This window comes from Dendropsophus ebraccatus, chromosome 10, assembly GCF_027789765.1.
Source record: "Dendropsophus ebraccatus isolate aDenEbr1 chromosome 10, aDenEbr1.pat, whole genome shotgun sequence".
NCBI lineage: Eukaryota > Metazoa > Chordata > Amphibia > Anura > Hylidae > Dendropsophus > Dendropsophus ebraccatus.
Genome location: NC_091463.1, coordinates 60,071,644 through 60,143,732, shown reverse-complemented (window position 1 = coordinate 60,143,732; position 72,089 = coordinate 60,071,644). Strand labels below are relative to the sequence as shown.

Genomic DNA, 72,089 nt, shown 5'->3' with positions numbered 1-72,089 from the left:
TCTCTCTGCGGCCCCCTCGGCTATGTGACTAGGGAGAACCGGACCATACATTCAGTCTACACTCTGTCCGTAAATCACCAATTATACTCACTGCAGTTTTTAAAACATGATAAGGGTGAACATTCCCTTTAAGAAATATTAAACTGCTTTAACAAGTATGAGAACAATAAAAAGAGGTATGCCCTTTTCTTAGCTGTGAAGACATAATAAACTAGATGTTACATAACATTTGTTTTACATTTCTTGAATGCACATAACGCTGATCTCCTGTCGCGGGAGCACAGTATACCTCTGAGATTCTGAAGACACAGAATAATTACTTATCTTAACTAACAATCTTCAGCCCATAACTACCGGCACTTGGTAAGCAGTAACTAGGCCCCTGACACTGTTCCTGCATGAATTATAATTACCATATGTGGAATTAAGGAAATGAGCAGAGACCTACTGCTAATTGTATGCCACTACATAAACCAGCCATGACTCATGGTGGTGAACACAAAATAATATATACATATATATGTCCAATTATGTCCAATTTGTCTCTAGATTAAGAGACTGTGTCCTGTTTTAAAACCTAATATTAAGGATAGCCAGCATCAACTTTATAATTAACAAGATACATTTGTCATGAAATTTGCTACACTATCAATGTTATCAAAGCTATTTGAAAGTTTTCTGTGCTCCCTTCCATGACACCCTAACCCATTGGCATCCAATTAAGGGAACGTTATCTCTGCGCTTAGACTAATGAAGAAGGATACTGGCATACCCCTACTTGAATGTTGTGCCAGGAAAGGCCAAGCAGCAGCCAATCCAAATAGTTTTCTCCGGCAGTAGCCTTGGCCATCGACCAGCAGAGAAAGATGTTCTAATATTTTGGATTACTGGCTAGGTCATTCTCTATGTCATTGATGGCAGAAAAAGACCACCTGATCCATCTAGTTCATCCTTAAATTGTTTTCTATAGGATATATATATATATATATATATATATATATATGTTCTCATGTTGCTTGTGGTCTTTTCATCAACTAACCTAAGATTGGCCTCCTCATTCATGTGTAGAATTTTCTTTAGCGTTTTAGGGTGCCTTCACACGTAACGGATCTGCAGCGGATTTCACGCTGTGAAATCGCAGCGGAATCCGCTGCGTATACAGTGCCATTAACCCCTTAGAGACCCATGACGTATCTGATACGTCATGGTGCCGCTCGGGGTGTTCAGAGCGGCGCTGATCCCGGCTGACACGTGCAGCGCCTCTATTAGCCGGCGCGGGTCCCGTTGCCGCGCCGGCTAATTAAGCCTCTAAGTGCAGCTGTCAAACCTGACAGCTGCACTTAGAGGCTCAGGTAAACACATCCCTGGTGTCTAGTGGGTCGGATCTCCCCCCCGCGATGCGATCGCGGGGGGGGAGATCCGTTCTTCTGACCGTGCCGGGCCTCAGCGTCGGAATGACGCTGATCCCGGTTCGGCAATAGATTGCTATGGCCTGCAGCAGGCCATAGTAATCTATGACCGATCTAATCGATCTTTGCTGTGTATATACACAGCATTGATCTCTATGAGAGACCAGTGCTGTCTATATACAAGTCCCCCAGGAGGGCTTCTAGTTACAGTAAAAAAAAAAAGTAAAAAAGTGTTTTTATTAATAAAAAATCCCCTCCCCTAATAAAAGTCCAAATCACCCCCCTTTTCCCATTTTATAAATATAAATTAATAAATAAATAAATAAACATATTTAGTATCGCCGCGCGCGTAATCGCCCGAACTATTAATTAATCACATTCCTGATCTCGCACGGTAAACGGCGTCAGCGCAAAAAAATTCCAAAGTGCAAAATTGCGCATTTTTGGTTGCATCAAATCCAGAAAAAATGTAATAAAAAACTATCAAAAAGTCGTATATGAGCAATCAAGGTACCGATAGAAAGAACACATCATGGCGCAAAAACTGACACCTCACACAGCCCCATAGACCAAAGGATAAAAGTGCTATAAGCCTGGGAATGGAGCGATTTTAAGGAACGTATATTTGTTAACAATGGTTTGAATTTTTTACAGGCCATCAGATACAATATAAGTTATACATGTTATATATCATAGTAATCGTAACAACTTGAGGAACATGCATAACAAGTCAGTTTTACCATAGGACGGACGGCGTAAATGCAAAACTCCCCGAAATCAAAACAAATTCGTTTTTTTTTTCAATTTGACAGCGCAAATTATTTTTTTCCGGTTTCGCAGCATATGTTATGGAAAAATAATGGCTGTCATTGCAAAGTACAATTGGTTTCGCAAAAAATAAGCGCTCATATACGTCTCTAGGTGAAAAAATGCAAGCGCTATGGACTTTTAAACTTAAAATGGAATAAGCAAAAGCGCAAAAACGAAAATAGGCTTTGACCTTAAGGGGTTAATCACCATGATAGCACATACTCGCAGAGGGATTGAAATCCCGCTGTATGTGAGTTAACCCCCCGCCGCCCGCCAACGAGAGCATACATTACCTGCTTGGCGATGCGGCTGCATGTGAGGCTTCCGGCTCCGGTCCCGCTCAGCCAATCAGTGCTGCCGTGCACTGATTGGCTGAGAAGGACCGGAGCCGGGAGCCTATCATGCAGCCGGGTTAACTCACATACTCACAGCGGTATGTCAATCCTGCTGCAAGTATGTGCTATCATAGTGATGAATGGCACTGGATCCGCAGCGGATTTCGCTGCGAATTCGCAGCGTGAAATCTGCTGCGGATCCGTAACGTGTGAAGGCACCCATAACCTAAAGTTTTCACTCACATCTACCCATTCCCTTCTTCCTTCTAGACCAGTGCTTCTCAATTTCAGTATTCAGGCCTCACCAACAGGTCATGTTTTGAGGATACCCCATACAAAGAACACCTGTGATAACACCTGATGCACTGAGTGTAATTATATCACCTGTGAAATACTAAGGAATTCCTTTCTCTGGCAGAACCATAGAGAATGAATGGAGCTCATGTCACACACCCACCAGTGGCTACATTCATAACAAAGAAGACGGGACACCAATCTAGAGAACCCGGGGGCACAGAGGTCAGACCCCCCCCAATCTCATACTAAGTTTAAATCAGAAACCCCTATAAAGGGACTGTCACCTCCCATCCTCCTCAAAGCCCTAAACTAAAGTCTTCTGTAAGTAGGATAAAGGGTGCCGATTCCAAATCTTTAATTTGTAGCTTTCTACTCCTTTGTATCTCACCATTGTGAGCCTACAAACTGGGCATAGTGATGCATAGAGATGGCCACTTATGCTGCGTTTACACGGAGCGATATTTCGCCCAATCGATCAATTAACGATTTTGAAGCAACAATTTGGTTTTTATAACTATCAGCGTTTAGACAAATAAATCGTTAGAAAAATCGTAAAAAAAATCGTAAGAAAAATCGTTTTTGCGATCGTTTTTAAGATCGCTTAAGCCCATCTTTTACATAGGGTAAATCGGTGAAAGACTGTTTACACGAAGCGATCTGCGAATTTTCAGCGAACGACGATTTAAGAACATGTTGAAAGATCAAAATGAACGATTTCTCGCTCGTCGTTTGATCGTTTGCTGTGTTTACACGGTACGATTATCGCTCAAATGCGATTAAGCAAAAATTCGAACGATAATCGTTTTGTGTAAACGCAGCATTAGACTCCTTCATTTGTGGGCTTATAGCAAAGGAATGCAAGAACATAGAAAAATAAAAATGGCAGATATACTGTAGTATAGAATCAGCGTTGTATACTCTTGTGATGTATAATCTGCTGATAACTTAAGTTTAGCGGGTGTTTTGGAGGTGACAGAGTCCCTTTAAGAACCTTTGAAAAATTAACAATAATAAAGCTCAATATAACTGATTAATTCTTGATTATAAAAAAAAAAAAACGTTAGATTAAAATATCTTTATTTTATGTATTTTCTATTTTTCAAATGTTTTAATTTTTTTAACTAGCATGGCTAATTTTTATCCTTTGTTCATTCTTGATCCACAAGGTGGTGCCAACTGCATTTTAAATCAATGTAAATAACTATAGCGATATGTATACGAGATGCAGCTGTATTACATCTCATAAGTTTAAGTAAATCAAAATTACACCAATGCTAATTAATGGACTGAGACATTAGAAATGTACTCGGACAATACTATTCAAACAATGGTTAATCTGTATTTTATTTAATAAACTGAATTATATTCATTATACCTTTTTTCATTTATGAAAGGTCACTATATCAGAAATTTATATTGTTAGGCAAAGTAATAAAGTATGGATATAAGAAGGATTATGCCCTCTATTATATCACGATTACATAAGGATTAAAACAAAATTGGCTAATTCTGCATGATACCGTCCAGTGTTGCCATGGTCAATATTTATTAACAAGTGGCAGTAATTGTTATAAATTGCTTCTAACTTATTAATACACTTACTTCCACAATCTGGAACATTTTTATCAGTTTGTATTACTTATATAGCCACTATAGGCAGCCATACATTTGTGCTTCCAATCTGCTCCAATGTTACGTTTGTCTTTGAAGAAGTACTTCTGCACTTAAAAGCTTTTTATATAGTGCTGCCCTTATATAAAACATAATAAACATCTCCCGCTAAGAGCTGCTGCTGCCATTTTTTAGACAAAGTCGTCTTGGCAAAAGCAGAAAAGTGCTGCAGCAATGTCCAAGTGTCAGGACTCACCATGTATACTCCCTCCATCATACACATGATAAAAACATGTTCTAAAGATTTTTTTTTAAATGAGCAAACCAGTTGATCAAATCGCTGTGCAGGTTCCACACTACCATGGCTAACATACAGACAAAAACAGAAAACTGCTGCAGCAACCTCCAAGTGTCAGGACTCACCATGTATACTGCCTCCATCATATAAACTATAAAACCTGTTTTAATTTTTTTCTTTTAAATGAGGTTCTAAGTAAACCATTTTCTGTACTACAGCATGGAGTGTTCAGTCCTCTGTAAAGTTGGTGACGTCACATAAACTACCGGCTCCCGCTGATCCGTTCTATTTTTGCCTGCTGTCCCTGCTGCAGGGATCGCCCTTGCTGGCCTGGAGCACCTCCTGGCACCCTTCTCCACCCGGCAGAGGTAGCGGGGAGCAGTGGGAGCTGGCAGACTAGCGGTGAGTGGGGCCACCAGTGCTGAATCATGGGTGCTGGCGGCCTGGGGAAGGGTGCGGAGAGCTGGGGAAGGCTGGCGGAGATGATCTCCGCTGAGGGGAGAACCGTCTGAGCTAGCTGGGAGCAGCGGGAGCCAGTGGCTGCCGGACTAGCAGTGCTGAGGGCAGCCAGCATGGAGAGAGGTGCAGGGAGCTGAGGAAGGATGGAGGGGGTGATCCCTTTTAGCTGAACAGACTGCAGCAGCGGCAGGACGGACTGGAGCAGCAGGAGCTGGCAGTTTATGTGACATAACGTCACCAAATTTACTCGTTGCTGTAGTAAGTGCAGGGAAAATGCACTTTAGGTGCATTTCCCATAATAAGTCTTTATTAGTAATTTTCATAACTTTTGTTGGGCATAAAAGGCCGGTTGTACCCTTTTCCCCTGTGGTCAGTGTCCTGCCGGGTTGCTACTGGGTCCTTGGTCTACTTGGTTTAGAGTGTTCACGGATGGCCAGAATGGTGTAGTGACCCTCCCGGATAGTAGGACCCGCCACCCACAGAAAAGAGAGACTGTCCCAAGGTTGCGGTGTGTGCTGTGTCGGTAGTTTCCATGAACAATCACAGAGTCTCCAGTAATAGTTAAGTCGGTTTACTATTTATAAATGTGCAGCAGGTAATACAGGTTCAACAGTATAAGGTTTCTTTAGATAAAGTCTCTGAAACACGCTTGACAAAGTTCCAATAAACACTTGACAATAGAACGACCAAATCAGTAGCTGAAGTGCAGTGTAAGAGATAGTTGAGTTGTATTGAGCAATACAAGAGATAGTGTAGCAGAGAGGAGGATGCCGTAAGTCTCAACCCATGTAGTACTGTGCTCTGCAGGGATGTTGGAGGATGAGGTAGAATACTTAGAAGAAGAAGAATAGGAACAACACCTGTGCCCGTGTATTGACCTTTGACTTTAGTCTTCACACCACCTTATGCCCACTAGACTCGGCTGAACCTTCCTAATCAGTGACACAGGCCCCAGACCTTGTTTATGGTAAGGGTTCCCTGCTCACACCCGCGCTGCAAGACCGAGTTCCTAGCTCTTTGGCTCTATTGTGGATACTGTCCTGCTCTGTCACTTCTCCTTTTCCCCGGTGTGGGTTGAGGTTGTCTCTGGCTTGTCCTCTCCTAAGAGGAGTTTAACAATGCATAGTGCTTTGGAGTGTAACTAGTAAAGAAGTTGGTAGCAGTGTGCTGTCTTGCGTCCTTCCCATGCGGGGCACTAGCTAAGACTGACTTGAGGTACGGGGACCTGGCAAAAGGCCAGGGCCCAGACAGGACCACCGTGGAGAGTTATCTAGTGTGCGTCCTTCCTCCGCAACGTCCAGAACGAAAATAACTTAGTTCATCCTCCACCCGTGTGACTTATTTCCTCCCCAGCGTGTTAGGTGCACTGTGAGTGGGTGAAAGAGTGCAATATAAGAAGAAAGAGAGGAGATGATAGGAAAGAAAAAGATAGACTTCTACTGGTCTAGAGATTCAGGTAACACATAGAAAACAATAACGCTTTGCAATCCTTCAGCTGTGCAGCTTCCATATAAACATACATAATATAGCGACATCTAATAGCGAACTTTAGTACTACCTTCATCACCATAATAACACAATAAGTACAGACTTTGAGAAAAAAACAGTCAGAAAACAGGAAGTGCTGTGTTTTCCATGATAATTAAAAAAAAATTTAATGTACATTGCAAACTTGCTTTTAATGCTTTATATTACATCTACTGTTGATTTAGATTTTAAAAGTTATAACGACAGTGACACTTTAACATATTTTAAAATTGATTTTGCCTGGAATTCTTCTTTAAGGTGGACCTCAAAGAGATGGTTCCTAACACTTCCTCAGACTCGTCTCAGCAATGACAGCCTGCTCAGCCAATCACTGACTGAGATGGGACAGTGCAGCAGCCAGATATTAGTAAGCGGGCTGTCATTGCCGACATGAGTTTGCCTGTGGAAGCGGCTGTAGTAAGGGAAGGACCCGGATGGACAACAGGTGGACACGTAAAAATAAGGGGGCCATTTATCAAGACTGGTGTACAAGTATGCCATTCCTAAATAAAGAAGCCATGCCCCCAGTTTCCTGGTCAGATTTACTAAGAGGAGCACGCAAATGTGGACGGCCCTGCGACTGGCGCTGGCATTGCACAACTAATCTTCACCTGCTCCCGATTTGTGCCATGAGTTAATGCCTATGAGCAAGTGTAAATCATGATAAATCAGGCACATGAGGAGGTCACACCCGTTCCCTGCTTTGCTCCACCCATCAGACGAGTGGGGAAAACTGCTGGGGTACATCACGGAAAAGGGCTAGGTCCGATGGAGTACACCATGGGGGCATTCTGATAAATGCCCCCCCATAATGTTTATGTTATATATGAGGCAAGCACAATATAAAAAGTTTTTACATGCCAAGTAGCCCTTTAATCCCCATTGATATTTGCAGAAAACTTCCAGAGAATGAAAACATGCAGCAGAAATCCAGCAGAGTTAGCCCAGGTTCACACAGGACTGATCGCAGCGGAGATCTTACTACGACAGATCTTGTTGCGGCAAGATCAGTTGCAATCCAAGGTCCAGACAGTCCCTATGTGAATACATACTTGCAACGGATCTTTTAGACTGCTGCGAGCATATAAATTAGCTGCCCCCTTAATCCCCGCCCGGCCTGCACATATATCACCCGTCCTTAATCCGGCTTGCTGCAAAGGGTCTCGGCTTCCTGCTCTCCCACCCAGCCAATTAGAGCATTGCCCAGCCACAACCACCTCCACTGCAAGGCTGGGTTCACACTACGTATATTTCAGTCAGTATTAAGGTCCTCATATTGCAACCAAAACCAGGAGTGGATTAAAAACACAGAAAGGATCTGTCCACACAATGTTGAAATTGAGTGGATGGCCGTCATATAACAGTAAATAACGGCCATTATTTCAATACAACAGCCGTTGTTTTAAAATAACAGCAAATATTTGCCATTAAATGGCGGCCATCCACTCAATTACAACATTGTGTGAACAGATCCTTTCTGTGTTTTTAATCCACTCCTGGTTTTGGTTGCAATATGAGGACCACAATACTGACTGAAATATACGTAGTGTGAACCCAGCCCAAATATGTATTCACATATGTCAGGACCTTGGATTGCAATAGATCTTGCTGCAAAACTTGCAGCGAGATTTCCGCTGTGATCCATCCTATGTGAAGTTGCCCTTATGCCTTATTCAGTGTTGCAGACTTTTCTATGTGAACACAAACTTCTTCTCCAGAAAACAACTAAAACATGGGGAGGTTGTTCTGGCAATAATAACAGGTTGATAAATTCTTAACTCAATAAGACGCTCACTAACAATATTTCATTTAATATTGTTAGTATTTCAATTAAATTATATACAAATTATATTTAAACTTTACTGGACACAATATTGGAGTCCAAATGGACTCTCCATAGGGGTATAACTGTGCTGAGCTAGCAATGGAAGCTGGAGTTCAGAAACGTGTTCCCAAGGGTTCCTCTGCTGTATGAGAAGACATTAGTTTTATAAATGGCACTTGTGGGTTTGTGATACCGATAACAATAATTCTGTGTTATAAATTATGATTAATCTCCTGTAATTAATCTAGTGAGATAAATGATATCTACCTACCCTCCAGATGGGATTACAGATAGGGGTTATTTACCCATTTATATTCATACACTGAAGACCAAGGATGAAATTACAAACTGATCATATGTATCTGTCTCCATAGCATGTTTCATCATATAACAGCTTTATAAGGGGTCTGGGACACACAATATGAATGTTCACATTTTATAATAACATTTATAATTAACACAACATAATTTCCTTTAAAAAGTGGTTGAATATTTTAGTTTGATTTGTTAACGTTTGACTTTCCCCTACATTTATTAGGAATTTGGACACTTTTTGGATGCGTTCTGTTGTGTCTGCCTTAAGTGTACCAATGAGCAGGATCATGGTTGGAAGTAAGCCAGCTTATAGTTGCTCTAAGCTTAAAGCGACTCTGTACCCACAATCTGCCCCCTCTTCCTCAAACCGCTAGTACAGTCAGATAGCTGCTTTTAATCAAAGATCTGCCTTGGGGGTCATTCGGCAGGTCATAAAACAAGAGGATGCACAGAGGCAGGTGATGCAGTTATTGTCCTAAAAACAACTTTTAAACTTTCAGCCTTGTGTCAAATTGGCATGGCTTAGAGTGTCTGTGCCCTAGGCCTGTGGGGTTCCCCCCCCCCCCATAACATTAGGAACACCCCTTGGCAGGATTTCTCCTATTCATCACTTGTCTGAATGCTGCACATGTGCTGGATCGTTAAGGCAAATGTACAGTGTTCAGACAAGTGATGAATAGGAGAAATACAGCCCAAGGGCCTTCCTAATGATGAGGAGGGCGGGGAGGAGGTACGGAGAGGTGGTGCAAGCCTAGGGCACTGACACTTTAGGCTACGCCAATTTGACACAGTGCTTCAAGTTTAAAAGTGGTTTTTTACTGCAATAACCTACCGAACGGACCCCAGCACAGATCTTGGATTAAAAGCAGCTATCTGACAGTACAAGCGGTTTGGGGGGGGGGGGGTCAGATTGTGGGTACATGGCCAATTTAAACTAGACAATCTTAAAATACTACAGATGTATCTGGAGCCTGAGCTACTTTGATAACCCTGGTGCACGTGAAGACCATCTGTCTTTGGTCTGAGTTTAGTTAGGGCTCACTGTTCCCCTGCGGACCTGACACTTGTATACAGTACCTATTCACTCACATGTAATTTAATAAGAAAACATAAGCCTGACACATATAACTTACTTCATAGGGCAAAAAAGTCCCCATTCCCCAAAATTCCCCTACATTATGCACCCGTTTTATTTCTGCCCCAAACTTGTTGCAGCCTAGAGATCCTTAGCTTAGAGAATCAAGGCAAAAATAGCAAATTCAACACTTAGGAGTAAACTCCAGAGCTTCTAGCAGTGAAGCTTGTTATGAAATAATGAGATGCCAGGCCGCACCGGATCAGCTATATAATTACTTTTGAGCCTGTGCAAATGTTTGGACTATGTGAAAAATGGCTGTAACTTCTATAATGGTAATGCAATCGATCTGTTAAACCCATGTGTATTAAAGCTAAAGGTCTATACCTATACTTTAAGTACATATCGATGGCTTTGTGAAAATCATGTTTATTTTCCAAATACCATTTTCTGGACCCAAGTGAATCTATATTTTTTTGTAATAAACATTTTTATATAGCACTCGCTTGTGTGCAGTGATGATTTTCCATTGGTCAGTGATATGATACATTTTATCAGCTGCAGGAGGTGAGCATTGGAAAGCCATTTTATACCATTATATTTTTACATTAGCTTCATTTCAGTCGTGTTGAGACTTTGCATTTTGGTATGACTCATAGCAGCACAAGAGGGTTTTTATGATTTTGCAGTTGCAATTTGTGTTAAAGAAGGGAAAATTGAAGAACTTCATATAAAAAGCACAATGTACCACCACCTCATATGACCCATCAACTATTGGCTGTTTGACGTTACTTTATATTATGTGCACATTGTCAGTAAGGATAACGTTACAGTGGTTAATAGTCATTGGTGACAGCCACATCACATAGGCTCACTGTGGCTGACTGGGAAGGAATCATAGCAGTAAATATCTTACAGACTTTTTTTATTACCTACATTTTGCAGTTTGGCAGCTTTTTTGTGATTCTAAAAAGTGCAATATACACCCTGAGTGGCAATCTGCCCTTTCACAACTAGAAATTAGACACGTGCTCCTGGCATGCAGCCTAAAGCCAAATAAGTAAGTTTTCTGTACATCAGTTTAGTGTAAATCCACAAGTGATCTGAATAAAATGTCACACTATCGGTGGTGCTAGACTAGCCAGAGTCAGCAGTTAAAAACCCGCCATCTTTGTGGGCTTCTCTTGAGCAACGTTGTGTAGAGTACACCAAGAACAGCATGATCAGAAAATCCCTAACCCTATTGTCAGGAATGTGCAGTAGCCTGGTGTGAACAAAGCCTGTTTTTGCTTTTGTGTGACACATCCGCTTCCTTCTCCGCGTCTGGCAATGCAGGAGTTACACTGAGCTCTGCTAGATTTGATTGCTGCAGCTGAGCAAGTCTTTTAGTTGACTTTTTCCTCTGCCTGTCTGGAACCTGGAGGATCAGAGCGCCAGTCCAATGGGGATCCGGACCGGGCTCTTGGTCCTCAAAAAAGGAAGCAGAGCTAGTCTCTCAGCGCTGCCTATCAAGGTTCATACCCTAATCCCAGCTCCCCCTGTCTATTCCTGCGATCCCCGTTCCTAATGCCTCTGCTTGCTCGACCTGTTACCTGACCTCCTGCCTGACCTTTGACTATCTGATTGTTACCTGACTTTGTACTGCGTTGCCCATTTGGTTTGGACTTTGGCTTGTTGACTCTCCCTTTGTGTTTGTTTGTCTGTCTCATTCTTTGTTGCTCCTATACCAGAGCAGGGACCATCTTCATGGTTGTCCATGGCTACCTAGGGTCATTTGAGTCAAGTAGGTAGGGACAGTGGGTGGGCTCAGCTGTAGGGTGTCTTGTGCCTACCTCACCTGTCCTGGCAAAACACTTTTACCAGGACAATGCACCATTTTACAAGGGTTGTATAGTCATGGATTGTTTCAGAAACATGACTATGAGTTTCCTTTGTTTTCCTGGCCTTCACAGTACCAAGATCTTAAAGGGGTACTCAGGTTAGTAAAGAGATCAATTCTTTTCAATCCCCCCCCCCCCATAATCTAATCTTGTTTGTAATAGGTTTCTATTTCATTAATTGGGCTATTTGACTATAACACATGCTGACTCACCCCCTGAAGCTGCTGAAACTCATCAATGCCTGGCCCACTCTGTCTCCACTCCTCTGTCCTCCCCCTCCCTTCTGAGACAGAGGAGATGTGGCCACCATATTCTGTGGGCCTGGCATGTTGTCTTTTGTAACTTACTGACACTTATCAGTTAGCTATGACCAGTGATCACCTGGTCATAGCAGAAGCAGAACAAGTTAGTGGGGGGCAGATGGCTCTGAGGTGCAATGAATGTTGGGAGATGTCGTTTCCGGGTCAGGTGCCATGATGTAAAACCGGGCTCATTCATAAAACTTTAAATCCAGGGCTAGGAGCAGTGTAGACTAGCAAAAAAAAAAAAAGAGTAAATTTTTAGTTTTTATGGGATGGCTGAATTACCCCTTTAATAAAATAGATCATCTCTGGCATTAAAGAGAATAGCGCTCAGAGAATGTCAATACCTTCAGATAATGTGCAGCAATTGTGTGACCTATCCTGTCTGCATGGCCCAATATTTCTGCAGAGTGATTTCAGCACCTAGTGGAACCCAGGCCATTATGAATTTCTAAAGACTAAGGTCTTCTTGCTGCGGGGTCCCGGCTTCCTGTTCTCCCTCCCAGCCAATCAGTGGCTGCGGCTGGGCAACACACTGATTGGCTGGGCAGCAGAGCAGGAAGCCAGGACCCCTTGCGGCAAGAAGACAGGTAATGTATACAGACAGCGGCAGCCAATGAAGGGGTTAAGGCGGCGGCTGAATTACATACTCGCAGTGGTCTTTCAGTATGCTAGTATGTATTCTTAAGGACCTGCCAGGACCTTACCCCGTAGCCAATCTAGCTGCAAAACTTGTAGCGAGATTTCCGTTGCAAGTCGTCCTGTGTGAACCCGCCCTAAAGGAAGTCCAACGTTCTACTATGATCAACCCCACTATCTTTACATTGGCCGTAAAATTATTTTTAGCATTAACTAATAAATCATATATACCCAACCAGTCAATCCACCCCTGTTTGCAATGTCCGTTTGATTAATTAGCACCTGAACAACACAAAGGAATCAACTTCAGATGCTGAATCCATATCTAGCATGTCAATTTATCATGTAAGAGGTATAGGTCAAGAAAAGCAATAACAACAATTTATTGATAGGCTGTGCTCTTCTCTATGTGTAGATGAATGATTTTGTCATCAGGCATTCGACAAATATAAAACATTCCTACGTTATGGATATTGCAATGCAAGGTCACTCCATGATTAAAGTTAAATCTAGACTCAGGCATTAGAAGGTGGGTATCAAGTTCATTGTCACGGTAATCCATAGCTGAAGTCTGGGTACTGCTGCAGATTATAGCCCATTGGTTTGTAGATTTATTACCCATCAACACTGATTACCCTCAGCATATAAAGTTTAATGTACTGTAGCCCGGCCACACTTATCCTTATTAAGGGCCAAACTCTGCTGCCCTTCTGTAATAGAAGCACTTGTGTTGATGTTACCGAATGAGGCACCTGCAATTATAGAGCATGGGGGTGTGAGAAGAGCTTTCAAACTGGATTAACCTAGTTAATTTTACCCGATACATTGAAAGAGGACATCTATTTTTACTGACATTCTCTCATTTACAAAGGTAATTATGATCAGCGGCAATAACACACTGACTACACACTAACTTCCTCCAAAAATTACATAAATTTATCTTAAAGGGGTACTCCTGCAGATTTTTATTTATTTTAAATCATCCAATGTCATTAGGTTATACAGATTTGTAAATTACTTCTATTTAAAAATCTTAAACCTTCAAGTATGTATCAGCTGCGGTATGTCCTGCAGGAAGTGGTGTATTCTTTCCAGTGTGACACAGATCTGGGGGCGGGGAAACTGTTTAAATCTCTGCGGCACTGTAATGACAGCGGATATTGGTTCATCTAGCTGGGTGGGGAAACAATCACCAAGGATTCACCATCTGTGTCATCTGTGCTTTACGGAGCAAACATGGAACGTGTGAATCCAGCCTAAACTATAATATTGAGACCAAAGGCAATAGTTAGGCCTAGTATTTAATCTTTTATTGTATGGTAAAGCTAGGTTCACACTACATTTTTGCCATCCGTTTTTGCAAAAAACGGATGGAAAAATGGATGCAATTGTGTGCATCCATTTTTATCTGTTTTTACATTGACTTTCAATATAAAGAAAATGGATCAAAACACATCCTTTTAATTTTTTTTTTAACAAAAATAAGATCAAGTACGTTTTTGTGTACAAATGCATTTGGATCTTTTTTTTTTTATAATGGAAGTCAATGAAAAAACGAATTAAAACATTCCTTCCATAACTGAATTGCAAAAACGTTGTGTAAACCCAGCCTAGTTCAAAAGGTACTCTGTTTACATCCAAAGCACATATACCAGTACACCGCATAGTGATATAGAAAAGCAAAATCAGGAATAGGAAAATAATATACAGTGGTGCCTTGGATTACAAGCATAATTCGTTCCGGAACCGTGCTTGTAATTCAAATCCACTCTTAAACCAAAGCAAATTTTCCCATAAAAAATCATAGAAATGCAGACAATTGGTTTCACACCCCCAAAAATAAAGATTTATTTTTTATTCAGAATAACATGTAGAACACATGAAACAAACATTCAGAAGCAGTTGGATATGTGATATTATAACTTATTGTACAGTATAGCAATCAACATGTGGAGTATAATGTATAGTAAGTGCATAGTAGAAGCATAGTACAACAGGCTAGAATAGAGAAGCAGGGCTGCTGTCAGAGGTCTGTGTGGTCACATGACAGCAATGGAGAAGGGGCGCATGTTCTGCATGGACCATTCAGGTAGTGAGAATCACAGAGCTGTGCAGGAGGACAGAAACAGAGACTTTATATACAGTGTGAATGGCTGAGTGTAAGTGCAGGCACATTATAGCAGCAATGTGTATAGCTGAGTGTAAGTAAAGACACATTATAGCAGGAATGGTGAGGATGGATAACACAAGGGCTGATAGAGACTGCAGGGAGCATGAAGGAATGAGCAGAGCAGATGTGGGCACATAAATGCAGCACTCTTTGTGCAGGGAGAAAGGGGTTAAAGCTTTAAAGAGATTACCTCCACAGTCCTGTCTACTGATGTAAGCCCTAGCCTTAAGTGGATCTGCTATGAATTGAAAGGTGAGGGAGACTTCCTGGGTCAGAGTACAGTGCTGTAGACCCCGCTATGCAGAACATGACCCTCCCATACTCCCCCTCCAACCCAGTACAGGGAGCTCTTAAATCAAAGCAATGCTCTTAAACCAAGTCACAATTTTGAAAAACTGTGAGCTCTTCATGCAAAATGCTCTTAATCCAAGTTACTCTCAAGCCAAAGTACCACTGTATATATAATAAACAATATTTAGTTCTGTGCAAACATCCATACAATATAATATTTACATTTTTATTATGTCCACTGGGGCAGACACAGGTGGACATTTCTATGTTATGTGCCATTCATTATAGCTGCCATAACGCGTCAACACCTTTTTTTTTATTTGTATAGGCCAGGGATGGGGAGCCTTCGGGTCTCCAGCTGTTGCAAAACTACAATTACCATCATGCCTGTACAGCCAAAGCCTGACTGACTGACACGCCAATGGCGTCCCTAGTAACTGGCCCAGATGGTTGCTGGGAACGCCGATGGAGTACCTAGCTGCTAGCCAGGTTGCTAGGGGGCTTTAATCTTGCCACAGCTGGGGCTGCACAACCCTGGCTGAGCGGCACCGCCAGTCAAATTCTAGTATATGACCTGGGGCTGGAGTCACAGCCCCTATCACGCTTGGGGCTGGGACTCCCGGTTCCATAAGTATCCTCCCCTGTCTGTGGTTCCCTGCCTGCGATACAGCCTTGTGCCTCCGAGTGTATCTTGACCTAGCGTTGTTCCTGATCTATATTTACTGGTTTCCTGACTTTGCTGGCTTTGACTTTTTGACTACTCTTTCACATTACGTTTTTGTACTGTGCAGACTGCTAGTTGACGACCCGGACTGTCGACCAGTTGTCCGCTGCAGCCTAGGGCAGTTAAGCCAATTAGGCAGTGACAGCGGGGGGGGGGGGGGGGTGTTAGGGAGTGCCAGTGCTAGGGCTTTACTTTTCTATTGCCGTCCAGTTCCCTAGCCCTGACACTGACTTTGGCTGTCCAGGTATGACAGGAATTGTAGTTTTTTAACAGCTGGAGACCCAAAGGCTCCCCATCCCTGCTCTATACAAATAAAAAAAAAAAAATCAAACATGTATGCAAAAAAAAACCACCCTAAACAAAAACATTTTTAAATAGATACAACCTGTAAAAATAATAACCTTGCCAGTATTCTCCTATTGAATAACATCTAATACAGATAAACTGAAAGTTCATATTCTCTCAGACTAAGCATGAAAGAAGAGTCTTTTTTTTGTAATTTATAAAAAATTGAAAGGGAAATATGAGGACAGAAGCAATGCCATTTGCATTAGCCATAAGGGTTATCACTGATGAACTGTAAGATACCACATATTTCTTCACTTGAATTCTGGAGCAGAAATAAATCTCTATGGCTAAAGTATGCAATCTACTAAAAAGGTCACACAATAATACTAAAGAAATGGATAGTACTAATGCTACAAGGATTTGATCTTAATACTCATTTGCACAAGATTGGAAATTTACATTCTGCATTCACCTTGAATACCTTCTGAGGCAAATCCTTACAAGAATCTATAAAGATTGTTTTAAAGCGGAATGCTATGAGATGTATAATTTCCATATATCTATAGTAAAAGGGATTAGCTCAGGAGATCACCTTCCCCTGCGTCAGGTTCAGTGAGGCAGGAACACAGACGCTCTATCCAATTTAGAGGATTTTCATTTAACTGGCTTCAACCAGCTGTACTTGCTGCTTACATAATACAATCACATATGAATATACCAAAGAAAATCCTATACCATCTGCCCACTACCTATACAGTATAGCTTCCCCTGCTATCAGGGTGGAAGCCTAGTGCTTAGCACCTCAAAACAGCACCCATATCATTACTAATCATGGCTCTCACAGGCTGCCATCACCTTTTCTTGCCCTGCCTTGCGGGCAGACCACCTTTTCTTAGCGTTTTAACTTCTAGAATTTTTTTTTACATTTTGCACCTCTGGTAGCCTGGATAATAGTACAAATGTAATAAAAAACAATCATAAACTGTATGTATTTTCTGAATGTAGACACTTGGCACATTAAAGGGGTTGTCCAGCAAAAATCTTTTTCTTTCAAATGAACTGATATCAGAAAGTTATATAGATTTGTAATTTACTTCTATTAAAAAATCTCAAGTCTTCCCATTGGCTGCTGTATGTCATGCAGGAAATGTGGTTTTGTTTTCAGTCTGACACAGGGCTTTCTGCTGACATCTCTGGCCGAGACAGGAACTGTCCAGAGCAGGAGAGGTTTTCTATGGTGATTCATAGAAAACCGAGACAGAGTTCCTGTCTCGACCAGAGATGTCAGCAGAGAGCACGGTGTCAGACTGAAAGTAAAACATTTCCTGCAGAACTTATAGTAGCTGACAAGTATGGGAAGACTTGAGATTTTTTAATAGAAGTAAATTACAAATCTATATAACTTTCTGATATCACTTGCTTAGAAAGAAAAATATTTTCGCTGGATAACCCCTTTAACACAAAATTGCATGCTGATGCTTGGTTTTATAAAGTGCTAAGTGATACCCAAATGTATAATGCTACATAGAATATACTGACCAAGTGGTTACCCCAGTCGCCTCCACCATCCCCCTTTCAGATGGATGCTGAATTTTGGGCTGGGCTCACCATATACTATATACCATTATCATTTTGTATGTCATTTTGCACAAATGTTGGTTTATGCACAGTGCACTTTATCACTTAAGGTATCTGATTCATGGTTTGCTATTTGCTTAGGGTCAATAGCTAGAGAGACCATTCCCCACTCTTTAACTAAGGGACCTGTCCTTTATTTTGGTGCTTTGACTACTAGACAGTATATTTTTAGTGACCCCCATTATTGTTGTCCCAAATGTATATAATTATTTTTCAGACCAATCACTGCATTACGAATACTAATTGTACATTGACTCTATGAATTCTATTACCTCAGTGTCCACTACGTCTGCAGCTCTTAATCATTTACGTTATATAAGTCTGTTTATTTTGCATAGTGTAGATAAAATAACCAAGGCACCCACTTGGATTTTCAATGCTTTTACTCCAACATGGATATGTGATAAAAAAGGTGGGAAAAAATAAATAAATATCTATATCTATCTATCTATCTATATATATATATATATATATATATATATATATATATATATATATATATAGTGGTGCCCTATATAGTAAGGGCATAAACCTGAAGAAACAGCAGCAGTTTGTAGATACAGGATGGAATGGCAGATCCCCATAGTGCAGAAGTGTAGTACAACAGGCTAGAATAAAAATGCAGGGCTGCTGTCAGGGGTTTGTGTGGTCACATGACTGCAGTGGGGAGGGGGGGGGGGGTTCAGCCTGGACCAATCAGGAAGTAAGAATCAGAGCTGTGCAGGAGGACAGTGATGGAATATTTTTTATACAGCAGTGTGAATGGAAGAGTGTAAGTGCAGGCACATTATAGCAGCAGTGCGTATAGCTGAGTGTGAGTGCAGGCACATTATAGCATCAGTGTGTATAGCTGAGTGTTAGTGCAGGGACAATATAGCAGGAATGGAGAGGATCGGAAACACAAAGGCTGACAGAGACTGCAAGGAGCACGAAGGAATAAGCAGGGCATATGTGGACACATACATGCAGCAGGGAGAGAGGGGTTACAACTATGAAGAGATTACTCCTACAGTCCTGTCCCCTGATGCAAGCCCCTGCCTGAAGTGGATCTGCTATGATTTGGATGGTGAGGGAGACTTCCTGGTCAGAGTACAGTGCTGTAGACCAGGCTAAGGCTGCATTCACACATTCCGGGAAGTTGTCCGTGCTCACGGATCCGTGCGCACGGAGAATTTTACAGCCCATTGCTTTCTATTGGGCTATTCAGATGATCCGTGATCCGTTCTGTTAAAAAAATAGGACATGTCATTACTCGGAATGGATGCACGGAAAGGATTCCCCATAGAAATCAATGAGATCCGTGTTTTTCCGTGAAAAACACGGATGTGATGTAATCAATGTAATTTAAAATGCTTTAACACAGATCCATGAAAAAAACGGACACGGATACAAAACGGATAAATAACGGACTGTTTTGCACGGATCACGGAGGTTGCTGCCGGACCACAATCACGGACCGGGAAAAACACTGAACGTGTGAATGCAGCCTAAGCAGACCGTGTCCCTCCCCCACTCGCCCTTCCACCCAGTGCAGGGAGCTCCTAAACCAAAGCATTGCTCTTAAACCAAGTGTCAATTTTGAAAAATGGTGAGCTCTTCTTGCAAAACGCTCTCAATCAAAGTTACTCTTAAACCAAGGTACCAATATAAATATTAAAAATACTTAAAACAGAAAAATTATACAGTACTGGGTGACATACTGCACCCTCACTTTACAATTCAAGTTGCCTATATCATAGCATGTATGTCAGATCAATCCTTGAGGCCTAACGGTCCTAACGCATTATTACACATTATTACTTCCATTTCTCTTTTTCTAGTAACATCTTATCTCTTTCACCTCTATATGGCAGGATATCTACATGCAATAGACCCATAAACTTTAAGTTGGATACATCCCTATCATGCTATGTTCTCATATAGTCAATCAGCTTTGGACATCCTTTTCTATTTCTCACAGATTGTAGATGTTCCAGGAACCTCTTACACATTGGATGAACTGTCTTGCCTATATAAAACAGAGCACAGCTGCAAACAACTGCATGTACTTCATAGTGTAATAAATGAATTCACTACAATCTTATGTCCACCTAAACGTATTCATCTGACATTGTTTAAATAACCGCAAAGGTTACAATGACCTCATCTGAAATTGCCCAGTGGAACATTCTCTCTCAGCCAATTAGTCTCCTTTCTGGTCACATAAACGCGTCCTTGTACTAACTGGTCGCACAAATTCCTGCATCTTTTGAAAGCAATCAGTGGACGTTCCCGTGTTACATCTCTTAATCCGTCCCCTTAATAAATACCAATACTTATTAATGGCTATTTTTAATACATTATTTATGGAGCTATGCCTGAAACGGAACACAACACACTTGTTTTTCCTCCTTCTAGATGTGTTGACCAGGGAAGAACTATTCAAACTCTGTGCTCTGACTAGAGCTTTATTCACATTACTAGTTGAATATCCCGGATGCAGGACGCAGATGTACAGGCGATTCAGCAGCGTCTACAGCATTTGGGCAGATATGAGTCATATTGATTACATCTATGAAATCCAGTAGTCCCAACATTCACCAATTTACTCGCATTCGCAGATTTTGAGGATGAGAAAATGTTTAATGTGCAAAGATCAGCCAGCACGCTTCCTAACCATCCCCCTGTCCCCTCCGACCCCTGTACATAGAGCCCGCAAAGTTGGTTTCTTAGTCTCCCGGGCTCTATGCAAATTACTATGTAAGTAGTCACGGTGGGCGGGCGGCTTCTTCAAGTAGTCACGGTGGGTGTCTTCTTCAAGTAGTCCGTGTCCTGGGCCGGCTCCAGCGCTGTAATCACGCCCCTCTGTGCGTGTGTAGAAAGCGCCGCATGGTGACGTCATTAGGGGGGGCCGGCATTGCACGTTGGCCTGGCCGACGTCTTTACTAAGCTGCGCATGCGCAGTGCAGCCGAAGAAGACGCTGCGGTACTGCGCGGCGTAGTACAGCAGTGGCTTCACCCACAGTACTGCGCATGCGCAGCTTAGTAGGGCAATGCCGCCCCCCCCCCCTAATGACGTCACCATGCGGCGCTTTCTACACACGCCCAGAGGGGCGTGATTACAGCGCTGGAGCCGGCCCAGGACACGGACTACTTGAAGAAGACACCCGCCCACCGTGACTACTTGAAGAAGCCGCCCGCCCACCGTGACTACTTACATGGTAATTTGCATAGAGCCCGGGAGACTAAGAAACTAACTTTGCGGGCTCTATGTACAGGGGTCGGAGGGGACAGGGGAATGTTTAGGAAGCGTGCTGGCTGATCTACCAGCACGTTTCCTTAACTTTATAGCCAATTTTTGTGTGATTGGTTCCCTTTAAGGGGTTAAAGCAAAGAAATGGAATATTCTTGAATGGCCAAATCAGTCACCTGATCTGAACCCAACTAAGCAGCATTTCACTTGCTTGTGAATTTGTCCAATTTTGATCTCCAACTAGTAATGTGAATAAAGCTCTAGTCAGAGCACAGACTTTAAGGGTTCTTGAAGGTGTGCAATGACCTTGGCAAAGTATGTAGTTTCTGACTGACCACTTTTTTCCATGGTACAAAAAGAAGAACTGTGCCTTCTGGAGCAAAATCCTCTTCATGCATGACAATGCGCCATCTCATGCTGCAAAGAATCCCTCCAAGTCACTAGCTGCTATGGGAGAGAAGCTCATGGTGTGGCTGCCATCTTCCCCTGACATCAACTTTATAGAGAACCTTTGGAGTATCATCAAGCAAAAGATCTATGAGGGTGGGATTCAGTTTACATGAAAATATCAGCTCTAGGTGGCTATTCTGACATCATGCCAAGAAATTCTAGTAGAAACTCTCCAAAAATTTACAAGTTTAATGGATACAAGAATTGTAAAGGTGATATCAGAGGGCTTTCATGGTAACATGTAACTTGGCCTGTTAGGGTGTTTTGAAATGAAATAGCTTTTGATTTCAGTGAATGTGACCTCATAATGCTGCAAATTCAACAACCAATGACCATTGGGAGCATTAAGCATTTTGAGTTTTGTTTTATTTTGAAGAATATACTGTTATCATTGTGAGGTTTGTTCAATAAAATTTGAATTTATACTCTAACGGGTGATAACTTTTATTATACTGACTGTCATTTGCATCGACCATTTAGGAAAATCAGAGATAAATATCATTTGCATAATAATTTGGAATGCGGTAATGTGTATACCTCTTTAAGACAGTCAATATAAGAAGATTATGTTGAGGGGGAATGGCGTATCGGCTATGACAAAGCACCAGTAGCGTGAAACGATCGTTGCCTGATGTTCCTTTTGTATCGCATGTCCATGTTGGAGTAAAAGCATTGAAATACCAAGTGGGTGCTGTGGTTGCACATGGAGCTGATAACAAAATAATAGCTGAAGGTCTGCAAAAATATATACCATGTTTTGCAGAAGATAAGACCTAGCTTCATTTTGTAGGCTTTTTATAGTAGGCTTAAAATATAAGCCCTACTCCAAATTTAAGTCTTAGTTACAGTCAGCTGACCAGATCCCTGACACTGTGTGGATAAGTATTAGTCAATCAAGGACAGACTTAATATGCCCCCCCCCCTCACCTGCTCTAGACAAGATGCAGGAGCGGTAAGAAAATGCACAGTAGGGGACATTGAATATGGATAGATGAAGGGTACCTGGGCAAATTACAGAGGGGGAGGGAAGTATAAAGTAGGTGAACTGCCAGAAGAGGGGAATGTACAGTATACAGTATGGTGGAATAAATACAGAAAGGGAAGCAGCTATACAGTATGGGGGGCTTTACTAGAGGGGAATGTATACAGCAGGGGTCCTCAACTGGCGGACCGCGGAGGCCAGCTGTCCGGACCCCTGCTGCAGGTCAGTATACCTGTATACTGAGCTGCGTTGATCCGCTCTGCACAGTAACTTGCGCTCATAGTTACCTGCAGCAGTACTGACAGAGAGGGAGCCATTGGCTCCCTCCCTGTCTGTCACGCTTGTGGCCGCAGCGGTGCAGTGCGGCCACAAGAGGGCAAGAGGAGACACCTGGACCCAGGTGAGTATAAGTGTTTCTTTTTTTTTGTTTTTTTTGTTATATGCTATATGGGAGGGGGGAGTGCACAGGGGGCTATATTTTACTGGGGGAGGGCACAGGGGGGGCTATACACTACTGGGGGAGAGCACAGGGGGCTATATACTACTGGAGGAGCGCACAGGGGGGCTATATACTATGGATGTTCAGCTCGGACCTTCACCTGACAATAGACCCCGGTAAGTGGACCTTTACTAAAAGTTGTTAAGTACCCCTGGTATACAGTGTGGGGAAAGAACTACAGGGGGGAGGTATTTAGTATGGGGCACTACAGAGGTGGGAGGGAGGTATACAGTATGGGGGGCATTACTGCAAAGGGGGGTATACAGTATACAGTATGGGGGAACAACTACAGACAGTGAGAAGAGGTATACAGCATGCAGACTAGCTGCAGAGGTGGGATGTATACAGTATGGGGGAACAACTACAGGGGACAGGGAGATATACAGTATGGGAAGCCTTACTGCAGAGGGAGGATGTATACAGCATGGAGGAAGACCTAGAGATGTGGGAGGTATACAGTATGAAGGCCTAACTACAGGGAAAATTACAGTATAAAAGGCTGGCATATACAGTATGGCAGCTGACTACCATAAAAAGTGGGACTACAGTGTAGGTGCATACTGTGTTTTTTCAAAAATAAGCCCTTCCCTGAAACTAATCCCTAGCGCTTTCGTAATATAAGACCCTGTATTATTTTCTGAGAAACATGGTACAATTATCTACACCAGCTAGAGCTTGTGCTCTGCTGAAACCAAGGTCATGTAATAATTGGCCGTCAGCCACAAATCTGTTAAACCACAAATCTGTACAAACCACAAACCCCTACTATACTACAATACTCTATACTTTAAGAGCATACTGGGGGAGATTTATGAAATGGTGTAAATATACACCTGGTGTAAACTGCCCCCAGCAACCAATCACAGCTCAGCTTTCAGCTCTGGTAAAATATAAGAGGAGCTGTGATTGGTTGCTGTGGGCAGTTTACACCAGGTGTATATTTACACCCTTTCATAAATCTCCCCCACTGTGTATAAAAATGTAACTTAATACCCACAACCATCTTCAAGCAACTTTGCATCAGCGATTGTGTTAAAATTGCAGAAAAATTCTAATTGTCAACTAGAATGCTTATAAATGTTGATGTCATAGGTACGGAAAAACCTGTAAGATATGGGTTCCTATATACCACACACATCTAGTCACACATGGATGTCTTTAAAAAAATGCCAAAATTTTTGCAAGTACAGTAAAATGGAGGTTTGTATAGGTATAACATGTTTCATCTTTTGGTACAAATTCTACCACTAATTATTAATAATGGTAACTCCCTAAGCTAAATATAACATATTACCTAAGGTCTCATTCACGTTCATGTGTTTTATAGTGTGATCTGTCACTAGGTTTGTGGTGACTATGAGGGCAGATCGGAGTATTACTTACATCTGTTCAGCTGTTCTCCCAATATGCAGGAGAATAGGAATCTTGCCACACCCCTTCCCCTGCCTTGACAGCTGACTGCCTATACACAGCATGGATAGATAACTGCCAATCAGCAGCTGGTGGGTGGAGTTTTCTGCTTCTCATGAATATTGTGGACTACTGGGCCCACGCACATAATGGAGACTACTGCTTATTGTCCATGTTATTCAGGGGAATATGTTTAGATCAGATGCACAGAACAATGTAAGTGATACATCATTCTTAGCTTCTCTGTCACTAGTTAATGCTACCCTTAGGGTATTTGCATACTGATTAAACATCGCAGATTCTGCCGGTCTTACCCGCAAGCTCCCACGTGGCTCTCCGCCCATCTCATAGGCTCCACTCTACGGTCAGATGGATTTCGCTGTCCGCCAAAAGAATTGACATGTCAATTCTTTTGGTGGATGAGACAGGCAGAACTTCAAGTGGGGGCACTGGGGGAGGGGGGGGGAAGCGACGGTATCCGCAACATTTACTTAGTGTGCATATACCCTTAGACAGGACGGGATAAACCTACTGACAGTCTCTCTTTAAGAACGCATATGTATTGCTACCTGAACGAGTCTTGTGATAAAAAAAAGAACAAAAAGTGTCAGAGGGTTAATCAAAAGTCCTTCAGGAATAACAGACAAGAATTCACGTCATTAAAAGGTTATCCGCTTTGTGCTGTTCCTTTTTGATAACAAGGCCCCCTGGAAATACGATGATTACACGTCTACCACAATGAGGACCCCACAGCGATTTGCTGTAATTTTCTGGGGAATCTGACAAAAGGTGTTAATATTTCTCTGCATCCCCAAAACAGGGTAATGAACTGCGTCCTCCTGAGAGATTTAGGAGGCAAGAACTTTTTAGTTATCTATTTATGTAGCTTTATTAAGACTCCTTTTTCCCAAGTTATATTTTAACCGTACCTACAGCTTATTCATTAACTTTTATTCATTATATCCTTTTAAAAATATATATTTTTTAACATTTTACTATTTTTGTGCAATAAAAACATTTCCATAGAAAACAAAACTTTTTAATTTAACTTACCTTTTTTGTAGGGAAAGAAGAGCAAATCTTATTTACAGTAACGATTGCACCTTTATTCTGTTTGCACAATAAAAATATTTTTAATAAAGAAAAAAATGTTTTGTTACATTAAGGCCACAACCACACAACGTCTTTTTTTGGGCATCATTACGTGGCCACATAATAGCTGTTGTTTGAGATATGACGAATGACCAAAAAATGACCCAAAAAAGATCATGTATAGTTATGGACTCAAGAAAGGTATACTTTTTTCCTGCGTACATGGCTTCATGAGAGGTATTGTTTTTTGTGGAACAAGTTAAATGGTTCTGGTTAACTGGTACCAGTTTGGGGTACACATTACATGTATTTTTTTGGGTGCATACATTTTTTATTTGATTTTTATTAAAGCAGTCCACTTTATTTCTTATTAGAGCCCTAGAGTAAGCTCGCACATATACTCACTAGGGCGGATCGTGTTTCCACAGTGCAGCTTTAATTTGTGATCTGACACTATTCAGGTCCTGCTGGCGCCTACATGACCTCTATGCTGACTGTCCTGAATTTACAGAGACTAGAGGTCCCTGACTTATATGCATCTCTATAAGAGATACATACTGTACAAGACAGCAATTCTTGGTTTTTCAAAAGTTCTCTAGACCAGTGCACCAGTGGGACCTGAAGGAGTGACACCGCACTGTGGGAAAGCAATCAGCCCAGGTGTGTATACTGTATGTGCAATCTTGCTACTGGGCAAAAAAAAACAAAAAAAAAAACAGACTGCTTCTTCAAAAAACAGACTGCTGCATGCCCAAACACCCAGTGGAAATAGGGGTCACAATGGTTGCAACTGCAACTGGGCATCTAAGATAGAAGTTGACGTTGATAGACGTTGTGGACAGGCCATCCCCATAGTTGTAAATAGAGGAGCCATGAGCTGAAATTATGCTACACCCCCACAAAGATCACTTTGTCACGGTCCCCAAATCACACTGCTTTACAGCTGCTAATGAAAGTGCAACCTGACAATCACCAGATATCCAGCCAGGATGCAATCTCATACATTTCCATTTGCTGCAATGCAGCAGTGAGACACAGTTAACTTTGGCCTTGGGACCTGAGTCAAGGCCATATAGCCTTAGCATTATACCACCATGCTGTTATTGAATAAAAAACACAATACAAAGACCAACTGCCCGATACGGCTGACGCTGCCCGCCTAGTATTTTCCAGAATTGCCAGATAAGCAGCCAGCTTTGTTTCCAGCTCAAAGATTTGCTTTGTTCTTAGACTCATTTCATGCTGCATGCAAAGTCGAAATGACATTTTAATCAGCTCCCATTTCCATACCTTAGTATATAATCATCTGTTCACCTGTCTGTCTACAGTAATCTAACAATTCACTCCACAGTACATCCAACTGTGGACAGTACTACTGACAAGCAGTGCCCTCTACTGGTGAGAAAATATATAACCTTAAAAACGATATCTTCTATTATTCCATATGTGCACATGCAAATAGCCATACATTACTGCAAAGAAACAGGACAACTCTCTTCACTTTATCAAATTCTTTACTTACATAATAGTCACTTTTGAAAGGCTTGAACATGAAGTGCTTTCTTTTTTTTGTGTCGTTTTATGTATGAAAGTCAGAAACTAAAAACAGATTTCAGTAGAAAACACAAAATTTTAGTGGTAAATATCTTTAAGGGGGCTTCAGTGGTTTTGCCAATATGCCAAAGAGAAAAAAAAAAAGAAACATAGATCCTAGTAACTAGAGCTGCCCCACCAAGGAAAAAAAGGATTAAAGAAGTCGGACATTTTTTTAACAGAGCCCAGGAGGAGGTGGCTGAACATAACATGCACCCTCATCTGAGTGGGGACCTTAGATGTGACGTGTCAGCCCCTGAGGCCTGCTATGGCCACTGACTGGCTGAGTGGGGCTGACATGTCACGTCCCAGGTCCACGATCAGACCAGGAAGCGGCCAGGGGACTGGAGCAGAGGACAGCGGACCTGTACATTGTAGACAGGGAGGTTGGTGCATGTTGTTCTGTTCAGCCACCTCCTTCCCGACTCTTTTGAAAAAAACAGTCAGACCCCCGGAGTTCTCCTTCAGCTCCACACAGTAGAGCATTATATATAAAATACAAGGAGCATTCTATTAAACCTCTTTTATGTGATTTGGAACATCTGATAGTGGGTATATGTATATATATATATATATATATATATATATATTCTACAGGGTGTTTTTTTGTTTTTATACTTCAGATATTTCTAGTGCGCTTGTAAGCAAAGCACACCTAAACAGCTTATTATGTTATGAATAGAGATGAGTGAACCTTGAGTACGTTCAGGTTCCTCTAAACACAAACTTTGGCACTTGCTTTCTGGTGTCTCAAGAAGTTGGATGCAGCCCTAGAAAGTCAGCCATCGGCTGTATCCATGTTTTCCAGGCAGCTCACTTCTTCAATCACCACTATTCAAAGAGTTTGGTACCTACTCGAAGTTTATTCCTCTCTAGTTATATAGAAAAAAAAATCCCTTCTCAAACTATAATCCAAGGAGCTGAAGAGTGGTTGTTTTCTGCTCTCATTGCAGCTGACAGACCGGAGAGACAGAGAGACTTGTCTAGTCCAGGGCTTTACCGCTATGAAAAAAACTGTGAACACACACGTTTTTCAGACTTCTCTGATATGCCTGACACGCTTATTTATCACTCCTGCTATTTGTTAAATCCAATCTGACATGTTTAACATACCGGATTTCCCAGCATATAAGACAACCCCAACTTATATAGAGTCTAGGAAATACTCGCCGTATAAGACTACCTCTCTTTCAGTGCACACCAAATAAAAAACATCAGACAGCAGGCAGAGAAGGAGGTACAGTAATACCGGTCGGATACAAGGGTGGCCAAGCGGGTGAATAAGGTGTGTTTTTCTGGGCACAGTGACACTCTATCGTATCTCTTTTTCCCATACCCTGGACACCTGCAGCTTGCGACCACAGATTCTCCAGTCCAGTTCCATAGTTTTTCCACATGCACCCTATAAGATGACACCCGGCGTATAAGACGACCCCTGACTTTTGAGAAGATTTTCCGGGGTTAAAAAGCAGTCTTATACGAAAATACAGTAATGTCCAAAATAATATGGATACTTGATATATGATATAAATTTACAGATTGACACATACCAGCACCTCAGCACCTTACTTTTTTATTATTAATTTTATGTTAAAAATGAGTTAAATGACACAATTTTTTTAAATTCAGCTCATTACAAACACAGTGATGCCTTTTTTTTACTGTTTCCAAATTTTTATATAATAAACCAATTTTGTTTATTAGGGGGAACCATTCAGTTTTTTAATGCATTCAAACATTTTATTTTACTTTTAAGTGACTGTACCACCAGGCCCAGGCTGAAGCACTGGAGGCGGGCCGACCCACCCTTAGGGCTCGTTCCCACTGAGGAAAGGTAGCGGAATATAATCAGCGATGCCACTGGGATAACAATGTCACCAAGGCTGCTCTGCCTTCTGCCTTGGGCATGCACTGTAAACCACGACCCCCCCAACTTGTGATGGCGCACAGGGACATGGACCCGACCTTAGCGAACCTAGCACAATACTAAAGGTATATCTACAATGTGCAAACACGGCTGACAGTAACACTTTACACATTCAGAGTTCCCCTTAAATTTAATGGAGCAGAATACTTAGGCTATGGTCCCACTACACACTGATAAGTGGGAACATATCCTTATAGTGTGTTTACACAGACAGATTTTTGAAGCCAAAGCCAGGAACAGACTCTAAACAGAGAACAGGTCATAAATAGAGATGAGCGAACCGGGTTCGGGTTGGAGTCCATCCGATCCCGAACGTTCGGTATTTGATTAGCTGGGGCTGCTGAACTTGGATAAAGCTCTAAGGTTGTCTGGAAAACATGGATACAGCCAATGACTATATCCATGTTTTCCACATAGCCTTAGGGCTTTATCCAACTTCAGCAGCCACCGCTAATCAAATGCCGAAAGTTCGGGTTCGGATCAACTCGAGCATGCTCCAGGTTCGCTCATCTCTAGTCATAAAGAAAAGACTGAGATTTCTCCTCTTTTCAAATCCATTCCTGACTTTGGCTTCAAAAATCAGTCAGATAAACCTGTGTGTGTGTAAACGCACCATTAGTGGGAACATACCCTGACCTGTCAGCTATGCTACATGCTTATACATATCTCCTATATGTATACATACACAGCTCCCCTGGATATATACATGCATATATACAGCTCCTGTGTTGACACATACACAGCTCTCCTTCATGCATATATATAGCTCTGCTACACATATGTACACAGGTCTATGCATAACATATATACAGCCCCCCTGTATTCATATACACATACACAGCTCTCCTTCATGCATATATATAGCTCTGCTACACGTATGTGCACAGGTCTATGCATAACATATATACAGCACCCCTGTATTCATATACACATACACAGCTCTCCTTCATGCATATACATAGCTCTGCTACACGTATGTACACAGGTCTATGCATAACATATATACAGCCCCCCTGTATTCATATACACATACACAGCTCTCCTTCATGCATATATATAGCTCTGCTACACATATGTACACAGGTCTATGCATAACATATATACAGCACCCCTGTATTCATATACACATACACAGCTCTCCTTCATGCATATATATAGCTCTGCTACACATATGTACACAGGTCTATGCATAACATATATACAGCACCCCTGTATTCATATACACATACACAGCTCTCCTTCATGCATATATATAGCTCTGCTACACATATGTACACAGGTCTATGCATAACATATATACAGCACCCCTGTATTCATATACACATACACAGCTCTCCTTCATGCATATATATAGCTCTGCTACACGTATGTACACAGGTCTATGCATAACATATATACAGCCCCCCTGTATTCATATACACATACACAGCTCTCCTTCATGCATATATATAGCTCTGCTACACGTATGTACACAGGTCTATGCATAACACCTATACAGCTCCCCTGCATGTCCTACACATGCACAGCTCCCCTATATGCATATACAGTATACAGGTTACACACACAGGCACGTGACCTACACCAACACTACAGCCCTGCCGCACACACAGCCGCCTGTATAACAATTCCTTTTCTTTACGATAATTCGCTATCCCCACTCATGCCCGCTGCAGCCTGGCTGCTTCCACAAATGACAGGTCACATGGCCGTGACATCATCAAAGGTCCTTTAGCCCAGGAGTTTCTATCTACTCCCAAGGACAGCTAGAAGGAGCCCGCTGTGCCCGCCCCGCCCGCTCACTACTCCGGCTACAGCTCCGCCTCCAGTCAGTGTCACAGGTCATGTGACAAGGATCACATGACTCCGTTCAGCCAGGAAGTGAAGCTGATCGTGGAACCGAAGCAACATGGACAGATACGATAACAAAGCGGCTCTGAATGCGGCCAGCTACCCTCCCCCGGACTTCAGCGCAGGGTATAGTTTGAACATGGGTAACTTTATTGACAATAAGGCTAGAATGTGCATGGTGGAAAACATAGAGGGAATGAATGGAGTGTAGTAACATGCGCGGAGTCGCTTCCCTCCAGGATGATGCGTGATGTGTCATCCGAGCTGTGGTTCTCCAGCTGGTGCACAACTACAACTCCCATCATGCTGTGATAGCAGTCACCTTCAGGACATGATGGGAGTTGTAGTTGTGCAATAGCCAAGCAGCCTCAGGTTGGGAGTATTGGCTTATAGTAATGTCTGTATCCCTACAATACACTATACTTCATAATACGGTAGTATCAGTAATACACAGTGTGCATGTACTGGATCATGTGCTGTAATCCCAGTGTGATGGGAATAGACATATGAGATTGGTTAAAAAATAAAAATAAATCCTCCTTCATAGAACAGACTTTTCCTTCCCTATGTGAATCCCCTCTTGAAATGCAGGCATACACCAACAGAAGTTTATGGGATTGTCCCTAATTAGTGGACGTTGCAGAACTAATGTCCGTAACATCTCCAAAATATCGAGCTGTAATTCTAGCTAGTGATATCGTTTTGACCATCCCATCTTTCTTCCTTTTTTTTTTTTTTTTAACAAGTACTTCCCATTTTTACGGATCCGCAAAAAAATACATTTAAAAGTTGCAGACATTCTATACAGTCCTCCAAAAAAAGTAACGTATGAATGTAGCCTTAGGGTGCGTTCACACCTACAGGACCTGCAGCAGATCAGCAGCAGATTTGATGCTGTGTTCAGTTATTTAAATGAAATCTGCTGCGGATCCGATCCGGTAAGTGTGAACGTACCCTTAGCGTACAAACACACACACACTGTATACGCAGCGTATTTTCTGCTGCGATACGCAGCAGATACGCTGCAGATTCGATCTAAATAACTGAACACAGTATCAAATCTGCTGCAGATCTGCTGTGTACACGGTGTGTGTGTTTGTACCCTTAGACGTTTATTTCATAGTGTATATGGTCCACATATCTGTTATATATAATTCAATATGAGCCATCCTTTAAAGCCAGCAGCCATGCGGCCAATGAGGCCAGAGCCTTACAGGCTGTGCCTATGTCTTTTCCGTATTGTTTAGGCAATAATACTGAACTGCTGTTAAATTGTGACGGTGCTGATAGCTCTGTTATGGTGTAAACAGTGGAACCAGTGGACTCCAGAGCCTATTGTGTAAGAACTGGTTTCTTCTGGGGTCAATGAATCCTAAATATATGGAGCCATTGTACAATCCTACGTCTAGCTCATATGGGAACACACCTTTTTGGGATCTGGAGGCCGGTTAGGAGAATGCATCTTGTAGTGTTCTGCTGTCCGGCTCTGACTTTTCATTACAAAAAGGGTAACAAGGCCGGATACGTTTTTGCATCAATTGTAGTTAGTTTGTCAATAAAATAAATAAATAAAACTGATCCTGACGCAACTAATGTATGTGAACCCTGCTAAAGCTTTACCAGTCCTTTCCTGCAGAGAGAATATGCTAATACATCTGTACGGTACAACAACTGATTGAACGTTTACCCTCCATTATGATTGATATATTATTCGGATCAGACCCCTATATACATTAACTTCTGATTTCACTTATTTCTCACTTATTGCCCCGCTTTATTGTGTTCTCTTATCACCCCCACACTTTGTAATGCCCCTCTTAGCGCCCCCTAATAGTATTCAAAGCCCATAGTGCCTTCTTACTGTATAAAGCCACTGTAGTGTCCGCACACACAGTATTACGCCCCCTTGTGTCCCCCACATATACATTGTTGCTACATACTGCCCTTTTATTGCTCACTCATACAATATAATGCCCCTATAGTTCCCCCACACATAGTAGTATGGCCTGTTTTGTACTTCACACAGTATAATGTTGTGCCAACAAAAAGAGTTGTACTCACCTAGTCAGCTTCTCATGTTGGATCCAGCAGGTATGATGACTTCACCATGCCAATATCCTAACGACTGTCTGTGAAGCTAATGACAAAACTAGGGGTGCATTAAAATGAAGCATAGTTATTTTCTATGTCTTTTTTCCTTTAAGGCCCCATTCACACCTGCCAATACATCTGAGGTATACATCTGCAGATATAAAGGAACCACTGAAAGGCACTGTGTTGGCTTTTAGTTTCTGAGTGCACAACCTCTGGGTAGCCGAAGCACTCCAATATGGTGAAGAAATGAAGCCTTGTTTATTTCACGGTATAATCAAAACATTGCACATATGATGGGTAAATAAACTAGCCTTTATTTCTTCACCACATTGGAAGATATCAGCAGATATGTATGCCATGGTGTACTTGTAGAGGGCCCATTGCGTCTCTAGTGAATCCATTCAGTACAGTTTGCATACCTTTTTGGTATATGATTTGAATAGTGTTTAAAGGGGTATGCCTAGAAAATTTAATTTGCCCTCTATCCACAGGATGAGTGACAAGTAGGAGATCTTGGATAAACTTTTCAATCCCCTGACTAGTTACTTCCATAGTACAGGGTTTGGATTATTCGTGCTATTATTGATTATGATATTGCAAATAGATCCTGGGACTAAATGTCAACTTGCTTTTGCCTTGCAGAAATGAAAGATCCCTGGTGTCCACTCTGAAGACGCTCCTGTTCTTCACCATCTTAATGATTATGCTGCCGATCGGCCTCTACTTTTCCTCTAAGGTTTATGTGTTTGAAGGTCGGTATGTTCATTATAATTGGTTGTACAAAGAATTGTTTTTGTTTCATCTTCCCAGAACCTCTGTGGGCTGTAAATCAATGCTGTTCCTACATTACCTTGTGTAGACGAGGTTGAAATATACTGTATTTCTGGTCTACCTCTTGTTTTCGCTAACTATCCAGCATTTTTAACTTTTCCTAGACAAAAAAAGCAGGCTTCAGCTTGTTCTAATGAGGATGGGAAAGCTGGCCATACACATCAGGATTGTCGGCTGAACTTGCTGATTTTGCCTGAACAGATGTTGTCAAGGGGGGGGGGGGGGTGTAGGCATGGATTGGACAATTGGCTTTAAAATGTCACTGTCATTGTAACTTTCAAAATCTTAATCAGCAGTAGGTTGAAATTTATATTTATAATTTTTTTTTTTTTTTTAGTTATCGTAGTGAACACGACACTTGTTTTCTGACTTTTTTTTTTTTTTTTTTTCAAAGAGTCAGATAACAGGAAGTCCTGTGTTTCCCAGGCCATCTGAGCGCTCACAGAGAGAAGGCAGTCATGTGGCTGACAGACATATTGAGCCGTGACTCTCTGTACTGGCCGGAATTCCTGTGTTTAACCCCTTAAGGTCAAAGCCTATTTTCGTTTTTGCGCTTTTGCTTATTCCATTTTAAGTTTAAAAGTCCATAGCGCTTGCATTTTTTCACCTAGAGACATATATGAGCGCTTATTTTTTGCGAAACCAATTGTACTTTGCAATGACAGGCATTATTTTTCCATAACATATGCTGCGAAACCGGAAAAAAATAATTTGCGCTGTCAAATTGAAAAAAAAACCGAATTTGTTTTGATTTCGGGGAGTTTTGCATTTACGCCGTCCGTCCTATGGTAAAACTGACTTGTTATGCATGTTCCTCAAGTCGTTACGATTACTATGATATATAACATGTATAACTTATATTGTATCTGATGGCCTGTAAAAAATTCAAACCGTTGTTAACAAATATACGTTCCTTAAAATCGCTCCATTCCCAGGCTTATAGCGCTTTTATCCTTTGGTCTATGGGGCTGTGTGAGGTGTCAGTTTTTGCGCCATGATGTGTTCTTTCTATCGGTACCTTGATTGCTCATATACGACTTTTTGATAGTTTTTTATTACATTTTTTCTGGATTTGATGCGACCAAAAATGCGCAATTTTGCACTTTGGAATTTTTTTGCGCTGACGCTGTTTACCGTGCGAGATCAGGAATGTGATTAATTAATAGTTCGGGCGATTACGCGCGCGGCGATACTAAATATGTTTATTTATTTATTAATTTATATTTATAAAATGGGAAAAGGGGGGTGATTTGGACTTTTATTAGGGGAGGGGATTTTTTATTAATAAAAACACTTTTTTACTTTTTTTTTTTTACAGTAACTAGAATCCCCCCTGGGGGACTTGTATATAGACAGCACTGATCTCTCATAGAGATCAATGCTGTGTATATACACAGCAAAGATCGATTAGATCGGTCATAGATTACTATGGCCTGCTGCAATCTATTGCCGAGCCGGGATCAGCGTCATTCCGACGCTGAGGCCCGGCACGGGCAGAAGAACGGATCTCGCGGGGGGGAGATCCGTCCCACTAGACACCAGGGACGTGAGGTCTGAAGCCTCTAAGTGCAGCTGTCAGGTTTGACAGCTGCACTTAGAGACTTAATTAGCCGGCGCGGCAACGGGACCCGCGCCGGCTAATAGAGGCACTGCCCGGCTGCACGTGTCAGCCGGGATCAGCGCCGTTCAGAGCGGGGTCCCGGCGGGACCCCGCTCTGAACACCCCGAGCGGCACCATGACGTATCAGATACGTCATGGGTCGCTACGGGGTTAAAGAGGACCTGTCACCCCCCGTGCCGGGGTGACAGGCTCCCGACCCCCCGTTACAGCCCCCTATACTCACCTGATCCTGTCGGGTCCCGCTTCCTGATCCGGTAGGGTCACGGAGATATGAGCGCCCGAAGCCCGCCGCGCGCGCTCACAGGAGACTCCAATGCCCATAGAGAATGACGGAGCATTGGACTCCCCATTCATTCTCTATGAGCGTCGGACTCTCCTGTGAGCGCGCGCGCCGGGCTTCGGGCGCTGATATCTCCGTGACCCGACCGGATCAGGAAGCGGGACCCGGCAGGATTAGGTGAGTATAGGGGGCTGTAACGGGGGGTCGGGAGCCTGTCCCCCCGACACGGGGGGGAGGTGACAGGTCTCCTTTAAGTCTAAAAATCTGCCTTCAGGAGATATATATATATATATATATATATATATATATATATATATATATATATATATATATATAATTAGTGTTGCCTTGCTCATTGTATTTTGCTGTTCTCTCTTCATCTAGGTGCATATGGGATGTCCAACAAGGATAGTTACTTCTATGCTGCCATAGTGGCTGTGATCGCCGTCCATGTCGTTTTGGCCATGTTTGTGTATGTGGCATGGAATGAAGGTTCTCGGCAATGGCGTGAAGGAAAACAAGACTGAGGCCTTCAGACAGTGCTCAGTATATGGACTTTTTGTGCACAGGGACCTCTTCATTCTTGCAATACAGATTTAAGTCGTAGGGAAATAAAAGGTATTGGTTTTTTTTTTTACATTTCACAGTTTCTCAGTTTCATACTGTGTTGCTATATGTGTTAATTAAAGTGTACGTTTGTTAGAAACATACTCTGAGACGTCAGTGACCCCCTCTGGCACCCGGTATATATTTAAGTCTGTGCAAGATGTTGTTTACTTTTAATAATCAATAAAAAATGTCTGCAATTGTTGCGGTATTGCCGGCTTTTGTTCGTTTAAACGTTGTCAATAAATTCATTTAAAAAATACAATATTGTGCATCAAAGGCTCATTCACCCCTAGCCGGAGCCCCCCTCCGCTGCCTGGCACGGATCCCCCCCCCACCCCACCCCGGCAGAGATGACAGGAGAGCACCTACACCTACTACTCACCTATTTCCCCATGCTGACTGGCTACAAGCGCTCACCGGAAGCTGCTGGGAGAAGGCAGCGTAGTCTAGACCACTTCTGGTGAGCATGTACGCCAGTCTGCTTAGGGGAATAGGTGAGTAGTAGATTCGATGACAGGAGAGCACATCATGCTCTCCTGTCATCTCTGCGGTGGAGAGGTGATCCATGCCAAAATCCACACTAGGACATGTCCTATTTTTTCGCGGTGCAGGTCATGGCACAGATCATGTGAATGGCTGCATTCACTTTAATGGCCCCTAAAATTGTGGTCGATGATCCGCGACCACAGACAATTTTACGGGAGGTGTGAATGCAGCCTAACCCCTTGGGGGTCTAGTGGCAGATTGGCTTCTAACGATCTGTTGTACTTATTCAGCGACATAATGACGCTGGTCCTTGTAATGTAGCTTAAATTACATAGATCATATGTACTGCATTGGTCCCTATGAGCAATCAGTGTATTGCTCATAGTAGTCCCCTAAAGGACTGCAAATTATTGTAATAGTGCCTTCACACGTACCATATCGCTGCAGAATCTTTCGGTGCAAGTTCCGCAACAAAATACGCTTCAATACTGGGTACTGTCATTTTCTGTGGCTTTAAATACTTGCAGTAGATTTTTCATTCCACTGCGAGTATGTAAAGCCCCTTACCACTTAACCCACTGCTGCCGGGCTAATCCCTTACCTGCTCGAGCTCCTACTTGTTTTCAGGCTCCCTGGCATCTCGCTCAGCCGATTAGTGGCTGCAGTGGGACGGCGCTTTATTGGCTGAGTAGGATACCAGGGAGCCTGAGAAACAAGCTGGAGCGCAAGCAGGTAAGGTATTAGCCAGGCAGCTCTGAAGAATGGAAAATCATGTCTAACCAGTGTTGCAGTGGATTTTGCTGCAGAACTCCGTAAAATCCGCTGCAATATGGTACGTGAGAAGGCACCCTTAAAAATAAAAATAAAAAAGTTGTATCATTAATAAAAAAATCCCACTCCATATCAAAAGTTTAATTCACCCCCCTTCCCCCATTTTATAAATAAAAATATTTGTTATTGCTGTGTGCAAAATTGTCAAAACTATTAAATTATCACATTCCTGATCTTGCACGGTAAACGAAGTAAGCACAATAGGACGCCAAAGTGTTAAACTGCTTATTTTGGTCACATCAAATCCAAAAAGAATTTAATACAAATTTGTACATATGCAAGCAGAATACCGAAAAAAAAGTACACCTCTAATAGCCCCATTGGCCAAAAAATAAAAGTCTTACAAACAAGGATGGTAATAGAGCAGTTTTAAACATTTAGGGGGAGATTTATCAAACTGGTGTAAAGTAGAATTGGCTCAGTTGCCCCTAGCAACCAATCAGATTCCACCTTTCATTCCTCACAGACTCTTTGAAAAATGAAAGGTGGAATCTGATTGGTTGCTAGGGGCAACTAAGACAACTCTACACCAGTTTGATAAATCTCCCTCTTAGCTTTACAAAAAGGTTTACATTTTTTAAAAGCAGTTGAAAAAAAAATAAGAGCTCATATGGGTCTGTCGGCGAAAAAAAAGGAGATAAAAACAAAAATTCACTGTTAGAAGCCTCTTTGCTTGTCAATCATCCCTGCATCGTGCGCTGACAGGCAGAGAGCTAGTCACGTCCCGGAGACCGCCCAGGTGACTAGACACAGCTCTCCCTCTTCCCATAACAATAAAAAAATATTTTCTCAGATATACCCTAACGGAAGATGGCACACACACACTATGGTAAGACAATGCTTTAGCGACTCTATTATCTGCTGCTAACAGTGTTATATGCTAAATTCTCCTGATTGGTTACTTTTAGTAGGAATTTCCCTAGTTTCACTGGTCATTTGCATAGTATCACATGTACATTTCCACATTTTATCTCAGCACAAAAAAAAAAAAAACCCACACAAGGGTATAATTACAAAGTGGTCCTGCAAAAAAATGAACACTAAAAGCACTAAAATGTTTCAATCTTCTCAATGAGATCTTTGTCAAGATCTCATTGAGAAGATTGAAACGTTGCACATTGGGTGAATAAACAAGAACCACTTTATTCACTTTACTTTCGGAGTGCCGCCTCTTTCTACTTTGTGTTGTAACTGGGACCTGGGTCTGGGACCACGAGGTTGTGCACCCTGCCTTGAGCCGCACAGTGCCGTTCTACAAGGCCCTGGGCTACACCTGTACGAAGGATACAGTTTAGCCACATGTGGGACTATGAAGAATTTATGAAGTGCTTCTCATGTTAGGCCCCGTTCCCACTGAGGAAAGGTAGCGGAATTCCGCGACGGAATTGTCCGCCGCGGAATGCCGTTAGCCTCCCGCTCATAATGGGAGTCTATGGCAGGCACGCGCTCCTGCCCTGTCCGCGCTGAAGAATGAACATGTTCATTCTTCAGCGCGTACAGAGCAGGAGCGCGCACCTCCCATAGACTCCCATTATGAGCGGGAGGCTAACGGCATTCCGCGGCGGACAATTCCGTCGCGGAATTCCGCTACCTTTCCTCAGTGGGAACGGGGCCTTAGAGTATCTGGATTTCAGCACTGTCAAGAGCCAGATTGTTGGAATTTTTACCCTATATGTGTTTGTTTGTTTTTAACTTTTGATACATATATTTATTCAGGCCTTGGAATGTTTTACTTGCTTAGGCTAGGCTCACATTGTGTTTATCCATCCATTTCATTGTATCCATTACTGTACGTTTAATTTTAACCAGAAAAACGTGATCAACCATATTTTTGTGTATTGTACATTTAAAAAAATCAGTTTCAAGATTTTAACCATCAGTTTTTGCTTCCTTTTTTTTCCTTTTAACATGCACAGTAAAAGGACAGAAAAAAACACAGTATGAACCTAGCCTAACAGAGATACAAGCTGTTATCAGTTTTATGTAAGTGCCAACAGGAAGAGTAGGTATATTAGTTGCCACAAATGAAGTATCTTTTCAGAAATTGATGGTGAAACTGTCACTTTGTTAGTCATAAACCCGTCTCGGTCAGTGAGTATTCTGCCAGTGTATAAAAATGTGACAATCAATATCGCTGAAATTTCTCTTGCCACATTCGGAAAAATTGCTACCTCTACAGAAAATTTCAATATCGGTGAAGGCAAATGTAATGACCATAATGACTATCATTTTAATGTCTGATTTACTAATATACAGTGGTACCTTGGTTTAAGAGTAACTTGGATTGAGAGCGTTTTGCAAGAAGAGCTCACAGTTTTTCAAAATTGTGACTTGGTTTAAGAACATTGCTTTGGTTTAAGAGCTCCCTGTACTGGGTGGGAGGGGGAGTCGGGGAGGGGCATAGTCTACATAGCGGGGTCTACAGCACTGTACTCTGACCCAGGAAGTCTCCCTCACCTTCCAGATCGTAGCAGATCCACTTCAGGCTGGGGCTTACATCAGGGGACAGGACTATGGAGGTAATCTCTCCATAGCTGTAACCCCTTTTTCCCCAGACCGCTGTTTTTTCATTCTTATGCACTTACTATACATTATATGCCACATGCTTCTTGTTATACTGCACAGTTACTTATAATATAACATATTCAGCTGTTTCCAAATGTTTGTTTCATCTGGTCTACATGTTATTCAGAATATGATTATTTTTGGGGTGTGGAACCAATTGTCTGCATATCACTGATATCAGAAAATTTGCTTTGGTTTAAGAGTGGATTTGGATTACAAGCACAGTCCCGGAACGAATTATGCTCATAATCCAAGGCACCACTGTATAGCTAATTTAAAGGGGTAGTGCGGCGCTCAGAAATTATTCACAGAATAACACACATTACAAAGTTATACAACTTTGTAATGTATGTTATGTCTGTGAATCGCCCCGTTCCCCGTGTCCCACCACCCCCACCCGTGTACCCGGAAGTGTTGGTGCATTATACATTACCTGATCCGTGTCGAGGGCCGTCCGCCATCTTGTGCCAAACGTCATCTACGGACGGCCGAGTCGCTGCCGCCCGTCCCCCCTCCGCCGCGTCACAACTGTGCTCAGCCGTGATTGGCTGAGCACAGTTATGCTCAGCTAATCGCGGCTGAGCATCAGATGACGCTGCAGAAGACCGAAGAAGACGTCACTCGCTGAAGATTGGAGACTGGTGTCGGCACGTGACAGGTGAGTATAGCGCACCACACTTCCGGGTACACAGGTGGGGGTGGTGGGACACGGGGAAGGGGGCCATTCACAGACATAACATACATTACAAAGTTGTATAACTTTGTAATGTTTGTTAGTCTGTGAATAATTCTTTACTGCCGCACTACCCCTTTAATAAAAAAAAAAAAATTTAATTAAACAGTCCTTCCCCTTATTTGCTTTGGTTTTAAACCTGCCGTCACACGGGGCAGAGTTTTTTGTTGTTTTTTTTTTTTTTTTAAACCTCCACTGCAGTTTTTGAGCCAAAGCCACACACACAGATGGTGTGCAGGCAACCTAACATTTACTTTATACTAAATTTGTCATTGCTAGGTGATCTTGTAAACTACCTTCTCATCTGTATAAAGAAATACAACTCTTCTTCTATTATCCAGTAGAGGGGGCATTCTGAATATACATTTAAGCACGCAGCTCATTGATATTGGAATTGAAAGATTCATTGACCTCTCAAAGCCTGGATTTAAGACTTAACTGAACATTTGATAATCTAGAGTTCGATCATCTGTTTCCGGGAGAAAACTGCAGTATAAAGTGAAATTTCATTGCATCTGAATCAGAAGATGGAACAGAGACAATCTGTTAGAAAAAAAAAAACCATTTTAGGCTGGCTTCACACAGCGTTTTTGCAATCCGTTTTTTTTTCCCGAAAGAAGGAAGGAGAAAAAATTATGCATTTGTTTGCATCCGTTTTGATCTGTTTTTCCATTGACTTCTATTATAAAATAATATATCAGTGGGGGGGGGGGGGGAGGTTGTTGTTTTTTAACCAGACAAAAAAATGAGGTCCACTATGTTTTTGTATACATTAAAAAAAAATCTTTTTTTTTTTTTTTTTATAATGGAAGTCAATAGAAAAACAGATCAAAACAGATGCACACATTGGGCAATCCACAAAAAATAATCTGTTTTGCATCCGTATTGTGTTCTGTATTGTGCGAAAAAAGGTGTAGTAAAGAGAAAAAGAGGGGATGGCAGAAATGATGTCATTAGCTGTCCCAACCACCCAAAGAAAGGTCACATGGTAGTCTGGGGGCCATTTGGGGGCCATTTTACAGCCATTTCTATCAGGCAGGATATTTCTGGCAGGAGGACTTTGGTGATGTCATAAAAAACTGATCTGTGATACGGATGGTTTTGCGGACAGTTTTACGAATTGAAACATACTCTGCAAATGTTGCACTCTTCATAGACTTCTGTGGGGGTGTCTGTTCCGTAATCACGGACCGTATTACAACATGTCCTATTTTTTTTTTCTTCATCACGGATTGCGGATCCGCAAATTTACTGGATGTATGAATAGCACTATAGAAAATAATGAGTTGTAACTGATTCAGTATTTCCAGTTCAGTGAAAACAGATGAAAAATACTTACGTGTGAATGTAGCCTTATACTGTAATAGGATTGTGTGCTTACATTCTGTACTCAGCATTCTTTCTTTTGTTAGCTTTATTTGCATTTGGATGGTCATCTGTTAATTTAGAATATTTGATAAGACAGTGGAGGAATATAAATATATGCGTATGTGCACGCGTGTGTGCGTGCATATTGTACAGATAACATTTTCTACATATGCCTTTGATCTTTCAAACATTTCAGTATTACTCGGCTCTTGGTAAAACTCCCTAAAAAGACAAGGGGGCAGAAAAAAAACAGTGGGTTTTCTGCTGCGGATCCGCAGCAGATTTAGCTGAATGAATAAGCACAGCATCAAATCCGCACTGTAAAATCTGAAAAATGGATCAAAACAGATGCACACAAATGCATCCATTTTTACATCTGTTTTTTTTTTTTTTTTTTTTAAATACAGATGGAAAAAAATGGATTGCAAAAACGTAATGTGCACCCAGCCTACTGTTCTGTTTGAATTTAGATGGTGGTAACACATCAATCCCACAGAGTGGCAGTTTAGCAGAGCAGTTAATTTTTAGGGCAAGTTCTCTCATCTCTACTCAACATCTAAAGGAGGCAGATGTTCAGGTCTGTTACTAAATTGTAGAAACAGTAGCCTAGTTGAACAAACAGGGAAAGACAAAAGGCAGTTCCTAACATAGATGTTTCCCCTTAGTTGCGCAGAGTCAAAACAGTCTTCACCTGGGAGAGTAGTGGTGGAATAATAGAGTTTTTTAGGGTTAGGAAGAATCAACTTAGATTATCCATTGGCAATTTACACACTGTCACAGAAATAGAAGTGGTCTTTACCTTACGTTTCCCCTCTAGCCCTAATTCCCTGAATTCTAATTGAGAATCTAGGAAGATGGGGATAGGAATAATGGAAACTGTAGTTTTGCAACAGGTGGAAGGATAATGGTTCCCCATCCCTATTGTTCATCAAGACTCTATACCCTAATAGGCTATGTTCACACTAAGTATTAAAAAAAAAGAGAGTGAGAGAAATGGTGTTTATTTTTTTTTTAAATGACATCTGTTATTACCGCATTTTAATTGACCTCAGTAGAATGCATTAAAGTCAATGGAATGTATATAATAACGGGCACTGCGCAGACATCAAAATAATGATGACAATTATTTATTAGTTGTTCGCACACAGTTTTTCTTTTTTCACCATCCTTTCACAGTCTTCACAATTAAATTCAATGGACTTTTCAATTAAAGACACACCCAAAGGCCAATTATCCATCTAAACTAGAATAATGTACCAACAGCCATCATTGTAACGGGAGCGCTGAAACATGGTAAACCACAGACATTATTTGATATTCAATACAGCCAAAAAAGTATCAAACAACGTCCAAAAAATATGTCATGTGAACACAGTAATAGAGTGTAAACATGGAGGCTCACCATAATAGGATATGCAACAGGCGCAACACCATGCAGCACATGTATGTATTGTTCCCCAACACTAGCTACTAACATATGGGTTTCACAGTCAGGAGTCCACTGGGACAGAATCAGAAAACTGGTATAAATCCAAACATCATTAACCATTAGAAGATGGAGTGTATTCCCAGCAGAAAGCTGCCCAGATTAGCCAAAGAAGCCAGATGTCCAAGTCCTCATGAACGCATTTCACGATCATGACCAACTACATTTTTTGACACCATAAAGCCCCTTTATAACGCTACACAAAAAAACTCATTTATTTGATAAAGCGGCTTCAAGACAACCAAAATGTGTAGTTTGTCTTGAGATTGTAAAATAAATTTGTAAGGACTTGGTCTAATCCGTGAAGCTCACTTCTACACACTCCTTCTAATGGTTGATGCTGTTTGGATTTACACCAGTCTATCAGCTTAGCTGTTTAAAGGTTAATTCTGAGAAACAAGGGTTATCTGACCCTGTTAATAATACCCTTCTTAGAGTTACTCCCTGGATTGATGGCCATATCTGCCTGGACTTTTCAAATTTCACAGGTGCTGACGAACCTAACGTTGAACACTCTTAGGGCCCTATTCTACCGGACGATTATCGTTAACGATCTCAAACGACCACTATTGCGAAAGACCTGAAGACGTTCACTCATTTCCATGGAACGATAATCGTTACTTATGATCGTATTTGCGATAATTTTTTCTTCGCCATTTTCCCGCTATTGCGTTCGTATCTACTACGAACAACGTCTTATCCAATGCGAATGATTTGCGAACGTTTTGCAAACGAACAACAATAAAAATAGGTCCAGGTCTTATAAAGCGATCAACGATTTCTCGTTCGGTCATTAATCGTTAACTGCATTTCAACTGAACGATTATCAAACGATTTAACGATAATCTGAACGATAATCGTCCAGTGGAATAGGGCCCTTAGGCTATGTTCACACATAGTGGTTAATTAGTGCTATTTTGCTCTAAATTGCCAATTTTCTGCTAAATAGCGCTAATTAAATCCAATACATAAGATACATAAGGCTTTGGTCACACATAGCATTTATTTTAGAAGGTCCTTCAATGTGCAGCTCCCGGCCGTCTGTTTAACATGACATGTTTCTATCTCCTGTGGGTATGCTGTTTTACTAGGGCTGCTGTGAGGCTGTTTCCCCTGAAAATACGACAATCTCCTGTAACTCCTGAGGCAGACTGTATAAGTAGATTTACAATAACAGCTATGGAGGCCATGATAACCAATTGGCACAATTACAAGGGTGCCGATTAGACCCCTGACAGATGCGACACCACTCACGCTATGCATGCAATGGGGGTTAAATTGCTGGAATCGGACTGAATTCCGTTCCCAGTAGTTGCAGGCAGATGTCAGCTGTAAGATACGGCTGACACCCACTGCATATAGAATAGGCACAGCTCCTTAGGGTCCAATAGATGATTTCGCTCATGCATGGCCATCTGGCATATGACATTGGACCCTACCCTGACAAACTGCTGCCTAAGGGCCCTATTCCACGGGACGATTATCGTGTAAAAAATCGTTATATTGTTCGAATTTAAACAATAATCATTCTGTGTAATTGCAGGCAACGATTGAAAAATCGTTCGTATGTCGTTGATCGTTGATTTAGATCTGAACCTAAAATCGTTGTTAATCGTTAGCTAATCGTTCGCTGTAATTTCACATTAGTTCGCTCAAGTTTCGCATTTTTTCACCAATCGTTCAGTGTAATTGCACATTGTTGATTGTTTTTCTGGGATCAGATGGAGCAAACGATCATAGTAACGATCAATAACAATCGTAACTAACGACTATCCCTCTATTTAATATGGTGAACAATTTCAGGTTGACGATAAACAATCTGTTTGCGATCGTTTATTGTTAGTCGTTAATTGTTAAAAATCGATTCGTGTAATAGGACCCTAATGATTGGTACCAGTACGGGTACTGGTTCGGCTTTGCCTGCCTGCAAGCTCAGTGACTCTGTGCACTTTAGGGGTTTAGGAGGGAGGGACTTTTTCCATAGTTGAAGTTGCCCTTATCAGAGTAAGTGCTCCGAGTAGGCAGAGGCAGGCATACAGGGACAGATTAGGGCTTTATTTCCCTCCTGGTCATTACAACACTATGACAAACAGAAAACACAAGAACATTTCCCAAAACCAGGTCAACACTGCTGAAAACCAGATTGTCTAGCGAACAAATGATTTTCGACAATCTAAATATTATATAAATGTTCAGTTTAACTGTGAGCAGAATTGTGGTGACGTACAAAATGCTCTTTTACTGGTAATAGGAATGTGCTGCAATCAGTACGTGGGCCGAGGAGGAGCAGAAGTATCCAGATACTGAAGAGTCTGATGCAGCTGTCACTGGGGGAGGTGGGTAAAAGTCATAGATTACTTGCGTGTTATGTGTTACTTTATGTTATGTTGGCTCACCCAACATCATTTATCCTTTTTGAAACACTGGAGAATCATAATTATAAGGTTCAGCACCTAGTAAGAAAATTGTGTCGATAGATTGCTGTCAGCAACTAAGACCTTATTTATATGGAACCATAAGAATATTGGTGCTGATGCATCTTTACACTTACCACTATAGTACCAATAAGTAAAAACCTAACGGCTTGTGGTTAACACTGTTGTCGTGTGGCACTGAGGTTCTAAGTTTTCATCTCACATTGGCAGCATTTGCTTAGAGTTCATACGCTCTCCTTGTGTTCCAGTGGGTTTTCTCTGGACACACAAATTTCCTCTCAGACACCAAAAACAAATTAATAAGCTTCAATGAAACTGACCCTAGCATGTCTGTGTGCATTTGAAATAGTGTAAGGGCCATATTACACAGCCCGATTAAGAGGACAATCCTTAGATGGTCAGGGTGGCCCAATGCAGTCATTGGCGGTCTGCTGCTGCCGCTCTTATTACGTGGAGTGCCTTCGCGGTAATCAGCCTAATACAGCTGATCATTGGTGTAATAGGGCCCTTACTCACTATGCCCGTTTCCAGCAGTGAGTCTCAAAGACAACCAGCCACTGCTGCCTCTCCTCTATGTGGTTCAGGCTCCTGCTGTAGTCCCACTGTCTGGACTTCATGGTGGCCACAATAAAACATCAGACTAAGCCGCCTATTTAGAACAGTCATCTGCTGCTGAATGCTGCCTGGTGGTTAAGGATTTCCTATTTAGGTTTTATTTGTCGTTTTTTTTTTTTTTTTTTTTTTTTTTACTTATTCCAGGTTTCATTTGTGGCCCTGGAATCTGCACCATTTTTTAATTCTCTGCCTTAGCTATGAACAGAATACTCTATCAATAGTTGATCGGTGATGCTGACACCCTGCAACCCAAACAATCATCTGTTCGGCACGCGCACTGCACAGAGATGGAACTGGAACCAGTTGGCTCTGACTCTGTGCACCTGTGACACTTCAGCTCCTATTGAAGTTAATAGGATCTAAGGCTGCACAATCCAGTATGGTACTAAGTTTAGGACATGGAAAAAGTTTGCTACCAGATTAAAGGAAATACAAAAATGTAATGTCAGGAACACTGACCTGAGGTTCACATGAGGTCTAAGAGGCCAGTGAGACTTCATAGGCCATCTATAGTATCAGGATACAGAGCTAATCAGAAATGACTGGGAATGAAGAGCAGAGTCACCATCAGGGACAGGAGAGCTGTACTGAACCATGAGCTACAGCAGAAGATGCTGGAGGAGACTGTGGAGGACTGTGACGTGAGATATAACTCCATTAGGCCTCATCCACACATCAGATTTTCTTCTGGGACCCCAGAAATCTGATTCTTGGAGAAACCATCCATTTGAGGATCTGCTAAGATGGATAGGAGGGTAATAACTGGCCACTGGGAAGAGTCTGCTTAGAAGTTGCCAGGAAATGCTTCAGTAACACAGGCGGTACACAGATGGAGCATCTGTATGTTGGTCTGTATAAATTAAACCCATTGACTTCTCTTGGTGCCTCCATTCCGCAAAAATGGCTCATGCAAGTCCTACCTTTTTGTGGAACAGATCAGTGGCCAAAAACAGATAGGAGGGTAATAAATGGGCACTGGGAAGAGTCTGATTAGAAGTTGCCAGGAAATGCTTCAGTAACACAGGCGGCACATGGATGGGGCATCTGTATGCCATCTGAATAAAAGTATATATATAGAGAGAGAGAGAGACAAGAAGTATACAGGAAATTTTTATAATTCTCTTCTTTGTAACTGCAAAAATTGCAGTCTGGCTGCATCAAGGCAATAATGCAAATAACATAGTTGGGGTGGGGTGGGGGATTTATCCGCCTGTGTCTAGCGTACATTGGCAGAACTGGTTTGCCCAAAAATCAAGTATAAGTTATGGCAAAAATCTACACCAGCTATAGAGCAGGTGTGTATTTCTGAGCCTGCCGCACAGCAGCCTCAGATTCACCAGATTTACTGACTGGCATGTGTGGAGACAAGTGTACAGATATTCCAATCTTCATATAATAAATCCCCCTCAATTATCTTATTTCTTGCCATTCTTACATCCATACAGGTGAACTTTGTAGTTGTATGGATAATATTTTTTTTTTATTTTAGTGTTATTATTTGGGTGAAGCCTAGGACAATCACATCATTTAATTCTACCCAGTAAACTCCCATGCATTCCGTAATGGTTACCATTATCCTAGCACTGGGGTCTATGATCACTACAGTGACATGGGACTTGATCTGTAGTTCCTAGCTTACATTATTACAGATCATGTAAAAATTCTTTTTCACACACTGGATGTTGAAAGACCTTTTGGACGTATTTGAACTTAAAATCTATAAAACCTGCTGCCAGATGACACACAAAACAGCCCACGCCTAGCCCCCTACTGTTCCCCCCTTTCATGCTGACTTTTAAAACACCAGTGGAGGTGGTGGAGCATTAAAAATCGATCATTTCAAGACCCACATTAAGCCTATCCTCATTTTCTTAAGATGTATGCCAGTTATATAACTGTGTGACTAACAGAGCAACTATCCGCTGAGTTCCGTCTCCTGATTTAAAAGGATCTCAGGGTGGTAACTCTTTCATTGCCTTCACTTTAATACCAAAGTCACCACAAAAAATGGCACAAAAAAAGGTAACCTTAATATAATGCAACCAACACTTGTAAATATAAGTAGGGTAAACTGTGTAGTTGTGCCCTATTGTAAGTACTGTAAAATAATCCGTCTCTGAGCATATACACTCATTGACCAAATAAATAAAATAATGCACCCATATAAAAAATGTCAGATTGCTCCACAACTTGGCATGCTGTTTTGTCAGGTATCTAAAAGATTATAGAGGGCCGAGAGGAAGCGTGTACGTCATCACGCGAAACAGGCTGTCGCCCGTTCACCATTTTCTGACCGCGTCCTAAAACCACCTGTTGAACATGGAATAAAATCAAGGATTAAATGGACTGGTGAGTGCTTGATCCTTTACATCTCTGTTTATCAGTATATTCCTTGGGACTTTACGATTATGGATGTTTAAAGCACCACACGATCCACGGGGCACACTAGGAGCTACACACAGGCTGCATTCATCAGTATAAGTAGTGCCGAGGTATCTGTTTGAGTTTATGGTTAAAAGATTATAGATGTGCTCTGATTATACAGAGGAAGTAAAATCCTCTGTATAAAAAAAGTGGGTTTGTTTATTTACCCATGAAACACAGCACTTTTTTTCACCGCATTTGGAGTGCTACGGTCATTTACTTATTTATTTGGCTATATATATATATATAATATTTAGCGATTAATCTAAAATCTGTTTATGTTCCAAAAACAACAGTGAAGTTTAAGTATGGAGGCCTCATAGTGAACAGTTTAGTCCCGTATAGCTGTGTCATGATCTAGGGGGGCCATGACATATGACAGTCAGTCACCCCTATTAGTGATATGATGGACACTAGCAACTCAGTGATATGTGCAGGATAATACACGAACATCTCCACCAGAGTGCAACACTTCCTTGGCCTGACCAGTTGCTGATATTGTCACCTGCCCAACAGACGACTACCGCCTCATTTCTGTTGTACAGCTTTTCCCATTAAACTTATTTTTTTGCTCTAATATTGTAGTCACTTCCATGTCATTGTTACATACATTTGTGACCTCACAGCACAAGAAGAAAAACATATAATACTGGTATAATATCAATATCACTGTCATTGTATGTAATAATATGACAGGGCATGAATAATGCAAAAAGTCATGACACAAAGAAGGGATAATGCATGATGCTGCATTCAGTTTTACAGTCATGTACCTGCACCATATGTCTGAATAGAATTGGGCCCCTTAGTTGTTGAACCCAATGTGGAAGAGGCTTCATACACCTCTATTATGGCTCCATTTATAATGCAGCCATGTGTGTGAGACCTTTCTTCAAATAATAACATTCCCCTAATAGTTTGCAATCTATTTTATTCCCTAATTTATAGCTTAATTTGCAAAACACAGAAAAATAAGTGAATTTGCTGAAGAACCTTGGTTCAGTGGTTAATTTCTACAATGAACATTGATTTCTGCAGGGGAGAGAACGGAAGGCCTGCTCCATGTTCCAGCTTCCATCAGCCTGCCCACTGTTTTTCAGCTCCTGCAGTCATGACGTTGCACTGTGAGCAGAGGGCAGCCTGTTACGTGGTATTCAGAAAGTAGGTTACTGGGTCAGGTACAGCTAGTCCTGAATGCTTGCCAGCTCCTGCTTTTTTTACACACCGTTAATAAGGCAGTGACCTGCCATGCTAAAATGAGCTTAGCATGACCAGTGCTTTGAATGTGGATTTAGCTGAACTTTGATTATTCCTGACAATGCATGGAGCTTGCTGGGAGATAACGTTGGAGATTTATTAATACTGCCTTAAAGTTACACAGCATAAAGCAACACCAGAATGTTCTTCTTAGTTTTCCTTATACCATCTCTGGCTTCTTTTCGAGATATTTTATTCCAAAATGATAGTTCACGCTATTCATAAACCAAGTGCTCTTTATTGTTCTTAGCCAAACCCCTCAAACTGTCTAAGGCTAAGTTCATACTAAAGTTCAGAAATCACAGCCGTTGTTACAGCGGCCGTGATTTCGCCGGTAGTTACGTAGTGCTGCAGGCTGAGGAAATGCCGGCCGGAGTGTATACACATAGTATACACTCCAGCCGGGATCACTAGCGGTGCCGTATAAAACTGACATGTCAGTTTTCTGTGACCGCTATTTGGTGAATAGCAGCCGCAAAGAACCCTGTCAGCTCTGGCCGCACGGTCTATTGTGTGCTGTGGGGAGTTCTGATGCAGGCGCGCACTGATGCAGGCTGAAGTACAGGCTGCGATGATTTTTTCTTAGACCGGCCGTTCCGTGACTCTGCCGACTCACGGAACGCTGATCTCATACCAAATGTGAAGGTGTCTAACAGAGTACAAAGAGTGTTAAATAGAGAGCGAACCGGGTTCGGGTTTGAGTCGATCCGAACCCGATCATTCGGCATTTGATTAGCGGTGGCTGCTGAACTTGGATAAAGCTCTAAGGTTGTCTGGAAAACATGGATACAGCCAATGACTATATCCATGTTTTCCACATAGCCTTAGGGCTTTATCCAAGTTCAGCAGCCACCGCTAATCAAATGCCGAAAGTTCGGGTTCAAATGGACTTGAGCATGCTCCAGGTTCGCTCATCTCTAGTGTTGAACATAATAAATCTGCACATTTCACTGCTAGTTTTGGATGTAATCTGAGCGATTCTGGTATATTTCATACGCTGTGTACTTATGGGGTCCTTTTAGATGGGCAGGCCCAAAGATGAATACTGACAGCTGTTGAAGGTATATGATGTATGTTGAAGGTATATGGGTATTTAAAGCTATACTCACACACAGCATTTTGAGTGGAAAGAGTGGAAACAACAGAGAAAATCTATGCTTTTAATAATGCTTTTTTTATTTGTATAGTGCACACAGATTCCGCTGCACTTCACATAGTTTTTTTTGTTTTGTTTAGTTTTTTTGCCAATTATTGCTCACTATTATGGAAATTTTGCACAGTTTCTGTGTTTTCAACCCACCTCTGGTTTTGGTTGAAAAAATAGTGACTAAAATGCTGCGTGTCAACATAGCCTTAAGCAGTAATCCTTCTCCAGCATTAGGCTGGGATCACAAAAAATGGATGAAAAAAATTATTCATTTATGTGCATCCATTTTTTTTACTGTACCCAAAAACATGGTCGACCACAGTTTTGTGTACACTAAAAAAAAAAAAAGATACGTTTGATACGTTTTGACGCATTTTTTACCCTTTTTTTTATATGGAAGTCAATGGAAAAGTGGATCAAAACAGATGCACACAAATGCATCTGTTTTTCATCCGTTTTTTGCAAATAATGGATGACAAAAACGGACGGAAAAAATACAGTGTGAACCCAGCCTTAGCCAATCATGCAGGTGATCCCCTGGCTCCCTTATCTGTATATGCAACTGGAATACTATCTAGGCATAACATTTTGCATGACTGAGATGGGAATTTATCAGCTGCAATTCACATTCCAAACTGCTTTTCATATATCCAGTTGTGCTTCCATGTAAAAAATTATTATTCTCTGGGACAAAAAGTTAAAGAGTAAAGAGGAGTGCAACTTGAGGCATCTGAATACCGGTGGATAAAGAAGTTGGATGCAGGCCTAGGAAGTTGGGTAAAATATGGATACATAGGTTGTATCCATATTTTCCAGACAGCCTTAGGGCTGCATCAAACTTCAACAGTTACCGATATTAAAATACCGAACAATTGGACTTGAACATACCTCAGTTACGCTAATCCCTATTGAGGGTACCTTCATATGTACAAGATCTGCTGCGATTACCAGTACTGTCACAGGGGCGGGGCCTGTCATAATGGGGCGGAGCTTGCCTGGACATACTCAGGGCATTTATTCACCAAGAGAGTTGATAACTATGCATGTGTGTCCTTGACCTAACAGTGTCAGTAGTTTGGAACATGCAGCTGACAGATTCACTTAATCTGTTAGTGTCTGGCCCTATATGTTCCTATAGCGCACAGGGTACTGAGGATGAAGGTAATTTTATTACTATGATCGTCAACATAATACAGAAAGGCAAAAAATTAATTGAAATACAAATTACCGGCAATCCAAAAATAATGCCAGTTATTTATATTTGACATAGCCTTTTGCCTTTTTGCATTATGTATAGTTTTCCTATATATCAATGACCGGCCAGTCTTGTCACAAGAGGCATGGTCCATATGTTTGTGTTTATTACCTTGATCCTCAGCGCCGGTTTCAGGAACCATGTAGTTAACTAGATATGTAAATGAGGCTGTTTGGTAAACTGAGGGTGCGATTGGCCCGTCCCTTCTAATGAATATTGGGGCAGCACTCTGTAGTGCCATCACTTTGGTACTTATCACTGCAGAGCGCCGGATGAATATTTATTAGGAGGGCAGGCTGACTGGGGCAGATTGGTGTGGTACTTCCGCCCACAGGGCACGAAACCACCTAATTTACATATCTAATGAGCTACAAAGTTCCTGAAAACAGCGTTAAGGATCAAGTTATAAAATTTACCTTCATCCTCACCACCCCGTGCACTATAGGGACATAGCAGGTTACAAATTTCCCTTTAATGCAATCATCTGTCTACAGTATGAACATATGAGCAGTAACAGTCTGTACATAAACCTCTGTGTAGTTTGCACCGTCCAAGTAAAATTACTTTCACATCTATGAAGTTTCACATGAGAATCATTCCTTCCATGTATCACAGTGCAATATTAATACACTATCCACTGTCACCTAGTGGGAACAATCCTATATTTATGCATTATATAAAGGAGTTTTATGATACATTCATTGAATGTCATGAACACTCAGTGGATGCAAGAATATTTCTAAAGTATAAAAGGCAAAAAAAATGTCATAAACAATGATGCATGAAATTAGTTTATGCAATGTCCTTGAATTCTGCCATACACCCAGAGCTTCAGATTAGAAATAAAATGCACTTGTCAAACTGACTCCTGTGCTTTATTTGCTGGCAACCTTCCATGGCTGACAGCTCGTCACAGTCTACTATTAGCTCATAAAGAATTCATGCATTAAGCAGTAAGAGAGTATGGTAGATACTCTAACATATGATATACAGTTCTAAGCCATAACATTAAAACTACTGATAGCTTTTGACTGGATGGGACATGAATACCAGAACTAGATCATGAAGCAATGGTGGCCTAAAATAAAGCTTTCTTCTTCATTATGTGGGCAGCTGAGTGCTTGTCAATTGCTTGTGCATAGAGATGAGCGAACCTCGAGCATGCTCGAGTCGATCCGAAACCTGAACTTTCGGCATTTGATTAGCGGTGGCTGCTGAAGTTGGATAAAGCCCTAAGGCTATGTGGAAAACATGGATATAGTCATTGGCTGTATCCATGTTTTCCAGACAACCTTAGAGCTTTATCCAAGTTCAGCAGCCACCGCTAATCAAATACCGAACGTTCGGGTACGGATTGACTCGAACCCAAACCCGGTTCGCTCATCTCTACTTGTGCAGTGTCCCAGTACCCATGTTCCAGCTGCTATAGTTGTTGTGTGGCTGTGGAATCTCCAAATGTCTGAATGGTTGGGTATTGTATTGGGGCCATACACCCCTCTCCTGATGACGCTCCTTGCAGAGTGAAACTAGTTGAGGGGTTATGTGGTTTTAAATATCACTCGACCACATCCCATCTCCATATTTCCACTAGTCAGTAGTCTGCAGCTACAATTAGACTAGCAGTCCACAGCCATACTGTGGCATTACTTATTAAAGCAGAAGTCTAGCCGTTTGGAAAATTCGGCAGGGGCAGGGGGAATTTGAAAACAAGTACGAACTTTCCTCTCCCCATGCCTGTGGTGAGCGGCGCAACTGGCCTCGGAAATTATCCAGAGCAGGAAAGGTTTTCTATGGGGATTTGCTTCTGCTCTGGACAGTTCCTGTCTCGGACAGAGGTGGCAGCAGAGAGCACGGTGTCAAACTGAAAAAGAAACAACATTTCCTGCAGGACATACAGCAGCTGATAAGTATCGGAACACTTGAGATTTTTAAATAGAAGTAAATTACAATTCTATATGTCTTTCAAAAGGACCAAGCCCTAATTTTCGAATCTGACCACTCTCATTTTGTGTTAATAACTTGGTTTAAGACACTAAAACATATCTGATATCTGTTTTCTCATGAAAAAATGTACTTCATGTTAAAATTGTAGTATATGTAGTAAATTTTAGTTGATACATTAAATATTTCTTTGTGAAAAAATAGCAATTCTCTAGGTTTGAAATTTTCTGCACGTAACATAGATAGTAACGCGACACAAATAAGATAGATACCCTACAGAAAAATTGCATGAGCAAAAGTACAAAAGCTCATGCCACAATAGTTAACAACCCCCCAAAAAACAAATGTGCCATAAAGTAGAGATGAGCGAACCGGGTTCGGGTTCGAGTCCATCCGAACCCGAATGTTCGGTATTTGATTAGCTGTGGCTGCTGAAGTTGGATAAAGCTCTAAGGTTGTCTGGAAAACATGGATACAGCCAATGACTATATCCATGTTTTCCACATAGCCTTAGGGCTTTATCCAACTTCAGCAGCCGCCGCTAATCAGATGCCAAAAGTTCGGGTTCGGATGGACTCGAACCCGAGCCCGGTTCGCTCATCTCTACCATAAAGCAATATATATCTTCATTAAAATACAATTTTCATTTCATCATGATAAGTTACAGCAATATTAAAGGGGTAGTGCGGCGCTAAACATTTATTCACAAAATAACACACATTACAAAGTAATGCAACTTTGTAATGTGTGTTATGTAAGTGAATGGCCCCCTTCCCCGTGTTCCCCCCACCCCGGAAGTGTGGTGCATTATACTCACCGCATTACTGTGGACCGCCGGCCGCCATCTTGGGACAATGACGACATCTGCAGGAGGCCGGCCGAACCGTTCCAGCCGTCCCTCATGCTGGCCCCACTCTGCCGCGTCATCAGCTGCTCAGCCGCGAATGGCTGAGCATAACTGTGCTCAGCCAATCGTGGCTGAGTAGCTGATGACACGGCAGAGGAGGGCTGACATGATAATATTATTCTATAGGTCAGTACAAACACAACCATATGCAGGTTTACACAGATTCTCTAATGTTATATATTTTTTTTTTTATTAAATCCTTTTTTTTTTTGCAATTAATTATTAATAAAATGGGCCTATTGTGATGCTTATTATGGTTTTAGTTTTTCACCTGTGGGGCTGCATGGGGTGTAATTTTTTGCGTCATGATGTCTAGTTTTTATTAATACCATATTTGTGTAGATTGGATGTTTTGATCACTTCTTAATAAAAATTTTTTTTATATATAATGTAAGAAAAATCGGTAACCCTGGCGCTTTTTTCCCTCTTTTCGTTTACGCCGTTCACCATTCGCGATGACGATTGTTATATTTTAATAGATTGGACAATTATGCACGCTAAGGTATATAATATGTTTATTTATTTATTTTTATATGTTTTATTCATATAATAAAAAGGGGGGTGATTTTAACTTTTATTGGGGGAGGGGCTTTGTGGTATTTATAAAAGCATTTTTTCTTTTCTTTCTTTTTTACACATTTTAAGTCCCCTGGGGGACTTTTACCTGCAATCATTAGATTGCAGACACTGTACAATGCTATGCCATAGGCATAGCATTGATCAGTGTTATAGGCGTTCTGCTCCCTGAGCCTGAGCCCGATCAGACTGCACTGAGGAAGGTTAGAGACCTCCGGCAGTCCGACACAGTGATCGGGACCTGCGCAGTCACACTGGAGGCGTCCCGATCGGTAAGTGACAGGGGACTGCCCCTGTCACACTTAAATGCTGCGGTCGCACCGCTATCGTTTAAGGGGTTAATGAGCCCGCTGCAGCCTGTCATTAATGGTGAGGGCCGGGCTGCTTACTGAGGCCGGCCCCCACCTCATATGAAGCACACTCCGCTCCGGAGCGCGCTTCATAGCACAGGACGTCTTTGTACACCCAGGGTCGTCTGGGGACTGTCACCCATGGTGTACCGGTATGTCCTAGGTCACCTAGGGGTTTAAATACCAAAAGTAAATAAAAAAATAAAGAATGTCTTTTAATGAAAATTTTAATTACTTTTGGCGCATTTGCCTTTTTGGTGTTACAAATATAATAGTTTACATTAACAATATGTCTACTTTATGTCAGCATTATTTAGTAAAGGTCCATTCTTTTTTTAGGATGTCATAGGGCTTAGAAGTTTAGTAGCAAATTTCACCTACCTACAGTAACACCAGGGTATAGTAACAGGGGCATTGACTACACACAGTAACAGCGATCAAACACAAACAGCGCTGACAATCAAATACATTAATAGGAGCCACAATTAGGTACACCAACAGGAGCGAAGAACGCGTAAAGCAACAGGGTAAAAGGACAAATATAAGCTACAGTAACAGGGAAAACTATAGATACAGTAATGGAGGATATTAAAGACTGGTACAGGACAGCAACTGGAGACAGGGTGGATTATCAGGTACAACAACAGGAGACAGAGATGACTATTAGTTATAGCAACATGGCACAGGGACAAATATTTAGGTACAGCAACAGGGTTCAGGGAGACCATTAGATATAGTAACAGGAAAGGGCAATGACCAGGGCAGGAAAGGGTTTATGGGTGCTTTATACTTAAAGGGGTATTCCAGGGAAAATCAATAATTTAGCAAAGGAAAGGGTTAACCAAGGTTAACCCTTTCCTAATATACTTACCTGTTGTTTATTGGCCCCCCAAGGAGATCTCCGGTCCGGTCACGTGATCTTGCAGCTTGTGGCTCGGATCCTCTTCTCCTTCCGGTTCGGTGACGTCACCCGGCCGGCGTCGCTCTCCGTCTCATTAGCAGCAGAGCACTGAACCCTGACTGGCTTGGTAGCGTGTAGCCAATCAGGGTTCAGTGCTCTGCATCCCAGAGTGGGGGTCCCCTGAGGCTGCAGTAAATTATCAGGGGTCGTTGGGCTCAGTGCCGGTCGCCAGTTACATGGGCCGGCACTGCACTACAGCAGGTAAATGCGGGGTCTAGATCCATCATCACTCCGCAGAACCCCCCCCCCCCCCCCCCCCCGTCACCAATGCCGACCGAGTCCCGGGAGGGGATGCGGCGGGCGGCATTACTTCATTCATTACCGTGTAATTAGCAGTGAGCTTGGTTGCGTGACAATGGGCGGAACCTGGTGGCGGCTCTGCAACTCGGCAGCCTCACACATGTACCATGCCTGGCCCACGTCTTCAACCTAGTGTTGCTGTGGTTCCTTAAAACCTACCCCAATTTGGCTGACTTGCTCACCAAGGTGCACCATATCTGTGCGCATTTCCACAAGTCAACCAGTTAAACTAACCCCAACTGCTACAGTCAAATTTAAAGTCAAATTCAAACTCAAAACAGCGGTGGGGAGAAGTGGTGAGTCACATGATGCAGGGAATGTTACCCCAACTGCTACAGTCAAATTTAAAGTCAAATGTCATCTTACGGGTGTCCTCTGCCGTTCTATCACCAGTACCCCCTACTTTCCTTGGATGTTGCAGCCTTTTTGAAGGCAGGATTGACCAGGCTAAATCTAGCCATAATCCGGCTATTTTAATTGGATGATTGTATTGTCCATCTTGGTCTGGGTCAGTGGTGTCAGGCTAAGTTTTTGGGTGGTCTATATGCTACCTGTGTTTGAATGGTTCCCTGTGTCCTCACTGCCATGCTGTGTCAGGCAAAATTTTGGGATGGTTCATATGATACCTCTGTTTTAATGGCTCTCTGTGTCCTCACCGCCATGCTGTGTCAGGCATAGTGTTTGAGTTGTTCATATGCTACCTGTATTTGAATGGTTCTCTGTGTCCTCACTGCCATGCTGTGTCAGGCAAAGTGTTTGGGGGGTTCATATGTTACCTGTATTTGAATGGTTCCCTGTGTCCTCACTGCCATGCTGTGTTAGGCTAAATTTTGGGGTGGTTCATATACTACTTCTGTTGTAATGGTTCTCTGTGTCCTCACTGCCATGCTGTGTCAGGAAAAGTGTTTGGGTGGTTCATCATATGCTACCTCTGTTTTAATGGTTCCCTGTGTTCTCACCGCCATGCTGTGTCAGGCTAAATTTTGGGGTGGTTCATATACTACCTCTCTTTTAGTCCTTCACTGTCTGATCACTGCCATACAATTGCCCATAATTTGGAGTAATAGTGCGATTAGGCAGCCTTATAGGCATCAATGCATGCTGCCCCTGCGGTTTCCTGTCCATTTCCGTGGTGTTTCCATCATTTTCTGAGGTTGACAGATTTTCACACGACCTTCCTTCTACCAAACTTTGGTCCCCTGCAAAAATGCTTGAGTTTCCCATTGACTTCAATGTGATTCCTTACTCAAAACGAGCACCCGAGTATTAGGAAATATTCGTCTCGAGTAATGAGCACCCAAACATTTTAGTACTCGCTCATCACTAATAGTTATATATTTTTTTTCTACAGCATGTTTATTTTGTATATGTATTCATTTATTCATTAATTTTTTAAATGGCCAATAAAACTCCTTATGGCATGTTACATGAGTAGTTTGACATGTTAGGCCCCTCTTTAATTCATATTAGTTGTATTCATAACCACTTCCATATCCATATTATAGATAGACCATAGATTATAAAAAATACTTTCACTTCCATGGTAACTTCACTTTGACCTGACCTAGAAAGTTTTTTTCCCCCTAGCTGTGAATGTCATCCTCTGTAGTTTGTGTATTATAGAGAAGCGGTTGCTATGACTTAATAGGAGGTGACATAAACAGTGTTGTATTCATATGACTGCATCTTGACCTTTCACAAACATATTACAAAAAGTAAGGTCAACTATAAGAAGAACTTCAAGACTGAATAGTCATGAGTGACTGATGATCATCTGAAGCTGCTAACAATGCTGCATTCAGATAATATGCTTCCTTTATATATTCAGCCGCATATGTGGAAATTCAAAGAACATATATAAGTGTTTTGAAATACTTGTATCTATGGGGAATTATTGAAAATGGTAGATATTGGACAGTGGGATCATGTACTGTGAGGAATAGTAATATCAGTATTGTCCGTATGGGCACATTAGAAGAAATAGACAAACCAACCAATGCAGCCAGAAAAGCTTCATACTGCAGTAACTGATCTTTTCTTAAAACATTCACACTAAGACAAATGTCAGTCCTCATATTAGGAACCATTTTCAACCTTGTGCCTCAGAGAATGAAAGGATAAATTCGGTAAATAACATTTCATTCAGTGGATTGGCAAATAAAATTATAGTTATGTGGGGTGTGTCTACTGGGACCCCACAAACACTAAATTACACCATAGTTTTGAAACTACTTTATATAAATTCAGCAGAAATGTTAAGGCCATGTTCACACTACGTATAACACATGCCTATCTGTGACCTGGCCGGGTCACAGAACGACCGGTTATTACTGAAGATCATCCCGGATGATCTTCATTTCTGCTGAATTTAGATGCGGGGGCACTCATGTGCGTCCGCATTCCGAATTCAATGCTGCTCACAATGGAGCATGTGGCCGGAACCGCACGCTTTATTGTGTGAACTGACATGTTCTGTGCTGCCGCTATTCAATGAATAGCACCTGCATAAAACTGACTTTTAGTTTTTCGTGCAGCCCAATGGAATTCCGGCCGGAGCGTATACTATGTGTATGCGATCCGGCCGGGTTTCCATTCATTAACATACAACATGTTTTGCACAAATCATGGCCGTTATTGCAAATTGCAACAATCGCCGTGATTTATGCAAAACATACGTTATGTGAACATGGCCTTAAGATGTATACTATTGATGGGAAGCTTATCTTTTTTTTTTATTCTCTTTGTGCTAAGTATTTCTGAATACTGTTGGTGGATTGATAATTCGTAAAATGGCATTGTAATAAATTGATCTGCTTCGTCTTCATTAGAGATGAGCGCAACTCGACCCAGGTGGAAAAGGTGGCTGAAAAGGTTGGATGCAGCCCTAAGCTCATAGGCTGTATCCATGTTTTCTAGGACGTCCATGGGCTGCATCCAACTTCTTCAGCCTCCAGTATTTAAATGCTGAATTATTGTGCTAGAGAATGTTGGATTTACACTCCTCTCTAGTTATCATGTTTTTTTTTAAAGTACCTGTGTTTTTTCTATTAAAAGAGTTTTAAAAGATACCTGATATGAACAGTTAAGCTTAAAAGTTTGTAAACCCTTTACAATTTCTGTATAAATTGGACCTAACACTACATCATATTTTCACATAAGTACAGAATGTAGATCCAAACTACACAAATGAGTCAAAAATATTAGGTTTGATAATTATTAAATATCATGAGTGGCTAAAATATATGAACCTTGCTTTTCAGTGTTTGTCATGACGATCTTGAGCATCTAAACCTTTCTGGTAATTGTTGATTAATCCTGCACATTGAATTGGAGATATTTCAGCCCATTCTTTTGATTCAGCTCATGTATAGATGTCCTGATTTCCTTAAGAATTCCCTGGTATAATTTAGAATTCATTGTTCCATTAATAATGGCAAGTTATGGCCCAGATGCTGCAAAACAGACCAGAACCATGTTTTTATGCTGAAATACAGGAGGAGATTTATCAAACATGGTGTAAAGTGAAACTGGCTCAGTTACCCCTAGCAACCAATCAGATTCCATCTTTCATTTTCCAGAGAGTCTGTGAGGAATGAAAGGTGGAATCTAATTGGTTGCTTGGGGCAACTGAGCCAGTTTCACTTTACACCATGTTTGATAAATCTCCCCCACTGTGTCTTTCTTTCTCCAAACATAATGTTTCTCATTTGAACCAAAGCCTCTATTTTGGTCCCAGTCATCCAAGAAACGTTGTTCCAATAGCCTTCTGGCTTGTCCACCTTTAGCAAACTGCAGGTAGACATATTTTTTTCCTCTCACAGATATGTTTGTAAAAATACTCAGCCAAATGTATGAAAAAAAGGCTTCATAAAGTTTCAAGCACGATTGTATGTGCGATGCTGCCACCATAGGATTCCAAAGAAAAAGTGACTCGGGAGCTTTCATTCAACACCAGACCATAAGTGTGTAGTACTTTATAGTACTCCAACTTAAAAAGATTTTAAATGCCATTGCAACAGGCAATTGCAGGCCACACAAGTGATGGTGACGTCTCCCATCTAACATTCTATTCCAGTTAATGACACCCCCATCTAATAGCCGATCCCAGTATATGACACCAACATCTGATATTCCCTCCCACTACATGATATCCTTCATATAATACAACCTCCTCATCTACTACCCCATCCCAGTTAATGGCACCCCCCTTCATCGAATGCCCCGTACCATTACACAATATCTTATATCATATAATAGTACCTCCCAGTACATGACACTCTGAATCTAATACCCTCACTCAGTACATGACACCCCATCTAATGCCTCCTCTAACTACATGATACCTTACCATTCAATACCTCCTCCAAGTACACAAGTACATAACACTGCTCTAATGCCCCCCCAACCCAGTACATATCTCCCACATAATACATCCTCCATAAATATATATACAGTGGTGCCTTGGATTACGAGCATAATTCGTCCCAGGACCATGCTTGTAATCCAAATCCACTCTTAAACCAAAACAATATTTTCCATAAGAAATCATAGAAATGCAGCAGTTTGTAGATACAGGATGGAGCTGCAGATCCCCATAATGCAGTAGCGTAGTACAACAGGCTAGAATAGAGAAGCAGGGCTGCTGTCAGAGGTCTGTGTGTCACATGACAGCAATGGGGAGGGGGGGTGTTCAGCATGGACCAATCATGACTGACAGACTGCAGGGAGCATGAAGGAATGAGCAGGACATATGTGGGGGAGAGAGAGAGAGAGAGAGAGAGAGAGAGAGAGAGAGAGAGAGAGAGATGTATATGTAGCCCAGTACATATAATACTCCCTCACAATATATGACACCTCCCTATATAATACCACCACCCAGTACATGTCACCTCCGTAGCTAGTACCCCTATCTAGTTCTGGACATCTCACATTTAAGAAGGGAATAATAGTAATGGGACATGAGAAATTACCTCAAAGGTGCACTGTGGGGAGAGCAGTATGCCAACTCTTCCCCCATGCCTGTTCTTAGATCTGGGGGTATGGGAAAGGTGAAGCCCACTAAAAGTTACAGGGGATGCAGTGTCATATGGTTGTAACCAAGCTTTAGTAATAGCTGGCAGATTGAGGGATTTAGTGATGAAAGGTCACGAATCTCAGTCAATTTGTTACACACAGATCAAGGGTTCAGGAGAGCACATTTAAAGGACAAGGAAAGGACAAGAGAAGGTGTACATATATTTGATTGAATTGGGCACCGTCGGGTGTACCTGAAAATCAATTAACCATTTATCGTTCGGCCGTCGTGAGTGAACAGCTGTTATTAAATAATACTGTGTGAACATAGCCATAATGTGCTACATTAAAGTCTATGAAAAATGTATGCCTGTGCTCATATTGTAAAAACAGACATTGGGGGAAAGTGATCAAAGTAAAAAGTTGTATTTTTTGGCATAAATTGCCAGATGCGAATAAATTTATTTGCAAATGGCCGTTTTGCAGATAAAATATTTGCATAGGCCATTTTACGCCAGCTTCGCCAGTGGGGCGGGGAGGGGGTATGGAGGGGGCGGAATGGGGGGCACAGACTCTGGGTCCCCTTATTTGTCATTTTTCGCAATGAAAAATGATAAGGAAAAGGAAAGGTTTCCTGGTGCGCACTGGATTTATGTAGAGGCAATGCGCCTCTACATAAATCTCTGTACTGTCGGAGCTGCAGGGACATTTTTCGGCCCGGTGCAGAAAACACTGGAATTAATAAATGTCCCCCATTGTGTGCACAGGCCAACATTTTTCCATAGACTTTAATGTAGCCCATTGTTAGATTCAAAATACCTCCACATTTTATTACTATTTTACTATTATATTTTGCTTTTCACTGTGTGTGCACACAACCACAGGGGTATGGCCAGTTTTATTAGTCATTCTGTGTTACTCCCATTCATTTAAAATAAAGAAATAAAACAACTGTACAAAGTATTGATGAAAAAGAAAAACAAACAGTTGATTCCTTTTCTTTTTATGTAAGATGCAGTGGGATAATAAGAAAAGTATACACATCCTTTCAGTGTGATGAGAAGCTTGAGAAGTACCCTAAGCTGTATTCATAGGCATGGCTGGCTGATTACTCTCCATGGTGCTGAAAATCCATTCTCTAATGCATAGAAAACTCCATGGTGCTGAAGTGATTCTGCTAGCACAAATGACATGTTTACAATTTGCCCTATTTTACTCTCATTACAGAGGTTATCCAGGATTTTAGAGTTGCTAGACTATGTTCAGGATAGGCCATCAATATTAGATTGGTGGGGGTCCAACTCTCAGTACCTTCCACTAATCAGCTGTTTTAGGGTCTCGCGGTGCTTGGGCTAGCTGCAACCTCTTCACTGTAGTTTTCTGCTCATGCAGAATATGTGTCTTATGATTGTTACTTGTGCTTTTTATCTCACATACATTTGTATGAATTAGATTATTATATATCACCATAAGATTTTGTTTTATAAGCTGTACACTTCACACATGACAGTAAATTTACACAAAGAATGTTCCCGCATCTGAATGCTGTTAGTTTTCTATACTCAGTTCCCATTGTACCAGTGCATGTACCCTGTGTAACCTTTACCTACTGCAAAACAGAAATTCATGAATAGACAGATGGGCCTAGCTTTCTATGAGCTTTCCTTAATTGACATCCTTGTGTTTATATCTTGTGACATCAGAGCTAAGCTGTAGCTCAAGGTAAGCTCCTAAATAAGGCAGCTAAGCCACTGCCATAGCTATCCATCATATATTGGGAATGGTGAGGTACGGCAGCAGGTGATGGAGATGGACAGTGTATTTTTCTTGCAGGAAATGTATTCCTTTTAACGAGCTACTTGTCACTTTAGACACTTTGCATCTAAGGGACTGCTCAGTGATACTTTTACTCGTTTAGCTTTTTTACTTTCTGTGTGTCCCTGCTGTGTATATTATAGCTAATAATTAAAGGTTTAATGCCATTTGAAATATGTTTTGACATGTCATCAGGCATGTCAAAAGTTACAATGACAATGAGACAATGGGTCTCAATGGGTGACAAAGGGTCTCACTGCCGAGATCTGCTGCAATCCGAAAATACAGCCGAGGATTGGGAGAGGAAGTGTGCTCCACTCCCTGACCAAGAAAAGGACTAACCCTTGACCCTGTAACAGGCCTATCTTTTCTCACTGTGAATCCTGTGAATGTGGTGTAGCCTGGAACCACACAAGTGACAAGTCTAAGGAGATCCCAATTCCTTATTCTTAACCCCTGAGGTGGGGTATAGACTTTAGTGGCAGGTTTCTACCTTTGGTTGGTTACTGCTGGCAGCTGATGATGTGGATATAGCTTAATACTGCAGGATGTAGCAGAGGCGTAGTCATTCTGGAAAAAGGTAGAAAATAGAAAACAGGTTACTCAGAGTTAGGTCAAGGTCAGGACAGGCAGTGGACAAAAGAAAGGAAAAATAATAAGACAGTCAATAAAAAAGAAGAAGACACTAGGTATACTTTGCAGCTCTCTTGATCAGGCACAGGCTATGCTCACATAACATAAAAAAAAGACTAAAGGCGGCCACTTTTTCTATTTAAAAGGACATCCAATATTTCCGCAATGTAATTGACTTCAATTCAATGCATTGAAGTCAATGGAATGACGGATGCCCAATGCACACAGTGTATAAAATGGACATTGTGTGCGCGGACATCAAAATAATGATCATGTATTTTCAGGCATCTTTTGCAAACAGCGGACGTTATTTTTTAGTTGTTCACACACGTCATTTTTTCTTTTAAAAAATGTAGAGGAATGCGCTTATCCTTTAATTTGAAAGACGTAGTAGGCGTGCAAGGACCCAGAAGCAAAATGGTAGTGAGTATGGCATGCAATGGAAAGTGACAGGTGGCACATCGTGTCCCTATGGTTCTGCACTACAGAACTGTCTGCATTCTATATGCCTCTGTATGATGCCTCAATATGAAACTGCAATGTCAGGATATTCTTTCTTAGCATGATATCTAGGAAAAAATACCTGTATGGAATTTAATTAAAAAAGTACAATATAGTTCTTATTGAATTACATGTGTATCTGACAGAAAGAACCAAAAACCAATTTGTGTCACCATATGAAATCAGAAGCCTACCTAGAAACATGTCTAAGACCTTAAAAAAGACATTTGTTATAGGAGTAGTGCAAACAGCATCAGTGATCTAAGCTGTATTTGCCAATTTATGAACTGGACAGAAAAAGAGAGATTGATCCCAGTCAGTGCTGCATGGTTAGGTTTGACTTGAGGTTTGCCTAAGAGGGTTGTCCGCACAACTAAGTTGTTTATATGCCTGCTTCTCAGCAGAACACTTATGGTGTGCTTGCTGACAAAGCCTGATACAACAACAACCCACCTGCAGGAAGAAAAGTAAGTAGTAGAAATTGCAATATAGTCCCAGCTCAGATTCCTCAGTCTGCCCCCCTGTCCAGGTTTCTTTAAATATTATACAGTTAATCTGACATTAAGAAGTAGCTGCTTTTTTATGTTTTACTACTCTGTCTATAGATATTAATTAATCAAACTATAACTAGAATAGATGTAGATTTTATATATTAAATAATTGTTACAACTAGCCATGCTATTCTTTGAATATAACTGGCAGGGTTTACGAAAATTATGGTTTGACATTTCAATCCATATCCAATTAGTATATAGCAAGTATTCTGGTAATGAAATGATAATAGAGTAATAAAAATGGATGATGGATGTATTCAGAAACTCCATTATTTTCTAGGTCACATTTCATTCTCTGTTATCTATTTTAAGAGCCGGCATGGTGTTTAGAGTCCATTTCCAGCACATCACTTCATGATACCTTTCTGCTTTGCATAGAGCGGTTGTTATATTCAGATATACAATGGATGTCCAATATTGACTAACAAACTATTATATATTGTATATGTGTCGATGAGTGAATAAAAAGAGGGTGAATTCTATTATGATTTCCATTTTATTAGATAATTGTTACTGCTGAAAAAATTGTGTTCACATAAGTATTGTTAGATAGTAGTCCATAAAAAAATATGAAGAATTATACACATTTTCTTGATATTTTTGAGCTTCACTGCCAGCGCCACAGCCAGCTTGGTCCATGGCCCCCACGTCCCCCCAAGTCCCACTGCACGCCGACGCCCATTGCTAGTCGGTACTAGCTCTGCTATTGGCTATCTGCTGCTATGCGCTGTTTTTAAAGAGGAGATTGGAGAAGAAAGCGGCGACTAATGTATAATCAGTGACCGGTTGTGGAATGTGACCCAGAGCCGGTATCGGGGACTGTGAACATGTCTCTTCCTAAGGTGTCTCTGAAGTGTTTTTATGAGCACGTCGGTATGTTTCAGCGCATGTGCGTATTTTCTGGCGTGATTTATAATGATGTCCTATCTCCTAGTGCACCCTGCTCATGCTTCTAGGTCATTGCTGCCCCTGTTGCATCGGCTGTGAGGTGGGCCTTCTGTGGTGCACGCCGCTGCCTGTCCTGCTGGCACGTCCCGCAAGGATGTGCGTATTCGGGTCGGATATCTTATTTCTCTCCCCACTGCCGGGGGAAGAGAAGTAAGGCATACCACGAAAATAAGACATAGGGGATATTTACTAACAAATCTAAAAACACGATTTTGTCAAAGATGTTTTGTGTTTAGTCAAATTTATGTAAATTGTCTAATAGCATAGTAAATGTGTCTTAAAAATAATGGTCTTTTAATTAGTCTAATAAATTCACCTGGTTCGGAGCAGACGTAGCGATGCGCCAATATATGCGACTTTTTAAAAAATTGAGCAGTTAATAAATTTAGCTAAAAAGAATTCTGGCGCACTTTCGATCTAATTAACAACAAAAAATCTAATTCAAAAAGTCGCATCTAATTTGGATAGTCTTGTCTAAAAAAGCTTCATAAATTCATAATAGATTTATTTTGAGCGCAAACTAGATATATAAGACTAAAAACAGGCGCAATTAGTTTGATAAATGTTCCCCAGAGTGCCTGTTTTTGAGTAAAAATTAATATAAGGCACTGTCTTATTTTTGGGAGAAGTAGAAGTAAAATTGATTTATTTCCTTTTCAGTTTTTACTCCTAGACAAGACACTCCCTCAGTACACAGAGATTCATTCCAGTTGGTTCCATTATGACTTTGCATTCATTCTGCGAGAATAATTATTTTCTCTATTTCACAAGATTCAAGCAGATTACTCTTTATGTTGTAACTATGGCTTTCTGTGTAGTCTGCTAGGGTTGGATGAAGGAACAATTGTACTAATATCCTCTGGGTACTTGTTCTATAATAAGCTATAGTTATTGACGCCTATTACTTTCTCTTGCCTTGAGTTTTTTCTTAATATCTCTGACCTCATTTCACACCTTCTATCTACTGTGAGCATCATTTGCCATTCTGTTTCTGTGTGAATTGTTGGGAAAAAAAATAGAAGTCTCATTATAATATAGGCTCATGGGCAGAATCATGCATTATAACGGGTTACATTTTGGAAAGGAAGAATAGAACCCTTCCTTCCACCCTGTAGAATATGCAAAGCGTTTTTTATTCAACATAACGTTACATTGTAATGTTATAATGTTAAGCCGATGAGAAATAATTAGGCCATATAGAGTTCATATACAGGCATTTAAGTTATGAATAAATTACTCATCCATAAAATAAAAATGTCTATAAGAAATGAACAAGAAAATAGCATATTTAAAAATATCTTTAAAACGGTGAAACATAATAATAAAAAAAAATAAGTATAATATACTAAATAGAAACATTTGTATAAAATAATATTATTCAAAAATCCACTTCTTTATTAGAATCTGAATGTTAAAGAAGTTTTCTGGGCAAAATGGATTGATGGGCTGTTTAGAGGTTCTGTTCGGCAACCACATTACACTGTAAATGGCGTTTGTCTCTGTTCACTATGTAGCAGTGGCGATGTGTAACTGCAGCTCAGGTCCTATTCACTTGAATAAGATCTGAGCTGCAGTTACAGGTCACCCACTACTACTCAGTGAATGTAGACAAACTGCTTCTGGCACTACATCTACTGTGCAGTGTCTGCACCCCGACGATCAGTGATTAAGAATCTATGCTGTGAATGGCTCATCTGTTGTTTTTTGCCAGAAAACCCCTTTAAGAATTCAGCATCCAATATACAGTACATAGGACAAATAATGTGCAAAATCCAATGTGTTTCTAGTTTAGCTTACACAGCTCTTGGTCAACTTTCAAACACTGGGTTGTTATTACTTAAGGACGTAGACACTGCTCTTCAGACACAGCTGCTCTTTTCTCTAAAGCAACTACATTACTGTGCATGAACATCACAGCTAAAAAGTTCTAAAAAGTAATGCACAAGTGGCCCCATAGAGATCCACAAATCTGCCTACTGTACTATGACTAAGACTATGAAAGTAATGTTCCCATTTGCCTCATAAAAGTCAGCAGTACTACTCATAGCAGTCATACTCAGCAGTATGATTATCTGTAGCAGGTTTAATGGTGTATGCCGGGTAAAATTAACCTGTGGATAGGGGAAAAGTAGGAGATTGCGGGGGTCTGACCACTGAACCCCCGACGATCTCTGTATCAGACCCCGCCAGCTCTGTTATGAATAGAGCCCAAGGTCGGCACTTGACCCGCGGCTCTATTCATTCCTATAAAGCGTCGGAAAGAGCTGAGTACGCCGGAGTACTCAGCTCTTTCCATCGCTCTGTAAGAATTAATAGAGCCACTGGTCGTGTGCCATAACAGATTTGCGCGGAGTCCGGTGGATCTTGAGGGGATCAGAGGTCAAACCCCCCGCGATCTACTATTTTTAGTTAATTTTTAGTTAAAAGTTAATTTTTCCCAGAATACCCCTTTAACCCCTTCATGACCAAAGGTCATTGACGCACGGATGTCCAGGTCACAATAAAGCAGTGTTCACCTCCTTACCTTCTATGAGCCACAACACTTTTATTTTTTCACCTACTGAACTGGAGGAAGTCAGAGGCAATTTTTTTTTGCTTTACAATCGATAGTTTTTATTGGAACATATTGGGAACAGAATTGTTATATTTTAATAGATCAGACAATTCTGCACACTACAATATCAAATATCTTTATTTTCTAGATTTTTTTTTACATATTTTTTTTTATTTAAAATGGTAAAAGGGGGTGATTTAAACTTTTATTAGGGGAGGGGTTTTGCCATATTATTACAAACTTTTTTTCTCTTTTTAAGTCCCCTTAGGTATATGTAATCATTAGATTGATTATACTGATCAACTAGCATACTAGTATTGATATATATTATCGGCAATCTTCCCATAGAGTCTGAGGCAGACTCTAAGAGAAGATCGCCAATCCGACAGGATGGAGGTAAGTGTTATACCCCCGCCTGTCAGCTAAAGTGATCTGCAGGGGTCCCGATTTGTCAGTAAGAGTATATATACATTCTTCCTGCACAGGGCATTGCCAGTAGGAACTCATATATATATATATATATATATATATATATATATATATACACAGATTGTGGACGTGAAGGGGTTAAACAGTTAAATAGGATCTGGACCAGAATTTCCAAATATTAGTACCTAGCTAAAGCTCAACAGGCATAATAGGTACACCCATCTGAGCCTATCCATATCATCACCTATCCTGCATAAACAAAGTGTCCTCCTGACTATGTATCTCAACATACAGGGTGTACCCATTCAGCCTTAGATCTTTACAAAAATAATATACAGAAACAGTAAATATCAATGGCACCAATGAAAGCCAACCCGGAGGGGGTAAATTTGTACTTACCTTAGCAGGTTTCATGGGCCATCTGCTGCCAGATTATTCTCTGTCCTCATCGTTGTTGACTGCATAGAGAGATCGGTTGTCTGTTGCCTGATACAGAGCTTTAGGCTGGTCTTACTAGTATATCTTGTCACTGATACTTGTGGTTTTGCTGTTGACAATTTATTGAGAAATAATAGGTAAAATGTTTGCCAATTTATTTATAATACTGTTGTATTGCTTGTGTATGAGCCATTGGAATCTAAAATCTCTAGACATAAATGGTGTGCATTGGATACAAATACTCCAGCAATGAGTATAATGATTTTACATTGTGCAGGAAAGGCTTCTGTTTTACTCATTTATAAAGTCAGTCTGCAGTTAAAATTAGTTTTGTGGGATATTAGATTAGATTAAACCTACTAGACTTTCAGGAGATGCTGGTGCCTTTTGCTAATCAAGAGCCACCTGCACCTATTTAAACTAACTCCACCTGCTCTTCCCTGCCTGAGCGTTGTTCCATTTGTGCATTCTAAGAGAAGGTTCATTGCTGTGATCCTGCTCATTCTCCATGTATCTTGACTTTAACCTGTTCTCTGTATTACGCTTACTGCCTTACCCCCGCCTGTACCATCTGCCTCTCCTGATGCCAACTTGGATTGTCTGACCTGCCTCTGGAGCCGCCTGCCCTGATCCTTCCCCTGTCTACCCGTCTCCTTAGTACTAAGCTGACTCTCCCACTTACGACCCGGACTGCTGACTAAATTTACTCAGCCTGTTCTATGGTGTCTTGTTTACATATTTTTCATATGTTTACAATGCCATCTATGCCAGGAGATGTTCGTGATGAAGGATGTGGTGGATAACGGATCTGTTGCCCATAGGCTAATATAGCACGCATTTATCAAATACATCAAAAAAAGCTATTTTTAAAAAACTCATGGCGTATTTGTGGATGCCTGTGCTGGATGTCATACAGTGGGATCCCCCATTCAAAACCTACAATAGCATTTAATGTATATGTCTACAAATAATTCAATCAATGACCATATACCTATTGTTATTTATAGGATCTCTTTATTCAGCATTTTATGCAATATTCCATTACTGGAAAATAAAGAAATAGAATATCACCTTCATTCTATGTCTCGTTTCATATTCTTAATAATGTAAAATAACATGGACGTGACACAGAATTGAAGCACATCACAACCAGAGCTTTAGCCATAGACTGGAATCATAATTGAAATCTGCACTCAGAGCAGCGGT

General features: G+C 41.3%; 1 protein-coding gene across 1 annotated transcript; it reads left to right on the top strand.

Moving 5' to 3' along the window:
- Positions 1-30,907: 30,907 nt before the first annotated feature.
- VMA21 (vacuolar ATPase assembly factor VMA21) lies at positions 30,908-36,563 on the top strand. The gene is made up of 3 exons (XM_069986587.1): positions 30,908-31,052; positions 33,663-33,772; positions 36,137-36,563. The coding sequence occupies exons 1-3, from the start codon at positions 30,985-30,987 to the stop codon at positions 36,277-36,279; spliced, it is 321 nt and encodes a 106-aa protein (XP_069842688.1). The 5' UTR covers positions 30,908-30,984; the 3' UTR covers positions 36,280-36,563.
- Positions 36,564-72,089: the final 35,526 nt, after the last annotated feature.

What these genes read in the sequence shown, in the direction of transcription:
- VMA21 (XM_069986587.1), top strand. Translation starts at nt 30,985, where the DNA reads ATGGACAGATACGATAACAAAGCGGCTCTGAATGCGGCCAGCTACCCT. An exon ending in CCCCCGGACTTCAGCGCAGG is followed by an intron (nt 31,053 to 33,662) that starts GTATAGTTTGAA and finishes TTTGCCTTGCAG; the next exon opens with AAATGAAAGATCCCTGGTGT. An exon ending in TAAGGTTTATGTGTTTGAAG is followed by an intron (nt 33,773 to 36,136) that starts GTCGGTATGTTC and finishes CTCTTCATCTAG; the next exon opens with GTGCATATGGGATGTCCAAC.